This window comes from Microtus oregoni, unplaced genomic scaffold (genome assembly GCF_018167655.1).
Source record: "Microtus oregoni isolate MIOR12 unplaced genomic scaffold, Mior012 000007F_ref0000211, whole genome shotgun sequence".
In the NCBI taxonomy this organism is placed as follows: Eukaryota; Metazoa; Chordata; class Mammalia; order Rodentia; family Cricetidae; genus Microtus; species Microtus oregoni.
The window spans coordinates 50,776,123-50,848,211 of NW_024543066.1; the positions used below are offsets into that span (position 1 = coordinate 50,776,123).

The 72,089-nt window shown below is 41.0% G+C and overlaps 1 protein-coding gene and 1 pseudogene across 1 annotated transcript; one reads left to right on the forward strand and one right to left on the reverse strand.

Moving 5' to 3' along the window:
* Positions 1–34,386: 34,386 nt before the first annotated feature.
* On the reverse strand, positions 34,387–35,248 carry LOC121451060 (annotated as a pseudogene).
* An 8,158-nt stretch (positions 35,249–43,406) lies between these two features.
* Positions 43,407–56,476, forward strand: LOC121450593 (Fc receptor-like protein 2). The gene is made up of 7 exons (XM_041655721.1): positions 43,407–43,437; positions 44,647–44,667; positions 47,176–47,442; positions 47,659–47,940; positions 49,047–49,334; positions 49,708–49,986; positions 55,842–56,476. Exons 1-7 carry the CDS (start codon positions 43,407–43,409, stop codon positions 56,168–56,170), a joined length of 1,497 nt encoding a protein of 498 aa, XP_041511655.1. The 3' UTR covers positions 56,171–56,476.
* Positions 56,477–72,089: the final 15,613 nt, after the last annotated feature.

Here is a 72,089-nt window from a genome sequence, read left to right on the forward strand (position 1 = left end):
TTTGTGGAAATGAAATGTCTGCTGGAAACTATGGGCCTGTAGTTCCATAGTACAGAGGAACTTTGGGTGACTGTCCAGGCAGCAAGATGTCTCTGTCATTTCTAGAGATTTTTTTGTTTTTGTTTTTTTTTTTTTGGTTTTTCGAGACAGGGTTTCTCTGTGGTTTTGGAGCCTGTCCTGGAACTAGCTCTTGTAGACCAGGCTGGTCTCGAACTCACAGAGCTCCGCCTGCCTCTGCCTCCCAAGTGCTGGGATTAAAGGCGTGCACCACCACCGCCCGGCCTCATTTCTAGAGTTTTAAAAGTTGCTTTTTTCTTGTTTGCTTAGATAGTATTGTATCTTTCTGGAGTCTTTGATGGAGTTAAGAATAGTTAGTTATAGTTATAGTTTTCCTTAGTTATGATAAAGATTATTGTAACTTTTACTTGATAACTGTTTTATTATATGTAATTTTGCTATGTTAAAGTTAAAGCTTTTTTTTTTGTTTAAACTGAAAAAGGGGAAATGATGGAGGAAGGTCATTGGTTAAATAAAAAGAAACTGCTTGGCCCTCATTGGTTAGAAGATATGTGGGAGGAGTAAACAGAACAGAACGCTGGGAGGAAGAGGAAGTGAGCTCAGACTCCACAGCTCTCCCCTCGGGAGCAGACGCCTCAGAGAGACGCCATGCTCACAGCTCCCGGGCAGACGCATGCAATGAAGCTCTGACCCAGGATGGACATAGGCCAGAATCTTCCCGGTGAGCGCACCTTGGGGTGCAACACAGATGATTAGAAATGGGCTAAATTAATATGTGAGAATTAGCCTAGAAGAGGCTAGATAGAAATGGGCCAAGCAGTGTTTAAATGAATACAGTTTGTGTGTTGTTATTTTGGGGCATAAGCTAGCCAGGCAGCTGGGGAGCTGGGGAAGCAGCCCCGCTGCTCATATTACTACACCTGCTGGATGACCAGAAAAACTTAGGGAATTGGAGGGGGACTGGATTCAGTCCCCTAGGACTGTCCAGCCATGTGGCCACTTACTCACTTCTCTGGACCACCTCAGCATGGGAGCATGGTGATTTCAGGGTTCTAAGGACTCCAAGACATAAAGGTGGGCTTTGGGGCAGGGTGGGATGGTAGGAAGGAGCCCCTGCAGCAGTAACATTCCCCACTGGCTTTCTGGACCCCTCAACCCTGAAGCAGGCTGTGTTGGGGGATCCAAGGACCTTGCAGATACTAAGGCAAGCCCTTGTACATTTTTTAGAGTTTTACACAAACCCCGGAGCTTTAATTTAGAAAAGGGGGGGGGCTAGAATGCCAGGGCTGCCTGGATGACCAGTATTTGTCCCACTTCACATTACAAATCAGCCTAAAGTGAAAGTTGGATTATTGAGAGACAATTGAAATGGAACTAAATTTGAGGGCTATTTCTGGGCACCTAAAGTCCTAGAATGGTCCAGATTCATAGGGCTACCCCTGCTGAAAGAAGTTCTCAGTTGTTCACCCATGTCTCTGTACAGGATGAAAAAAAGAACAAATGTTCTGAGTTCATCTTCCCTTCTAAAACCAATGATTCTATAGCCTGAAAACTGAATATATTTTTATCTATCTATCTATCTATCTATCTATCTATCTATCTATCTATCATCTGTCCATCCATCTCTTCATGTACATATACATATCCATCCATCCAGCCAGCCAGCCAGCCACTCATCTACTCCTACCACTTCTGTTCCTCTTTTACTTATCTTTCTTCTTGCACTTCCTTATATAATATCCAGAATATTATATCCATTTTGCCTATCTGAATTTTTATATGGCCTTAGAACACTCTAATTACATTATTGACAAATAAAAACATTTCTCTGTGGGTTTTAGTCTCCGTATTTTCCCAAAACAAATTTTTATAATCAATATCTTCTCTAGCACTTACTTAAATGTAACATTCCTTAGATCTCTGACTCTGTGACCCTAAAAATTTCATGAAAAAATTCTTTGTTAAAAAAATGAAAGTTGGGCTTAGTAATAGTTTGCAAACACAGCATAATTTGCTTCTTTTTGAATAAAAGTCATTTAGATATAGTGAATTCCATGAGTCCATATATTCATTTTTATCAGTTCTTTGCTATGAAGTTCACAATACCTTTTTCTGACTAAATACATTTTTGTGAGGAGATAAAATCTATAGAGTTTTCAAAATGGAAATGGAAAAATGTGGACAAAACCTGAAAATAAATTTAATCATAAATCAGGGTTATGAAAGATAAAAACCAAGATCATATATGATAGCTGTAATATTCATTAAAATTTCTTAGACCAAAATTCAGTACTCTTGTACACAACTATAATGTAATTCTCTGTTTGGAACAAGGGGAATAGAAGACAAAAATTCACATTAAAACATGTTTTTGAACCCTAAATTGGCCTTGAAGGAGACTTTGTCAGGAGTACTTCATTTCTCAACTGCTTGAATTACAAAAGACTTTCAAAAAAGTTTCAATGAAACATCCTGCCAAAATTTGGCTCATGAGATTATAGATTCAAGAAAAGATGGGCTCGATCTAAGTGATACAGAAAAGGGAAAGTAAGTCACATTCTTACTTCAACCTCCTTGAAATACAGGCTACAAAATCTAATGAAACATGAGAGAAAATATTTCCTGATATACTGGCTCAAATATTGGGATGCTTAGTTGTCACAAACAAAAGTCTTACAAATACCACAGACTGGCTTAAGATGAATGGTAGGTTTTGCTAATAAAAGTATGTTTAAGAGAAGCCAGTGCTTTATGGCCAATTCACTGGGCATGATGGAGCTATGTAAAATAAAAGGTGGCTTCACCAAGAGCTTCAGAACTGACATGCTGCTTTAGTGTATTTGCAGCATCCTTGTTAGAATGTGATCTTCTGTAATCAACTAATATTTTAAGGAAAAGATGAAGTATTGTGAAACAACTTTCCTTTTATGACATGAAATTGTTTACTGTTTTTTTGAGATTATAATTACATTATTTTACTTTCTCTTTCATCCTTGCACACCCTCACTACACTCTTCCTTACTCTCTTTCTAATTTATGACCTCTCTTTCCATTAATTGTTGTTATAATTACAATGTTGTTACTATATATATTATATGCATGTATTTATATATTCATATAGTTATAAATGTAAATCAATTTTCCTTTATAGCTGGTATGTATATTTTCAGGACTGACCATTTGATACTGGATATCCAACTGGTGTGTATATTGTATAACTGGTATGGATAATAAGACTATTTCCTAAAGTCTCAGAATGTTCCATGGAAAGAGAGAAGAGGTTCATAAGACTCAGCAATTAAACCTGAAACTTACAAGATTGACAAGCCTCTTATCCTCCCAAGCTTACATAGGTGGTAAGTAAGGAGAACTGAAGAAATGAGAACCTCTGTCTCATTCCATTGAAAACAAATCATGCAGACGTGTTCAGAGTTCTAGTTTTCATGAATCACCCATCCTAATGTGAGCTTTTGTGATTCCAAGCATTCAAGTTATTTATATTCCTATAGGTAATCCTGTACCTATACTCCTGTATTGACATCAATAAACTCATTAATTTGAGGGAATGGGAACTACACAGTCTTCCAGCGAGGCAGACAGAGAAAGGGAGAACTAATAAGTAATAAAAATGGCCAACTTCTACCTTCCTTTTTCTTTTCTATACTGAGACAAAGGCTTATTAGGCTTTTTCATTCATCAGCATGTTGCCTCTTCCAGCTGTCTGGTTCTCAGGTCAGACCTGAACATGGTCACCCAAACCTGCAGATGATCACAGCTCTTGTGAATGAGTTAGAACCCACTTTCTCATGTTTCCTTTATCTAGGAGCAATGGTTGATCTACATGTCACCTTTAGGACTTCAAGATCATTTCAACATTTTGAAGTCATGAGGCTGTGAATTTGCTGATGCCTACTCAGAAAGAAGAAGCTCTGACCAAGACTGAAAGCTTATGAGATCTATCTGTAGCAACAGAAATAATTACAAAGCAACTGCTATTGTCACACAAAGTAACAATAGTAGCACCATCTTAAAGGGCTCTGATCCACCAAACCATTTTATTTTTGACCAGGTACATAGTACCAGGCACTAATTCCCACCTATAGTGCAGGTCTTGCCAGATCAGAAGTAAATTCTCATGTGACTATTACATCAGTGATTTTCTCATATTCTGTATGCTACCACTTTAATTATATTTTCTTATGCTGAAATGAAAAGTCTTAATTTCATGAGAACCTATTTGCTGATCTTTGGTATCATTTACTATTGGACAAGAGTCCTAGTCAGAAAACCCTTACCTATGCTTGGAAATGGGAGTATTTTCCCTACCATATTTTTGGCATTTTCAGGATACCAGGTCTCATTTTGGCATCCATGATGCATTGGGTGTAGAGATTGTGTATGGTAGAAGAGAAAAAGAAGAACTTCATTTTCTGAGTTTTTCATACTCAATATATCTTAGGCAGTATCTCAAATGTCAACATATATATTAAATACAAATGTGTGTGCAAAGTTACATTATGTAGTCACAAGCACATTCTCCTTACCAAGTGGACCACTTTGAGGTTACCAGTAATGTAGTAACTAATATGAGGTCAGGTTCTGACCACTCATAGTAAGTCATGGCAACCATTTGCATTAGAAAAAAATAACCAGTACTTATAGCTTGGCTCAAATATTATAGATTGTGAGGTCATTTTCTTGGGTTCACAGACCCTTTTCTCTCACTAGTAAAATAATAAAAAAATGTAATCATAGAAGGGGACAAATGACCCTTAATTTGGTGATAAATAATAATTAGATTTCCCTATAATCCCAATTTTATGTGCTTTTTAAATGATTACATTTTTCACCATATCTAAAATGTTTTTAAATTTGGAAAGTGGTTGAAAAAAGAAAATATAGGCTATGTTCATTGTAAAATAAAACATTCTAGGCACTGTGGATGGTATAATGATGGTTATGAATGAAAACAGAACATAGACATACCAGTTGTATCACTCTTGAGTATACATACTTATCAAAGTGAATTGACTATATATATATATGTGTGTGTGTGTGTGTGTGTGTGTGTGTGTGTGAATGTGTGTGAATTTGTGTATAATTTTTATCACTGAACTACTTACAATATATGATTTATGGAATGTACTTAAATGACCACTAATATGTGTTATTCTATCTGCGGGGTTAGGAAGGAGACACAAGATACACGGCGGTCCCACATGGGTAAACTTTAATGGGAGGGGGTGATGACAGGTGAGGGACGAGGGTGAAGAGACGAAAGGGAAAAAGGGGAGAGTTATGGCATTCCCCATTTTTAAGGAGGGGATACAGGTGCGTCTGGGAAAAATGTCCTGAGCATACATGGCTTTCATTGAATTGGGATTTGTAGTCCAATGGGATGCTGTGTCCTCTACCGCTTCTGGGAATTGTAGTCCAATGATCCTTCTGTGCATGTGCAGCCTTGTCTTCGAAAGGAACAGCATTTCACCCTTTTGGTTTTATTAAAAAAAATTGGGGGGGGGGTTGAGGGTCTTAATGGGTAGGGAATGGGGGCATAGCCCGGTCTCTCATGACTGCTTCCTGCTGGCTTTGGGCGTTGAGGGATCCAGGGAGTGTCCAATCATTCTGATGATGTTTTGTTGATTATGTCCTGTCCGCTGGCATTTTGAGGTGGCTGATTGAAGAAATCGCGTCTGTCTGGCTCTTGAGTAGCTGGGTCATCGTTAAGATGCTGGAAAACAAAAGACGCATTAGTAGAGAAAAAAATTAGAGGGGAGAGGAGGTTTGGGAAATTAAAGGGGAGATTTGGGGTGGGGGGGACTTTAGGAGGTCTGGGGTTAAGAATGATAAAAAATTAAATGATACTTATTCCGTTAATTGAATGGTACTTATTCCTTTAATGATCCGTTTGTGTCTGCTTCATTTAGGTGGGTCAGGCTGGCGTCTTGGAGCTTAAAGAAAATGTCTTAAAAGAAATAGATTTTAACCGTATATTCCTTAACATTTTAGGGGTCACTGCTGCAGTCAGTGATGAACCTGTTATGTCAAGGAACTTTGTTAAGAATTTGCTTACCACCTGAACCTTTGGCTCCATGTTCGATGATGATTTCTGTAACGACAGCTGGATGGTTATTTAGGAATTTAAAGAAGGGAGGGTGTGTTAGCACAGGAGGATTAAGTGAAGGATGGGACCACTGTTTCCCTTAGGCTGGAGTAGAGGTGGCTGAACCTGGTGTCCTTTGGAACTTAAGAGAACAAGGTCCTGTCTGAGTTACCGTGTATGGAGGATTATCTTGAGCCGTGGAGGTGAACGGTTTAAGATGTGATAAGTGAATCCAGTGAATTCCCTTGAGCTTTGCAGCTTAGAAGAATTACTCTGAGGAGACCCTGCCATCTAGGGGAAAGGGGTGAGGGATGTTGGCCTAGAGGTGAGAATAATACCTTATCTCCTATTTTAACAGGCAGTGAACATGTGTTAGCACATGGTTGAAGTAGTGAGTAATCTGTGAAGTCCCACAGTAGTGAGCGTAGGTGGAAAAGGAGGGGAGTGAACAGGTGATCAGGAAGGGGAGAGGTTCCCAATGAGAGGCCAGGGGTTAAAATCGGCAGCCCATACATGAGTTCGAAGGGTGAAATGAAAAGGGGGCCCTTTGGGAGAGCCCGAAGCCTGAGAAGAGCCAGAGGCAGAAGTCTTACCCAGTCGAGGGCTTCCTTTAAAGAGCGGTTAGTCCATTCTACCTTATCTGAAGACTGAGTGTGGTACGGTATGTGGAAATTCCATGGGATTCCAAGTGCCCTAAATGGATTTTGAGAAATCTGGGAAGTAAACTCTGGGCCGTTATCTTTTGGCAGATCTGACAGGAGGCCGTGGTAGCTTTTAGGAACCTCAGGTGTGGGTGTTTTAACTGAATAACAACGGGGGAATGGTGATTAGTGATGGTGGGATTTGGGGTGTCCCACACAAGACTCCTTGGCGGCACGCGAGTGCATGAGCAGAGGGGTGAAAGAAGGTGCAAGGCAGCGGGCGGGAGGGGAGCCCAGAGGGGTTTTGGAAGATCGAGGGGGAGGCGTAGGGCAGGAGGGGGATAGGGAGGAGTCCGAAGAAGCTTCCAGCCGCCTGTGTGACCTGCAGCAGGGGGAATGAGGAGAAGCTTCCAGCTGCCTGCGCAATCGGCTGTGGGAGAAAAGGGGTGAAGCTGAGTCAGAGGGACTAGGTGAGGCCCTTGTAGATCTGGAACAGGAGTTTCCTGGGGACCTAGAAGGAGAATGGTTAGGTGACCTGGAAGATTTACGCGGGACTCCTGGAGACCTAGAAGTGGAATGTTTAGAGGTGTTATGGGGGGAAGATGTAGGTGAGTCCTTCCTGTGCCTAGAAGAAACTTTTGAGGAAAGAGGGATAGGTGGGCTGTTGCTCTACTGGGCAGAGCGGGAGGGGGTGGCCCCTCCAGGCCGGGGGGTGGGGTGGAGGTTCGTCCGCGGGGTCCATGGCAGGAGCAGAGGGTTCCTGGAGGGACGGCATTGCTAAGAACATGTGGGCAGGTGAACAGTGAGAAGCAGCAGAGGGGTCAGTTTTAAGGGCCATGTAAAAGAATGCCATAATGTACATCATTTCTTTCCACATAGCGGAACTATGGCAGAAGTTAGCTAGCTCTCGTAAAATATCGGTTTCAAAGGAGCCATGAGGAGGCCATTTAAAGTTTCCCTGTAGAGAGTATCTTGGCCATGTCTTTGAGCAAAGACAGATGAGTGTAGATAACTTAACGGAAGGAATTAGGGCGCGAGGTTGAAGAACCTCCAGAAGCTGTCCTAGGGGAGAGGACAGGGGAACTGTTTTTGAAGGCTTAGCACCCATGGCTAGAACCATGAAAATATCTGCAGAAGGGATTAGAAGATGCCACGAACACTGGCAACTCTGGACACAGGCATCCGAGTGACCAGAGGGCAGTGTTATAGCCTGACTGAACCGATCCTAGACTCCAACGGGAAACCAAGTCCCGGGTAGGAGGGAACAGTTAGGCCTGAAGGCCGCCCGTTGCAGCTGAGGTGCTCAAACCGTAATGAGCCTGTATGTAAAGAGGACAGAAAAAGATCAGAAAGAAGAGGTGAGAACTGGAAGCTCCGAGCTTCCAGGAGCGGATAAAAACAGGTCTAGCTGAGGGTGGAAGGCCGGGGGGTTAGCATCCACACCCAGGACACACCAGAGAAAGCTGGGAGCTCAACTGGCCACCTCCGGGTGAGAGGAGATGGTAAGTCAACCCAGGTAAACTCATGAATCAGTTGCTGTTGGTCGCAGAGGGCCACATTCAGATAAGTGGAACACATGGGGGCGGTTGCAGGTTGTCGGTTTTGACCTTGTCCCGGGAGGTCCCGGGCTCCGGGAGGCGCCAAAAACTGGAGCTGCGGCCTCAGATGAAGATACCGGGATGAAAGGTCCCTGAGCAGACGGCACCAACTGTTATTCTTTCTGCAGGGTTAGAGCGAAAACACGAGACACACGGCGGTCCCACGTGGGTACACTTTAATGGGGGGGGTGACAACAGGTGAGGGACGGGGGTGAAGAGACGAAAGGGAAGGGGCGAGTTATGGCTTTCCCGGTTTTTAAGGGGGAGCCAGGTGCGTCTGGGAAAAAATGTCCTGCGCATGCATGTCTTTTGTTGAATTGGGATTTGTAGTCCAATGGGATGCTGTGTCCTCTACTGTTTCCGGGTATTGTAGTCCAATGATCCTTCTGCGCATGTGCGGCCTTTTCTCTGAAAAGAACAGCAATATGAATGGATAAAGAAAACGTGATATGCATAAATAATGCCAAATAACTCAATAAATAAAGAAAAAAAATTTAAAAAATTTTGCAATTCTCAAGAAGATTGTTGCAACCATCTATACTCTCCAAAATACAGTAATACATATCTTCTCTCATTAATGGAATCTAGAGAAACAGGAAAGGAGGAGTAAACATTTTGAGGAAGTGTGAAGGGAAATATTTTAGATGGACGGAATATAAGAGAGAAACAAGGGTGTATGCAAACAAATAACTTATTTTGTATAATTAATATGTACCGAATAATAGGATTAATTTTAGAAGTAACAAGACAGAAAAATACTTATTTGCATAAGTGTTTATGTCTTTATATAAAGTAAACATAATGATCACACTTTTTCTATCTTCTCAACATCTCTTAAAGTTTTTGAATGATGGAACTAGAGTTGGTCTAGCAGAAAAATGTATACTGTACTCTTTCAAAAACTTGAGTTCAGTTTCAATCACCTATCACATTGACTCATAAAATCAAACACCAGGAACTCCAGTTCTAGGGAATCTCTGTGGTAACTGCACCCACGTGCACATACTCATGCCTATAAACACAGATGTAGATTTTAAAAGAAATATCTCATAATTTCTCTTTTGAGTTTTATAGGCCCAGAGATGCAGACAGAATTGCATGCATGCTGTATATGATGTCAGTTCATTCTCACACTCTCTTGATTTTGATAAAATAAATTACAAGCATTATCAAATCATTCTGGAACCCAGAATCTTTTATGATATACATAACACCAAGAAAATGAAAAGTAGTTGTATCATGTAATAAATCTGAGTTGTACAGAATTGATGCAAATGCATCTACATAAAACTTAATCTTTAACAGGAAAGCTTAGAATTTCATTAATCTTAGTCACCGAAAGAGTGTGCCTTAATTGCATCACCATATTGCCACTCATCACATGTATTTAATTAAGAAAAGCTTATAAAATTTTGAAGTCCATCATAAAAGACAGAAATTTGGGCATGAGTAACCTATAAAATATAAACTACTATTTGGTTACACTGCTACAATACACAATGGACAAGCCACAGAGGTCGGGAGCATTCTGGCGTGCTTACCAAGGAAGGAACTCTAAGTTTAATATCCCATTAGCCTTCAGTTCCTGAAAAGCAGATATTAATTTTTTTAAAAAGATGTTTAAATTACAAGCTAGATGAGGGGATGAAGAGAATGATAAACTGAATCCAAAAGGGGATACAGAGAGGAGACATTTTGGATAAAACCAGTGAAGGTAAAACAAAGAGCAAGAGAGAAGACTCAAGCTAATTATGTAATTGCATTAAACAGATGTGATAAATTTCCAGACTAGATAAAGAACTACACAAGATATTACTATATGCTAAATATAAAGCAAATGTATGAATAGATAAACAAAGAAATGAGACAGAAAAAGGCAGAGTTCTTTTTTTAATTGTTTTTTATTAAGCTATACATTTTCTGCACTTCCTCCTTTCCTCTCTCCTCCCCTTCTACCTTCTCCCATTGTCTCTATGCTCCCAATTTATTCAGGAGATCTTGTCTTTTTCTACTTTCCATGTATATTAGATCCATATATGTCTCTCTTAGAGTCCTCATTGTTATCAAGGCTTCTCTGGGAGTGTGAATTATAGACTGGTTTCTTTTGCTTTGTGTTTAAAAACAACTGATGGGTGAGTATATATGATAATTGTCTTTCTGGGTCTGGGTTACCTCACTCAATATAATGTTTTCTCCCATGGGGAGACAAAGAAGACAAAATAGAACAATCAAAGTCATAGGGTCTGTGTCAGTCTATCTTTAGCAGGTTTAAGGGTGTAGTGATGAGGTGAACAGGCTTTCTTTTCATCCCACCTAGCTCCCGCACAGCTAGCTTAGCCCCTGAAATAACAACACACAAATTGTGTTCATTTAAACACTGCCTGGCCCGTTAGTTTCAGCCTCTTATTGGCTAATTCTCACATCTTGCTTTAACCCATATTTAGTAATCTGTGTAGCACCATGAGGTGGTGGTTGTCAGGAAGATTCTAACCTGCATCCATCTCAGAGAGGAGAGCTATGGTTCTGCCTCACTGCCTTCTTCCTCCCAGCATTCTGTTCTGTCTTCCCTGCCTACCTATGTTCTGACCTATCAGGCCAAGCAGTTTTCTTTATTAATTAACCAATGAAAGCAATAGATAAAAGAAGACCCACCTACATCATAAGAGCATGGTGACCACCCTCTATTTTCATCTTCTGTAGCTTCCTTCAGTTGAGTTTGGTGGGCCCACATGGTGACACCAGTGACCTTCATTGCTGTAGGAGTAGTGAGGATCACAGAATATAGACCATTCCACACTGGGTCCAGGCTCTCAGTTGAGATCCTCTTTACCCATGCAAGATTATCAAGTGGGAGCTTGTCGACAGACTTAGACACAGACAAGGGCCTAGCCTCTGGTTCAGTCCTCTGGGCTTGTTTCAGGGCCTTTAAAGCCTTGAGGAGAGAATGGCTGGCATTTCTGTCTTACCAATGAACATCTCTTAACTTAGGGAGGAAAGGGGGAGGCTTCCCAAACAATTTCAAATGCATTGAAACATTCTTGATATAGGGTACCCTTTAATCTGTCTCAGTGCTCAGAATGAGGAGAATACCCTCTGTACGTGTTTCTATACTGAATGACTGAAACAATTTCTTCTGTGTCTAATATTGAGGACCTTGGGAAAGAGAGAAAAAGTACCATGTATTTTCTTAGAATTTAATACATAACAGATGTTGAGCATATATGCCATTTCTTGCCCATTTTGCAATGGAAGAAATAGAGATACAGAGACACAGGGTATCTTGTTTGAGGTCACATAAGTAGAAATGAAAAGTCTGAACAAAAATTCCAGAAAAAGAAGCTGTACTTGCAGACCGATTGAGTGAGGAGAGTGTTAGGACTCTGGAGAGCCTGGAATGTTGCATGCCTTTGAGGCTAATTACCTTGGGCTAGTTCTAACTCTCCAGGACAGCCATTCCTTGTCTACCTCTGTGAACTAATATCTTGTGACTAACAGATTAAAACCTTTTACAATCTATTAACTTAGTAGTCCATTAGCTTCCACTATCCCAAAAGATAAGAGAGCATCTTCCTATAGAAAAGCTACCCCATCTTGCTGTACCTGCCTCCCTGATGTACTCACTGATATATTGTAAACATGTCTTGACTTATGATTATTTTTGTCCTGTGAATTTATAAAACTTCATAAAACTGCTTCCACATTGGAACATGGAATTTGGGATGGTTCAAATTTTTGTTCCTAGGCTATGGAACTAAAATTGGCTCAACAAACTTTTTTTCACTTTACGATGAGACCTGTGTTTTTGGTGCCAACAAAGGTAATGGTTAGAGTTAAACTCAGTTCATCTTGATATTCCTGTTGCCTTTGGCTATGATGCTCTTTTTCTATATCATTAAGAGTTCAGTGTTAGTCACAGCTGGCATCATTGCTTGCTGTTACCACAGGCAATTTGTTTAATTTCTCTACTTTAAATTTTTCAATAGTAAAAGAAGGACTCAATGAAGAAAAATAAATTACTGCATATGAAAGAATAGGTAATAACAATAACAAAAGAACACCCAATGTTTTCAACTGTTCTTGTAGCTCTTCACTCAACACTTTCCTTGCCCAAACCAACTGGAAAGAAGCCAGTACCTGTGGATGTCTCTCTCTGTGTCACCCTAGACTCCATCCAATGAATTCTGTGCCTTCACTACCACAAGCTTGGGAATTACCTGGCCATGAAGCGGACAATGAAAATCTGATAGCTTGATCTGCCTGAAAACTCATTCTGACCCATTCAAGTGAGCTAATGTCTCCTGCCAAGTCCCAATTGATCCACAGGAAGTGACCAGATGATCTGACCATTGCCCCATTGAGCAGTGGATTCTATGACAGGTAAAGGGTCTTGCTCCTCAGTATACAGTTTTGAGCTGATTGCAAAACCCAACAAGGACCCAAAACAGACAATGGAGAATGTGGCCAATCTCTCCCATTATCTGGTAACCACTCACATTTTCACTGTTGACAGCAGTTTCGCTGGAGCAGCCAAAGAGCTCCCTCAGCAGAAAGTTGCCATCATACACCAGGAAGGTCAGGTAGAGGTTGGGGAAGAATCCACATGTTTGTTCTTCACACGGAGCTTCTGGGGGGAGCTCCAGTGGATGACCTAAAGGGCAGCAAAGAGGCTGTCAGATTGAGAGGCCACATAACACAGCTCTCTATGGCTTTGGACTAGATGAGCTATGATCTGTGGGTCTGCAGGTCATTCACTGACCCATTGGTTCTAAATGTTGAGAAGAGTGGTAGGGAACAGATCAAATCTTGCCTCTGTTCTAAGTTGTTGTTGAATCACCCTTATATTCTGTGTCACAGGAGCATACACCGTTCCTGTGTGTAGAGACTGGGACTTTTCCACCAAAAACTGCTGGGTGATGCAGACAGTTCAAGACACCTGATACCTGAGGAGGAGAAGGCATAGCTTTTCCCTGGAGGTTCCTGGTACTGAGAACATCATGTAGCTCTTCCACCATCATTGGTATTTCCTTCCTTTCAGAAATCCATGTCACAGATTTCCTAACACTTAAAATAAGTTCCACGGTCTCTGCTTCTCTGTCTAGAACAGCTGCCTGACATTGCTGACCTCAAGGTTGTGAGTTTGAATTCTCTCCATGTCTTCTCTCTCTCTCTCTCTGCTCTTTACGAACCACACTTTTAATTGCCCCCTACAATTTCTGATTTATGTTTTATTTCAGGGCCAAGTTTATACTTCATGTCTGGTTACTAGTTCTAAACATTAAATTCCCTGTTTAAATAATTATTGCAATCTCGGTCTTCAGCCAAGACTGAGTGACAACCTCATAGAACTACTATGAAAAGTAAACACATTATCATGCAAATCTGGCATTGGGTAAGCTCTCACAAAAATGTTGGTTCCCTTAGCATCTGTAGTTTGCCAGATTGAGAGATGTCCTAAGGAACATGACCCTGGGAGCTGTCCGTAGAAAATGCATGGCCTACCAATAGGTAGATAGAAGGCACAGTGCAGAAAAAAGCATTGGAGATAGCTCTGAAATACTCCACAGAAGCATGATAGAAGATGCCTCTTTTGGAGCTCAGAGGAGAGGAACATGGTTCCCAGGAGACATGAGCTAAAGTGAGACTTGTGAGGAAGATCACGCTGAAGTATAGTGTGGGGCATAGAAGATCCAGTTTTGTAGTAGGACATTTCTGTCCCACCCAGTCCCACAATAAACACACAGAAACCATATTATTTGCAATAATGTTTGGCCAAAAGCTTAAGTGTATTTTTGGTTAACTCATACCTCAAATTAACCCATCTCCATTAATCTGTGTATCGCCATGAAGCTGTGGTTTACTGGGTAAAGTTCCAGCATGTGTCTGTGGTGGGGCTACATGGCTTCTCCTTGACTCTGCCTCCTTTCTCCCAGCATTCAGTTTAGTTTTCCCTGCCTAGCTAAGTTCTGCCTTGCTATAGGCCAAGACAGTTTTGTTTTTGAATTAACCAATAAAAGCAACACATAGACATAAGGACCTCCCATACCACAGCTGGGCTGACCTCCTATACCTGAGAAGTCAACATCTGGAACTCAGACCCTGACCAATATAGATCCTTGAGAGAGAGCAAAATGACAGGTTTTAGGGCCTTCACTGTGTGGAAAGATGTGCCTGGTAAGGTGAACAGAGCAAAATCAAAGCTGGGGACACTGTTTGTGATGTCCTGGTGAGAAAATGAAGCATTGGGTACACATTTTTTTGACTTGCTCGAAAAGAGAAAATATGAAAGAGGAAAACAGAGAAAAGTAAGTGAATATTTAGAGTATAATAAACACCAAAATTATTCTAAGTACTTTATTATTAATAATTACTGGTACTTATTCTTTTAAGTAGTTCTTACTATTATATCATGACTATTAACAATGAATAATATAAATTAAACTTTAATGAAAAAATTCAGGGGGCATCACTGTGAATAGTACCCTGTCTAGGAAGGGAAGGGAGGCTCCAGAGGATTCTTTTTTCCCAAGGTCTCACAAAATTGTGCTTGGCACCTTTTTACCCACCTCAGAGGCTACTTGATTAACCACTGCACTTTCTCTGAGCTGGATGTGGAGCCCAGCAAAGTCAGGAATGGCTGTAGAGTTCCTATGAAGATGGAGTTACTGAAGGGTGAAGGTATTAGCAGATATCAACAGTGGGGCTGAAACAGATAGAGAAGATGGGCTTGGGATGAATTAATAAGCTAAAGAACAGCAGAACCATGGAAGGGCTGGCTCCAAGGAGGCGGCTCTATGATGGTAGTATGTTGTGGGAGGTCCTTCTGCTCCTCCAGCCAATAGCCGCTGAGATAGCAGCCCATTGGGGCGTGGCCTCTCTCCCTTTAAAAAAGCAGCTACTTCCCTTCTCACTCTCTTTGCTTCCTGCTCTGGTTCTGGTGACTAGACTTCTTCCTGATTGTGCAGAGGGTTGTAGTCTGGGACGGTAATCTGTAAGTTTTTTCCCTTTTAAATAAATATCACCCTATTAATCATAATTCCAAACTGGTGTGGCATTGTTTGTTACTTATGCCTTCATCTGGCGCCCAACATTTGGTTTTAGGACTCCCTCCTAACCCCCTGCCTGCCGCGAGTTCGGCTTGGCGCGAGCCCTCCCTTCCTCAGCCACGGCTTGTGCCTTGTGGCCTGTGCCTTGCGGTCTGTGCCTAGTGCGTGGAGCCAGCAGTTTAATATAAATTATCACGCAGTGGCTTTTCTTGCTGCAGTTCTTTATATTTTCCCTTTAGACACCTCAGATTGACTTCAAGTCGCCACGCACCCTATTGTCTGCCTCCCCACATGGATTGAAACTCCACAGGCCCACGTAGTCTCTGCCCGCGTGGTTTGCTCTTTTCTGAGTCGTTTTTAAATCTCCCTTGCAAGCACAGCTCTTAAGTGGCATAAACCAGAGCACGCGGTTGCTGGTTGTCGAAAGCTGTAACCCCTCTGGGTGACTCTGTCACGTGGAGGCATACACAGCTTCTGGGTTACTCTTCTCTACCCCTGGATTCTGGGTTTATGGTTCCATGTACGGAATTGATTTAATTACATTTACTTTGTTAACAAATACTAGGCGGACACTGAAACAGGACCCCGTTTTCATCGCGACTTGACAACAATAACACCTGCTGGATAATAGGTAATATGGCAGTTTTCGTTTCCAACACAAATTTTACTGTTTTTGTTACCAATACAATGGGTTATATCATGCAAGGTTTATATGACTATGGGGATAACTTAATTTACTGGTTACTAGGTATCTGTATTCTTTTGCATATTCTATCATTTAGGAAGAATATGGCACTCCTAAGAACCATACAATCTTTGCTAGAAACTCATGCAGGTCAGGAGATTCAGGATTCAAAAGAGACAATAATAAAAAGACTTGAAATGATTGAAGAAATTATTGGAGCTGATGACAGAGTAAGAAGGCACAAGAACAGGATACAATGTCAGCATCAGCTTACCCAGGGTTTTAGTGACATACCCTATACTTACTTCTGACAAAGCGTCAACTTCTAAAGGCTCAAAGGGAGTCAGAGAAGCTAAATGGACGCCAATAGCAATGAATGATTTAAAAGAAATGAAGCAAGCTATTGTTAATTTTGGCTTGCACTCTGCATATGTAAAGGAAATGATAAGGACTTGGGCTTCTAATGCTAGAGCTACCCCCCATGATTTCCATAAGTTAGTGTCAGCAGTTTTAAATAATGGACCCTCCTTGATGTTTGGAATCTATTTCAGAGAAGAATCCAAACATATGGAACAGTAAGGAATGTTGTAATAGGAGCGGTGGGGCTGCGTCCCCAGCACCCCAGCCACCTGCTAGCTTATGGCCTGAAATAACAATACACAAATTGTATTTTTTAAACACTGCTTGGCCCATTATATCTAGCCTCTTCTCGGCTAACTCTCACACCTGGACTAGCCATTTCCAATCATGTGTGTAGCACCCCAAGGTGCACTTACAGGGAGATTCTAGCCTACGTCCATCCTGGGTCTGAGCTTCATTGCGTGTGCCTGCCCAGGAGAGAGGAGCATGGCGTCTCTGAGCTCACTTCCTCTTCCTCCCAGCATTCTTTTCTGTTTACTCCTCCCACCTATGTTTTAACCTATGAGGGCCAAGCAATTTCTTTATTGCTTAACCAATGAAATCAACAGATTGATATATGACACTCCCACATCAAAGGAAGAGCAAAAGGTGTCGAGGTTTTCCAAGATCAAATTCTTGGTGCAGGAGAATATGCTGATCCACAGGTCCAAGCTTTTTATGACGATGAAGTACTGTGTCTATGTCACCAGGCAGCATTAAATGCTTGGAATAGGATACAAGATCCAGCAAAAAGGGTTGAATCATATACCAGAATTAGGCAGGGACAGAGAGAACCCCTTATTGACTTTTTGCAAAGATTAATTAAGGCTCTGGACATAGGGGTAACAGACCCAGAAGCTAGACGAATACTTCTTGAATCTCTAGCTTTTGAGAATGCAAACATAGAATGCAAAAAGATAATTGGGCCTTTAAAGTCTAGATCAGCACCTATGGATGAATGGATTCAGCATACGATGAATGTAGAAATGTGTAGCTATAATGATGAATCTTGGGTAGGAGAAGAGATTTCCAAAGCAATGAGGAGACATCAAACTGCCAGGTGTTTTAATTGTGGTAAATTGGGACATCTGAAAAGGGATTGCAGGCACAGAATTTCTAGGAATAATATCTCCTCTGGGAATGACAAAAGTAGGAGACCTTGGCCTTCAGGTTTATGTAGGAGATGCGATAAAGGCCGAGAGTGGTCCAACGAACGCAGGTCAACAACAGACAGAAAAGGCAACCTGATACAATCGTGAAACTCCTTGTGGGGCCTCTTGCAGGACCCCAAGCCAACAGTGGCCCAGTCATTCCCAGTCACAGTGGAGAACGTGCCTCTCCAAGAAAATTAAAAGCTCCAATTTCTGCTGTAAAAAGTAATACTGGTCTAAATGATGAATTATGCATGGAGGATGAGTCAAAAAACCCAGTAGGACAGAGTAAACGTATATTTTGGCAGACTTCTATTAACGATCAAAGACCAAAGCTAAGAGTCTGTATAAATGGCACTTTTATTGAAGGCTTATTAGACACAGGTGCGGATGTAAGTATCATTACTCCAGAATCTTGGCAACTGAATTAGCCTCTTCAAGAGTTAGATGTTCAGTTCCTGGGAATTGGAACCCTATCTCGTGTAAAACAAAGCACAAGATGGGTTGAATGCATAGGGCCCAAATATTGCAATAAATTTATGGGGCCATGACCTGCTACAGCAATGGAATACCCAGATTAACATTCCTGTAGTTCCAGGAACTCATAATTCTGGGAAGGATATGATGAGGTATTATGGAAAAAGGTCACCAGCCATTCAGGCTATACAAGAACATACAGCAAATAGCAAACCTTTAGAGGTACCAACAGCCCTACCTTTAAAATGGTTAACTGAGAAGCCAATATGGATCAAACAGTGGCCTCTAGCTAAAGATAAATTACAGGCATTGGAACAGCTGGTGCAAGAGCAAATAGATGCTCACCATATTGAAGAATCAACCAGCCCTTGGAATTCTCCTGTGTTTGTTGTAAAAAAGAAATCTGGTAAATGGAGAATGGTGACAGATTTAAGAGCTGTCAACAAAGTAATTCAACCTATGGACCCACTACAATCTGGAATTACTTTGCCTTCTCTATTACCAAAAGGATGGCCTCTTATAGTTATTGATTTGAAAATTTGTTTTTTCACTATACCATTACAAGAAAAGGATAGAGAAAAATTTGCCTTCACAGTGCCTACTTATAATAATTCTCAGCCTAATAAGAGATATCAATGGACTGTCCTCCCACAGTGGATGTTAAATAGGCCTACATTGTGCCAATATTTTGTGAGTAAACCATTGGAAATTATTAATAAACAATTCCCCATGTCCATAATTTATCATTACATGAATGACATCTTGTTATCTAATTCACATAAAGATACTTTGGAAAGGATGTTTGAAGAAGTAAAGAAAGTCTTGCCTAGGTGGGGATTACAAATTGCCCCTGAAATGATTCAAAGAGGAAATTCTATTAATTACCTGGGTTACAGAATAGGGTTAGAGAAAATTAAAACGCAAAAGGCACAAATTAGGAGAGACCGGTTAAAGACTCTTAATGACTTCCAAAGATTGTTAGGAGACATTTCCTGTCTTCGACCAGCTGTTGGGATAACACCTGTTTTAATAGTTCATTTAAACAAAACCTTAGATGGTGATAAAGATTTGAATAGTCCAAGAAAACTGACAGCTGAAGCAGAAAAGGAACTGACAGTGATTGAGGAAAAATTACAGGAGGCACATGTTGATAGGGTGAACCCAAATCTTAGTTGCTACCTAGTCATCTTGCCTTCCAGAATTTCTCCTACAGGGATTCTAATGCAGAGGGAAGATATTATTTTGGAGTGGATATTTATACCTAATAAACCAAGTAAAAAATTAAAAACTTATGTGGAAAAAGTCTCTGAATTAATTATAAAAGCTAAGCCGAGACTTCGTCAACTAGCAGGTATAGACCCAGCAGAAATTATAGTGCCTTTTACTACTGAAGAAATAAAAAAGTTATGGTAAGGCAATGAACCATGACAAAGAGCTTGTGCTAATTTTTTGGGAGAAATTAATAGCAACTATCCCCAAAGTGGTAGACTTAACCTCATAAAGAGAACTTCTTGGATTCTTCCTAGAATTGTACATGATGCTCCAATAACTGGAGCCCATACATTTTATACTGATCCAAATAAATCAGGGAAAGCAGGTTACAAGTCGGATGAATTGAGTAACGTGGAACAAAGCCCTTATAATTCTGTCCAGAGGGTAGAATTATATTCCATTCTTATGGTGCTAAGGGATATTAAAGAACCTCTTAATATAGTTACAGATTCACAATATGCAGAAAGAGTTATCTTTCATGTTGAAACCGCTGAATTTATACCAGATGACACAGAGTTGACTTCATTGTTTATTCAGGTACAAGACATAATCAGGAATAGGCTTCATCCGATGTACATAACACACATCTGGTCCCATACATGTCTGCCTGGTCCTCTAGCACAAGGTAACACTTAGATTGATCAATTACTAATTGTAAGCGTGTTGCAGGCCTCACAATTTCATAAAAAGCATCATGTCAATAGTAAAGGCCTAAAGAAAGAATTTTCCATTACTTGGCAACAAGCTAAGGACATTATAAAGAGATGTCCTAATTGTTTTTTCTATAATCAAACATTGCTGCCTGCAGGTAGTAACCCAAAGGGTACTAAGAGAAATGAAATCTGGCAGATGGATGTGTTCCACTTTATGTAATTTGGTAAATTAAAATATGTACACCACACCATAGACACGTATTTAGGTTTTCAATAGGCTACTGCCCTGAACTCAAAAAGGCTGATTCAGTAATCACACATTTATTGGAAGTTATGGCCATCATGGGTATACCTGCACAAATAAAGATGGATAATGGTCCAGCATATGTATCTAAGAAAATGAAACACTTTTTTGATTATTATAATATAAAACACATTACAGGTATACCAAATAATCCTACAGGTCAGGCAGTTATAGAAAGATCAAATCGTACTATAAAGGACATGCTGAACAAACAGAAAGATTGCATAATGTTTTATTAACCTTGAATTTTCTTAACGCTAATGAGAAAAAACCAACAGCAACAGAAAGACATTGGATAATGGAAAAGTCTGCTGAAATAAATCAACCGATTTATTTCAAAGATGTGCTGACCTCTCAATGGAAGCCAGGAGATGTGCTACGTTGGGGAGGGGGTTTTACTCTTGTTTCCACAGGAGAAGAAAAATTGTGGATATCATCAAAATTAATAAAGTTTCGATTTGAAGAGGAGAAATAACAGCTCATCCACAATGATGATATTTATACAGGTGGTAAGAAAAACATATAGAATGGGGGCAGGGTTCTCTTCTTATCTCTGCAGGAAAACACTCATCTTCAGAAAAATTCAAGGGACCCTGGATGTTTGAATACTCACAGATGGAAACTATTTACAACCCAATAAGATTCAGCAAGAAAAACAAATAGGTCTCGTGAGTAAAATTATTCTACTCTTATCTTTAAATATGTATTAATGTGTATTTATTTATAAATATATAGAGCTGGTTTTGAAGTTGGACTATGGCTCAGTCCCTCTCCAATTCCAAGCCTGTTGGTAAGAGAAAAACCCAGAGTTTCTGGAGTTTTTGTCTCATGTCAAGAGCCATGATATTGGACAGAAAGAAATATGAGTTTTGAAAATATCTTTGCTTTTCTTCATATCTATCATACATTTCATTGAATATATCTATCATGCCTTTCATTGAATACATGTATGTCTATATGATTAATGTGTAAGTTTTTCACAATGAATAATGAGTTTTCTTAAAGTGACATTTGAAGTTTCCAGGAAGAAGACGGGGCCCCACAACAACATCTCTATCTGATTGATATGACGTCATGATACTGATAGCGCTACTACAAGACCTGTTTTGGGTACCAGCTGCACAAGATGATTCCAACTTGGTTAGCTGAAATGGATCCCCCAGAAAGAATGTCGCGCCCATGACAGCTGGAAGTAATTCTAGAGGACGACGTCCCCTCTCCCAGTAAAGTTTGCCCCTGGGTTTAGGGACATTATTTAGGGGTTGGGAGGTTGGGGGAGGAATTTTATAATCTCAGGGATCATTTTGAAAAAAAAAGAGGAATGATGGGATAATAGATTGGTAATTGTGAGTTACTGTTTTTAGACAAATATATTGGTATCGATTCTTGTATATTGATACAAAATTAAATTATATTGACTATTTTATGCATGCATGTTTCTACCTCTGTTTAAAACATTTTTTATGTATTGACATATACTTGACATATACTATATATATATATATATATATATATATATATATATATATTTACCATATTGCAGTGTACATTTCTACCTCTGATTAAGGTACTTATATATTGTTTGTGGTTTTTTTTTTTTTTTGGTTTTTCGAGGCAGGGTTTCTCTGTGGTTTTGGAGCCTGTCCTGGAACTAGCTCTTGTAGACCAGGCTGGTCTCGAACTCACAGAGATCCGCCTGCCTCTGCCTCCCGAGTGCTGGGATTAAAGGCGTGTGCCACCACCGCCCGGCTTGTTTGTGTTTTGATATATATTTACCATACTGCAATGTATATTTGTACATTGTTTATATTTGGAGGTCATTGTTCTCATTTGTTTCACAGTTGTTTATTGTCTTCATCTTTCAGTTAGATAGGTATTGAGAATAATATAGATCAATAGTATCCTAAGTTTGTCATTTATAATTAGACTAATCAGGTTCTTTAGATACATAGAGATTATACTCAGTATAGATAGATAACCTTCAACCTCTTCAAAGAACTGTAGAAAATGGCCTTTAATCTAACTCAGAGTTTTGTGGTAGTGAGACACAATTGCTCCTGTCAACACCACTCTATTCCCAAGAGAATGTTGAGCACCAAAGACACTCCACCTGGAGCCTTTCTATTGGCAGAACTGGCCATTGGGCAAAGAAATGCCCATACCTCAACCACTGACAGAGATACAGAGCGTGCATCAATGGATAAAATAGGACTGTCATATCCTGCCAAGACAGGGTAATATAGTTTTGAAAAGTTTTTTGCCTTTGAAAATGGTATGTCAGTTATGTTAGGCCTTAGCCAAAGTTGGTTGCTTCAATGCTGCAAACGTGACTTTGGGTGATTGCCCAGGTAGCTAGTTGTCTCTGTGATTTGTTGCATGTTTTGGAAGTTGTTTGATTGCACTTCCTAATTACCCAGGTAACATTATTTCCCTTCTCAGATCTTCGATGGGGTTGAAGACTATATAAATGTAGTTACTTTCCTCTCATGACTTGGCCAAGTTATTTATTATATAAGACCTAAGCTAGTTAGAATAGGATATTTGTACTTATTGTATATAATTTTGTAGTAGGTTTAGAACTCTCTTACTTAAACAAAAGGGGGAGGTGTTGCAGGAGGTCCTTCCGCTCCTCCAGCCAATAGCCTCTGAGATACTATCCCATTGGGGCGTGGTCTCTCTCTCTTTCTCTCTTCACTTCCTGCTCCACTTCCAGTGACTAGACTCCTTCCTGATTGTGCAGAGGGCTGTTGTCTGGGACGGTGATCTGTAAGTTTTTTCCCCTTTAAATAAATATCACCTTATTAATCATAATTCCAAACTGCTGTGGGATTGTTTGTGACTTACGCCGACAGCATAGGAGAGTTCCCTTGTTAGAAATTCAATATTTATTGACTCAAGCTAACCTTCCCGAATTGTACACCCAAAATCTAGCCTGCCTTCATTCGCATGACATAATTAACACATACTGGGAAATTACAAATTCACTGATCCTGCCACAATCAGTTTCTTTTTCATAATGGTGACTCCAGGAGCTAATTGCCTACCTAGAATGTATGCAATAAACTATTCCTTGTATTCTGGTCTGAAGGTAGAAGCCATGCTCCACATACAAATCTTTTCCCTATTGCTGAAATGGACAGTTGACTACATGACTCAAATTTTTAATTTTAGAACTCAGTGGTGGTTGAGTTCTTTAATATAAGAATTTAGTTAGTTTAATCACAAGGACAAGGTCATTTTGCTGGAGAGCAATGGATCAAGGCTACCTGATCCAACATAAAAAAGTTTGTCTCAGAAACACTTTTTCTATAATGCTGGAGGTACAGCTATTCTAGAATTAATATGCCTTCCCAGAGATAAATCATTCCCACACTTAAAGTTTAATAGACATAAATTCCGTTAATAACAGTATGCATTCAGTGGTGGTTAATGCTAAAATAGGAGACAACCTGGGCCAGATTTTGCATTCCATATATGCTGTCATCCTTAATTCTTTTTTAGGTTCAGGCCTGAGGTTATATATTGAACAGTTTAAATAGGGACAGAATGCAAGTCTAGCCACTTAGGCAGATGGAGATTTACAGAGCAAAACTATCTTTTAGATTATGCATTATGATCAAAATAAAAACATATCATAATATATGATTTAAAAGATAAATAGATATTAATATATGATCTAAAAATTACATTTAAAAGATTTGTTGATGCCACAATTCTCACAAATACAAAGGTCATAAAACACAAATTAAAAAAATGTTACAGGAAAGTCTCCTATTCACACCGTGATTGTTCTTAAATAAACAGCTATTCTGAGCCATTCTAACCTCAGAATAAGCCTTCTTTTGCCTCCAAGCAAGCTGGCTCAGAGAAAGACCACCAATGCTTCTTTGACTGACAGCCCTGACTGATGTTTATCTCAAGTCTGTGACATTACTGTACAGAATCTTTTTTTTAAAGTTTTATTTTATGTATATGGGTGTTTGTCCACAAGTGTCTGTGTGCAGTGCCTACAGAGGCCAAATGAGTAAATCGGATCCCTTGGAACTGGAGTTACAGGAGATGGTTAGCAACCATGGTTGGCAATGTAACCTGTGTCCTCTGCAACAACACCCAGTGCTCTCAATTGTAAAGCTATCTCACAAGCTGCATTTTTATTTAAAATTTATTTTTATACATTTTAAATAAAACACATTACATCACTTTCCCCCTTCCTTGTCCTCTCCATCTGTTCCCAAGTTTTCCCCTTCTACTTCCTTCTTTATTAAGTGTATGTGAAAAAGTATGTGCAAATATATGAATATAACCTGTTGGGTCCATTTCTGTTTGTTTTGTGTTATGGTTTGAGAATTGAACATGCTGTTTCAGATACACAAATAGGGATCACATCCCCACCTGAGGCTAATTCACCCACTTGTAGAAGAATTTTAATCTTTATTGACCAACATGAGTCTGACCCTTAAGTGACCTAGGCTGACATGGACAGAAAACATTTTCAAGAACAGAAAACTTGGATTGGTAAATTGTTAGAGCCTGTTTGACCCCAACAGAGAAAACTATTTTTCCTAACTGGACTGGTAAAAAGACTCAAGGAATAACCAGACACAGCTTACACAGTCATCATGGAAGGGCATCTCAGGGTCCTTTCTCCTGACGATCTCTCCGTGTTTATTATCCAAACAGCTTATATACCAACACATAAATTGAGTGGGAAAATACATTAGATTGGCTCCTAGGTAACGAGGTGAATGGCCTCTTGTCATGTCTGCATCTCCCTGTCTGCTGTGTATGCTAGCTGTCACGTGGGCTTGAATTAGCATCTCTATAAGGCATCCTCCAAATTATAAAGAAAGGAGCAACAACTTCCGGACCTTTTGTTAGGAAGAGACAGATTGTCTGTAGAGCTACATGACCACCTTGGATGGGGCCTTTGGCTTTGGCACCTGGCTGCCATACCATATAGAAATATGAGCCTACAATCCATTTTCTCTAATTAATTTTAATAACTCCTGTGCTTCTGCAACAGGACAGATGGGTCGCTCCTGGCTTGGGCAAAGTCCTCTTTATTTACCCAAATTTTCCTGTCTTTGGAACAGGTATTTATATATGCAAGCACCTGTCTTAGGCATCTGGGGAAAAGAAGCTTTAAACCCATCATTGACTACTGACCTCTGTAAAGAGAAAAGATTAGTAGAGAGAAATATACTTTTCAGGCCCTGTGATCAGCCATATCTTTTGTCAGGATATATCATAATGTTTTATGAATAGTTATGCTCCCAAAGGCTATAGTCTCCTACTTGAAAGAATGGTACTCAGCTTAATTTGGAAAAGGAAACAAAACAGGATAGCCAAAACAATCTTGTATAATAAAAGAACTGCTGGAGGCATCACAACCCCTGACTTCAAACTCTAATACAGAGAAACAGTACTGAAAACAGCCTGGTATTGACATGAAAACAGATAGGAGAATGAATGGAACCAAACTGAAGACCTGGATATTAATCCTTACACCTACAAACACCCAATTTTTGACAAAGAAGCCAGAAATAATCAATGGAAAAAAGAAAGCATATGTAAAAAGTGGTGCTGGCATAACTGGATATCAACATGTAGAAGAATGAAAATAGACCCGTATCTATCACCATGCACAAAACTCAAGTCTAAATGGATCAAAGACCACAACATAATGCCAGCCATACTGAACCTCATAAAAGAGAAAGTGGGAAGTACACTTGAACGCATTGGCACAGGAGACCACTTCCTAAATATAACATAGCAGCACAGACACTGAGAGAAACAATTAATAAATGGCACTTCCTAAAACTGAAAAGCTTCTGTAAAGCAAAGGACACAGTCAACAAGACAAACTGGCAGCCTACAGAATGGAGAAAGATCTTCTCCAACTTCACATCAGACAAAGGTCTGATCTCCAAAATATGCAAAGAACTCAAGAAATTGGTCATCAAAAGAACAAATAATCCTATAAAAATGGAGTACAGACCTAAACAGAGAACTCTCAACAGATAAATCTAAAATGGCTGAAAGAGGCTTAAGGAAATGCTCAACATCCTTAGCCATCAGAGAAATGCAAATTAAAACAACCCTGAGATTCCATCTTAAACTGGTAAGAATGACCGAGATCAAAAACACTGATGACCACTTATGCTGGAGAGGTGGTGGGGTAAAGGGAACATTCCTGCATTGCTGGTAGGAATGCAAGCTGGTACAACCCCTTTGGATTTCAGCGTGGCAATTTCTCAGAAAATTAGGAAACAACCTTCCTCAAGACCCAGCAATACTACTTTTGGGTATATACCCAAAGGATGCTCAATAGTACCACAAGGACACGTGATCAACTATGTTCACAGCAGCATTGTTTGTAATATCCAGAACCTGGAAACAACCTAAATGCCCCTTGACTGAAGAGTGGGTATGGAAAATGTGGTACATTTACACAATGGAGTACTACACAGAGAAAAAAAATAATGACATCTTGAAATTTGCAGGAAAATGGATGGAGCTAGAAAACATTATTTTGAGTGAGGTAACCCAGACTCAGAAAGACAACTATCACATGTACTCACTCATAAGTGGTTTTTAAATATAAAGCAGAGAAAACAAGCCTACAAATCACAATACCCGAGAACCTAGACCACAATGAGGTGGTGACCTAAACTGGTGCATTCAGGGAAGCTATGTGGCGATCCTATGGCTGGAGCAAGCTGTGTAGTGCAGTGGAGACAGAACAGGAGGTGGAGGAGTTTTAAGGCCAGCTATACAGGGATATTTATCTCAAAACATCCAAAGAAAAACAAAACAAAACAAAGGCAAAACAGACTTAGCCTACAATCTAACATGTGTATCTTAACCAAAGAAATGAAAATTTGTCTTTAAACAACATCTTTCATGCACTTTTATAGCAGTTTTATTCATAACAATTAAAACCTGAAAACCACCTAGATGCCCTCAGTGGGTTAAATAGCTGGCATGTTCCTCAACGAAAATGGAAAAACTATAGGTATGAACAAACCTTAAAAAATTACACTAGATAAGGGGAAATGCCTAGCATATGACTCTATTTGTAAAGTGTTTGTGAAAAAGCATACATCACAAATAGAAATTAACTTAAGGACTAAGGAATGGGTGTGGAGGGTGTGGTATGATTAGGACAGAATAAATACTGGGAATCTTGCATCTTTAGTCTAACAATATGATTGAATATCCTGTTTGTAACTATGAAAATCAACAAAGATGTACTTGATACATTCATACAGATAAACACACAAACAATCAAAATAACTGCAAGTATAACTGGAAAAGTCTTAGGAAAGTTCTGTGGGTTACTGTTAGATTTTCAGGGAGGGAGAGGAAAAGGAAAGTCAGTAGGTTGGAGAGAAAAGAGCTGAAATGAATCTTTTTGACATATAGTGTGTGTCTGAAGGAAGAGGCTTCAGTCTCAGCAGACAGATATGCCCATTCTTAAAAGTTTCCAGGGGATGGGGAGGGCCTACATCACAAGGCTTGGTTAATGTGTGGTCTATGCTAAGTGTCCGCAGTCTTTGTCACTGATTCCCAGATGGTGAGTGTGTGTGTGGATGTGTGTGGATTCAGCTCCTTCTGAGAGCAGCGAGTGACCTATTAGTGATTCCTAGCAGTGTCTGGAGGGAAAGGAGGCTACAAGGGGTGCTCCCAGACCGCTGAGGCTCTCTAAAATGTAATATGGAAGGCCATGGATCTAAAAGTTACATCTATAGCAGTGTTCTGGATTTGATGTGTACTGTAGTCATATAGAATACTATTTCATACTCAGGGTACTGAACAGAAGATATATAGGACTTCTTTGTGCTTTTCTTTGAAAATTCTCCAAAATTTATAAGTATGAATTAAAAATAAAAATAAATGTACAGCAATTAAAAGATTGGCAACAAAGTATGAATAAGCACACCAGCGACGTTAAATAGGAATTCTAGAACTCCCTAATATCAACAAAGAGTTAACATCTGCCAAAACACTTCGGTTTAATAGAGACAGTGGGATAAAATCATAATCAATTCAGAAGACTCACAAATCACATTATCATAATGTCAGAATGCAAAACTTTCAAATTTCTAGTATGAAGAATACAAGTCAAAATGATCACTAGTTAGTTATAGACACAAGTTGTATAGTAGTACACATATAAAAAGATGTATACTAACATATAAAGTGATTTATATGTAGATAATTCTATATTTGAATGCAGCCAATGCTAAACTATGACCAGATTAAACGTATACTACAACTACAAGATCTTCAAATGTGAGTTGCACAGTAAAAAACAAAGTAATTACAGCAGATAAACAAATGAGAGAGGAAACATCTTAGCACTTCCCCAGGCCACAAAACCACAGAGACAAGTGACAAAAAAAGGAAAACAGGAAGAAAGGAGATACAAAACTGTCAAAAAAATTATGGTCAAAAAGGCAGTAGTGGGTTCTGAGAGTAACAGCAACCTCTACCTAAAAGAAACAAAATCAGCTAAATGGACTAACTATATTGTCTGAAGAGAGTAATTTTGCTTGAAAATACACATAAACTAAAGGTAAAGGCATGAAAAAAAAGATATGCCATGCAAATGAGAACCAAAATTGAGTTTGGAGACTTATATCTGATGAATCATACTTTACATTTTACACATACTTTGTTAAAAGAGTGGGAAAAGATCATCATGTAACTGTAAAGGTGTCAATTCATTAAGAATAGAGAATGCAACAATAATTAATAAATTTAACAATGATAAGCATGTATCACTTAATGTTAGAGGATCCAAGTATTCACAAGGAATGTTAGATCTAAAGGAAGGCACAGGTTGTAACAGTGCATGTAATGGTCCATTTTTTCCCAGCTTGACACAATCTTGAGAAGGAACCTCAAATGAGAAAATGTCCCATCAGATTGGCTTGTAGGCAAGCTTGTGAGGGCGTTTTCTTGATTCGTGATTGATTAGAAAAGCCTAGTCCATAGTGTGGTGCTGTTGCTGGGCAGGTGTGCTGGAGTGTACAAGAAAGCAAACTGAGCAAGCCATGGGGAGCAAGTTAGAGAGCAGCATTCTTCTGCTGCCTCTGCTCAGGTTCCTGTGTCTAGGTTTCTGTCCTGAGTTCTTACCCTGACTTTTCTTCATGAAGGTTGTAGGCTATAATGTTAAATAAACCCTTTTCTCCCCAAGTTGCTTTTGGAAGAAATGCTTTATCACAACAATAGAAAATTAAGTAAGATAGTAGGGAACTCCAACATCCTCCTATTGGCAATCGAAATAGTATCCAGACATAAACAAAGAAACCGTATATAAATATAAATTGTACTCTAATACTATGTAACAGACATTTATAGAATATTCCACCAAAGCAGAAAAACACATGCTCTTCCTAAGTGCACATGAAACATTCTCCAGAACGGAGCAATATAAGGCCAAAAAGCAATCAACACATTTAAAGAGATCAAATTCATTTCAAATATATCTTCTGATCACAATGGTACAAAATTTGAGAATTGTAAAAAAAAACTATCAAATGTGCAGGCATCAAGGAATATGCTTCTGAGTGGCCAACAATTTAAAACTTAAGAAATAAGTGGAATAGAAACAAAACCCATCAAATCCGGTGGGAATCAAAACAAAATAATTCTAAACACATATCAACCGTCTCAGCACTAGACAGACTAAGGCAAAATGATCACAATTCTGACTCCAGTCTGAACCATGGTAGTAAGACACTGTCTCAAAACAACAGGGAAGAAGTTCTAAAAGGGGAATTTGTGCTAAAGGAACACCTGCTTTAAAAAAAGGAAGAAAAATGAAGCTGAGGCAGGAAAACTGCAAGGCTGGGGACAGTCTAGAGTGCATGGTAAGATCTTGTCTCAGAAAAAAGGGAAGGGAAAGACGAGGAGGAGGGGAAGGGAAAGGAAAGGGGACAGGAGAGGAGGGAAAAAGGAGAAGAGGCAAAAGATCACAAGTAAATAATCAAAGACTGGACATCAAGGAAGAAGAAAATTGAGAGAAAAAGAACAAAATGTAAGTCTTGTAGAAAAAAAGAACAATAACAGAGTGGCAGTAAGTAGCAGATTAAAAATTTTGTGTAAATGAAATAAAAAGTTGACATTTTAAAAAGATAAATTACACCTTTATGCAGAGGAAAAAAACCCAAGCAAAAATCATAAACAAAAACGAAGTAGTTTCAACAAGTATCACAATTTTGCTTTTTAATAAAGATTTTGCTATGTAGCACAGGTGGCCTGGAAAATACATAGCCCATGCTGCTGCTGTTGCACTCTTCCTGCCTCGGTTTCCCTAGGGCTACGATTACAACTGCAGTGTGTGTTTCTATGTGCAAAAGATGAACAATCCAGAGGTGAAGTTAAGAAACAATTCCCATATCACTGAAAAGAATCAAATATTTAGGAACAAACTTTACTGGGAAAGTAAATGAAAGACACTGAAACCTATAAAATAACAGTGAAATAAATTAAATAAAACACAAAAGAGTGGAAAGACATCCACGTATAACCTGGAAAACTCATTGTCATTAACATGTCAAAAGTGTCCAAAATTACTCACAGGTCTAGTACACTCTGTCACAACCCCAAAGATGATTCTGCAAATATAGAAATGTCCATCTCAAATTCATGTGAAATCTCAAGAGACCCTGAATAGACAAAATATCAAGACACAACAAAATTAGAAGTTTTATGTATTCAGATTCCCAAAAATTACTACACAGTGTAGTTATCAGAGTAATGTGATTCTGGAGTAAAGACAGCCACACCGGTTCGTGGAATAGTATAGAGTCCAGAAAATACAGTGACATCCAACTAAAACGCCAACAATACTCTGATTAAAAAAAAAAAATCAGTCACCTGTCTGCGGCAATCACTAGTTGTCTAGTTGGATTAAAAGTTCTTCTCCACAGCAAGGAAATCATGTCTGGTGCTGGAAATCTAGCAAGGTTCAGAAAGGCTAGTGAAGTCATAGACCTTGGGAAATAATCTACTTTTACCACTTTGTTAGTACATTTCATTTTATCCTTATACCCACAGGGAAGTGGTGTCACCACTCCTCATCAAAGAAATCTCTTTACAAATGGAAGATGTATGTATGTATGTTAGAAATCCAAATATTTGAAAAGCAATGGCCATTGTAATGGCACACACCTTTAATACCAGTGCTCAGGAGACAGAGGCAGGCAGATCTTTGTGAGAACGAGACCAACCTGGTCTAAATAATGTTTTCTAGGCCAGTCAGAGATATGTAGAGACCCTGTCTCAAAAAGAAAAAAAAATGAGTGTGTGTAACAAGTCTTTCTCTGTCCCTCATAATTCTTGTTAATTATGAAAGCTTGGCATATAGCTTAGGCTTGTTTCTAACTCGCTTTTATAACTTATATTAACCCACTTATATTAATCTATGTTCTATCACATGGTGTTAGCTCTCTTCCACCTTGCACCTTCTGTTTCCTCTCCATGTCTCCTGGCTTCTTCTGCCCCTTGATTCCTCTTCCTTTCTCTGCCTATACCTCTTGCCTAGCTATTGGCCATTCAGTTCTTTACTAAACCAATTGCAGCACACTATATGTTCACACAGTGTACAAATTTCCCAAAACATGTGTGTACGTGTGCATGTGTGTTTGTGTGTGTCTGAGTTTTTCTCTAGACGGTGTGGTCCTGAATCTGATTTACTCAGAATTTGGAAGATTCCATAAGACACTAAGCATTCTTTACATTGGTCATGTCTAAAACTCTGGCTGGCAGAGGGAGTTGGGGAAATGTCCTAGAGGAGATGATGCATGTGGAACATCCGGAACTATTAGAAAATGGGTAAAGGGGAGCAGGGAAGAATGCGGGAAAGAACCATGACAAATGCTGGCACTGTGAGGGAACATGAATTTCAAAGCAGAAAATCAACGCCTACGAAGTTTAACCTGGAAAACCTGGCAGAAGACAGATAATGTGGATCCTACACATTATCTTAAAAAACTTGAACTTAAAAAAAGAAATCTCTTTATAGAAAGTGGAGAGCACTATAGAAAGCCACAATTGAACACATGCAGAGATCAAGAGGTTGTGGGGAGCCCAATTTCAGTCAGTTCTGCATCTATGAGTCAGAGGGTGTCACTAGTCAGAATACTAGGAAGTCTGCTGAGAAATAGTCTTTCCTAGAATTGTCTGTATAAACAAGACCAGAACAATAGCAAAATCAGGACATGTTAGGGGGAAATTTTTATGGGAACTCATTCCTAGGCAAAAACAAAACAAAACAAAAACAACTATTGACTTCTGGGAGAAAAAGAATTAACCTCATCCAAGGATGGCACACCTTATCGGCTGTCCTTAAGGGGAGTCCTGAACCATATATACACAAGGATGGCGCACCTTATTGGCTGTCCTGAATGGGAGTCCTGAACCATATATACACAAACAACAAAAGAGTTTGAGCAGTTGTATATATACATATATTTGTGTGTGTGTGTGTGTGTGTGTGTGTGTGTGTGTGTGTGTGCGTGTGTGTAGGTAACAAATAAAATCAAATAAAAACTATCAACTTGAGGGGGAATAGAAGGATTTTGAGGGAGAGTAGTTGGAAGGGACTAGAGGCAGTAAAAGGGGAAGAAGTAATATAATTGTATTTTAATTTAAAATGTTGCTAGGAAAAAACTGGATCTAAACATGTAAAAGAGAGAAAAAAGTCATTATCTCATACAAATATTAACTCAAAATAGTTCAAAGACAAATAAAAGATAGAACTATTAAATTTTTTAAAAACATAAGAAAATGCCAATGACATTATATTTGATGATAATTTCTTGCTCTGATACCAAAAGCATAGTCAATGAAAGAAAAATAAATTTGTCTATAAAATATGTAAAATTTCTTCATATCAAAAGGTGCAATCCACCAAGTGAAAATCTGATTCAAGGGAAAATATTTGCCAAACACATAGGAAACATTAATATTCAGAATATCTAAAGAACTCTTAAAATATGAAAATGAACTCAATAATAAAAATTAATTTGTAACAATTCTTTGAGAATTTCTTTTTTTGGTACTACAACCATTTTAATATAATTATACATATCTGCCAAATCCAGGGTGAAAGGGTTTATGCATATATAACTTTCAGTTAACATCGGCAAGCATAAATGACAATGATCTCGGTTTAAAATTCATCACGGTCAGAGCAATTGATCGATGTTTTTTGCTGCCAGGCTTACCAACGTTAAATTACAGATGAATCAGGGTCCTTTTGCTTCTCTTCGATCCTTGACCAGAGACAGCAGGGCAGCTCACCTCCAGCCAAAGGTAATCTTTCTAGAACAGTATTCAGTTGCTCTGAATTTTGCTTACAATTATAACCCCTGCATAGGTGGAGTTCAAGGTTGCATACAATAACAGGAGATCACAGTTTTGAAGTCTAGCACAGATTAAAAACCACAGATGTACCATTTATATAAGACACACACTGATTATCTCTTAAACTGCATATTGACTCCTTATGAACATTGTTTTTTTTTTTAATAAAGTAGTGCATCTAGGACAATCAGTCGCACAATTCACACAGCCTGAAAAGGTTTTCAGTGCCAGCTGCCAGTTGGTCATGAACCGTGAATGAGTCTGGGACACTGTCCATTTCTGAGATTCAACCAAGGATTGGCTAAAACCTATGCTTTGAAGGGTTGGGCCTTCTCTCCTTCCCTCATAGCCTAGTTTTGATTGATTTCTGTTTTGAGTGGTGTTTGGTTGCATGTGACTAGAATATATTTGAACAATCATTTGCGAACCAGAAAACCAATGGTCTAGACCTATGGCAGAATCTCATGGTTGGTTTGTCCATTTCAGGTTGCTATTTGATAGGCTCCTCTAAGGCCCTTCATTTTTCCTTCTATGCCTCTCGGGAACTTTGATCAGGAGTCTGAGCATCATCCCGTCTAACTCTTTTAACCAATGCCTGGCTAAAACTGGAATGTCCAGCCTAGCATATTTAAAAAATCACCCACAAAAGTAGGTTCTACAGGTCTTCACAAAACCTGGAATTTCCACGAGGATGTCTGATCTTTATAATCCAAGCAGTCAGCACTGAAGTTAAGCTTCCAGGAGGCAGTTTGGTCCTTATAATCCAAGCAATCAGTGGTTGAGTTAAAACCCAAGCTTGAAGCTCCATATCCCTGGTTGAGAAGAGAAGCTGGGGACTGATTGAGATGGCTGGTAACTGCATTGGTACCCATGGGACTGAGTGTGGCCCCCAGTCCAGGAACTGGTAATGCATAGGGGTCAAATAAGATCCACACTCCATGCTCCCAAAGTAGGAAGTTGAGCCAGCATATCCTTGACTATAACCTGAAGCATGAGTGTAGGTCATAGGATAGGACCTTTGCATGCAGGAGGAGGAGGTGGACAGTGGGGAGATGGAGGCACAGGAGCACTGCTGCTGGCAATGGTTGGGACTGAGGTACTAGAGGAGGGAGTGAACTGGCCACTGGTTCCACTCTCAGAAGTCACTTCCCAAGCTGGAGGGGTCTTCTTTTTGGCAGGTCTCACTTTATTTTGACCTCCATTCTGTTGTTGCTGCTGTTGTTGGCAGCACTTAGCTCTTTGGTTCTTAAACCACTTGTACCCTGGACTTGGGCAAGTTGATTTTCAGCGCCACCTCTTCCCGCATGAAGATGTCTGGGTACCGGGTCTTGGCAAATAGAGCTTCCAAAACGTCCAGCTGTGCCCTGGTGAATGTAGTCCTTTCCAGCCCCTGTTTCCCGGGGGTGTGCTGGAAAAGAAGCCCAGGGCCCCGGGTACCCGACGGAGGGATGCAGCAAGTCCATAACCCGAAGTGGTCAGACTCAGCCCATTGACTGCAAAAGGCGGTTGCTTTAGATAAGACATCATGCTAAGGTTGTTTGGAGGTGCAAAGTCGGCCCATATTGGGGGGACTCAGCCGGATGGTCTCAATTCGCCTGGAGTGGACAGGGTCAGGGTCCTTGGTGGGTAGATTTGAAGCGATGGAACTAGGAGGAAACGGCGGTAGCATGGCGAGTCCCCAAGTGCCCTCGCCTCCAAGCGACTGGGTCTGGCATCCCTGTCCTGCAGCCCCTGAGAATTTCTTTTTTTAAGAATATTTTTTGTCAGATTTTTTTTTTAAAAAAAAAAACAATTCAAATTCCCACTCCCTCTTCTCCTCCCATTTCCTCCACACATCTTCCCACCGCCCCTCCCCCCACCTCTAATCCTAAGAGAGGGTAAGGCGCTTTGCTTTCTGGAAAGTCCAAGGCCCTCCCTACTACATCTAGGCTGAGCAAGGTATACATCCAAAGAGAATAGGATCCCAAAAAGCCAGTACATGCAGTAGAGATAAATCCTGGTGCCACTGCCAGTGACCCCTCAGTCTGCCCCAGCCATACAACTGTCAAGCACATTCAAAGGAACTAGCTTGGTTCTATGCTTGTTCCTCCCCAGTCCAGCTGGAGTTGGTGAGCTCCCATTAGCTCAGGCAAACTGTTTCAGTGGATGAACCCTTCATGGTCTTGATCTCTTTGCTCATATTCTATTCCTTCCACTCTTCAACTGGACCTTGGGAGCTCAGTCCAGTGCTCCGATGGGGGTCTCCGCCTCTGTTTCCATCTGTTGTGTGATGAAGGTTCTATAGTGATATTTAAGATAATCATCAGTCTGACTACAGGGCAAGGCCAGTTCAGACACCCTCTCCTCTACTGCTTAGGGTCTAAACTAGGGTCATCTCTGTGGATTCTGGGGAATTTTTCTAGAGCCAGGTTTCTTGCTAAGCCCATAATGGCTTCCTCAATCAAGATATCTCTTTCCTTGCTCTCATATCTGTCTTTCCTCCATCTCAAAATCCCATTCCCTCAAGTTCTCCTCAACCCTCCCCTCCTCCCCTACCTTCTACCTCCCGCCCCCTTGCTCCCAATTTTGTCAGGAGATCTTGTCAGTCTCCAATTTTCAGGTGGGTTTATGTATGTTTTTCTTTGGGTTCACCTTATTACTTAGCTTCTCTAGGATCATGAACTATGGGCTCAATGTCCTTTGTTTATAGCTAGTACCCACTTATGAGTAAGTACATACCATATTCACTGTTTTGGGTCTGGTTACCTCACTCAGGATAGTGTTTTCTAATTCCATCCATTTGCATGCAAAATTCAAGATGTCATTGTTTTTTTTTTTTACCACATATAATATCTAATGTGCAGATGTGCCACACTTTCTTTATCCATTCTTCCATTGAGGGGTATCTAGGTTGTTTCCACATTCTGGTTATTACAAATAATGCTGCTATGAACATAGTTGAACAGATGCTTTTGTAGTATGATTGAGCATCTTTTGGGTATATGCCCAAGAGTGGTATTGCTGGATCCCGAGGTAGGTTGATCCCCAATTTTCTGAGAAACTGCCCTGCTGATTTCCAAAGTGGTTGTACAAGTTTGCATTCCCACCAGCAATGGATGAGTGTTCCCCTTACTCAACATCCTCTCCAGCATAACCTGTCATTGGTGTTTTTGATCTCATACACTGTGCTTTGATCATATTCACCCCTTCTCCCAGGTCCACTCTTCCTCCCTACTCAACCAACTTCATTTCTTTTTCCTCCTCCTCTTTCCAGCCCCCTTTCCACGATGATTCCTGAGTCTTGGAAGGAAGGGTGTGATATAGATGTCCTATTGAGAGCTAAACATTTCACTGTCTCTTATTCTCTGCACACTGAATAGTTGTGAATCTCTATATTGGTCACCATCTACTGCTGAAGAAGCTTTTCCAGTGAGAGTTAAGAGATCTGCTGACCTATGGGTAAAATCATGCCATTAGAAGTTAGTTTAATATTATGTCCACTTAGCAAAAATAGTAGTAAGTTCTCTCCTAGGGCCTATGATGGGTTCTTAGACACTTCCTAAAATATATACCCATAAAAATACTTTAAATGAAGTTAACTTACAACAGGTACCTATTCCTACTAGAAACTACAAACTAGCAAACAAAATGCCATGTGCTGCAAATAAGTTGTCTCTTTTGGAGCTGTTAACCACTGGGGTCTCAAAAGCAGCCCCAAGCATGGGCTATTGCCATTCTTCTTGGCTACCTCCAGAATTTGACAGTAATAATCTATTGCAGAAGACATATATTTGAGTCATAGAACATAGAAAAATTGAGCTAGGACTAGCCTTGAAGGTTCTTCCCTAGTGGCTAGCTTTCACAGTATTGGAAGATCTTGTGTATACTACCAGTAGAGAAAACTAATTATCAGTTTTATCCAGCTGTGAACTCTATAAACTACAACAGTGACTGGTGGGCAACATACGGTCCCTGGCTCAGTGACAGTACAAATGTTATGGGAGTCAATCAAGCACTTTCTGATTGTATTTAAATTATGCTCTATAAGGAACCAAGTTATTAATGAAAAAGATATTTGAATAAATACTTCTTCATATAAAATACAGATGTCCAATGATCACATGGAGAGGTAGTCACTATAACTACTCATTGGGTAGAAAAGTAACTGACATATCTAGCAACACATTAATGGGCAAAACATGGCATACGCATACACACAACAGAACATTGTTTGGTTTTTAAAAAAAGAAGAGAATTGTGACACTTCCTCCAATACAGATGAATTCTCAAGGTATTATGGCAAGTGAAATAAACCATGCACACAAACAGAAAACAAACACTGTACAATTACACTTGTATAAAAATCTTTATTAATGGTGTTATATGATCTAGAGGAGGAGCCATGGAAAGTTAATGTTTAGTGGGTGGTGTTTCATTTAGGGAAGATGAAACATTCTGGAAATGGATGGTGGTGTTGAATGCATCAATGTGCTCATTACTAAAGAGCCATCCACTAAAAAATAGTTAAAATTGTAATTTTGTACTATGATTTTTTTACTACAATATGAATGGCCACTAAATTAAGTCACCATGCAATATCAGAAACAAAAAGGAGAGAAACCACTTCATTACCTTTGGGGAGGGGAAGAAGCCCAACTCCTCACAGAGCCTCCACCAGCCAGGAAGCTCTTCCCCAGCCTTCACCTACTTCAACACTTTAATAGAGAGAGTGGACAGCCATTGACTCATCAAGGGGAGACCTAGACTTCCCTCTTTACTTCTGTGGGTGTAAGCCCCTGCTTCTTCTGTGGTGTTAGCTAAAGTAGCATGGCTATTGCTTCACGATGTGTGTCTTAAGCTGCTATGTATGCCCATGTTCTCTGGCTAAGAGAATGCCAGCCTTCCTTGGGGCTGTCTCTGAAGATTTCAGCCCTACAGGTTTTTTTATTCAGGTCCAACTGTAGTATTTATGAGTCCAAAAGAAAGTTACAAGGCTCCATGTGAGTTTCAGACAACTGAGGTCTTTAGTTTGTTCACCTTTGCTTTCTGAGTCTGATATCCAGATAGGTCCCTCAGAACCATGAAATACTGCATTTGGCACACACTCATTGCTAACAACAGGGCAGTTGCACATATGAACATAAAAGTTATGACAGCATGTACTACGTCATACCAGATAAAACCCACGCATCGAGCATGGAGGTGAGGAGCTATTGGAAACTGATGGCCATTGAGAGGAGAGTCTGTTTTCAGCAAGGATGCAGCTCCTGAGATTCTGCACCTATACATATACACAGCATGAGTGGACTCCTGGGTTAAAAACAAAAAAGAACACATTAGTTTTCTAGAAAATAAATAGTAAGGGGTGGTATAGCAGAGGGACTGGAGTGCAGGGAAAAGGAAGTTTGGATTTGATCAAATAACCATAGTATGAATGTGTAAAATTATCAAACAATTTTTTAAAAATGTATCACCCAAGGGAAGCTTTGCTTACTCTTCCCAGATACCCAGAGCCTGGCATGTAAGTCTCTCTTTGGGTTCTGAGTCTTAGCCTTAAAAGTTTACTTTGAAAATCACTTAAAAATTTACTTTGAAAATCACTTCACAGGCCTCCAAACTCACAGAAATGGAGCTTGGGCTAAGAGAGCATTATTACTTAATTCTTTTTAAAATTTATTTATTTATTAAAAATTTCCACTCCTTCCCTCCTCCCATTTTCCTCCCCCTCCCCCTACCCCCTCCCTCACCAGTCCTAAGAGCAGTCAGGGTTCCCTGCCCTGTGGGAAGTCCAAGGTCTTCCTCCCTCCATCCAGGTCTAGGAAGGTGAGCATCCAAACAGGCTAGGCTCCCACAAAGCCAGTACATGCAGTAGAATCAAAACCCAGTGCCATTGTCCTTGGCTTCTCAGTCAGCCCTCATTGTCAGCCACGTTTAGAGAGTCCGGTTTGATCACATGCTTGTTCAGTCCCAGTCCAGCTGGCCTTGGTGAGCTTCCATTAAATCAGTCCCACTGTCTCCATGGGTGGACAAACCCCTCGTAGTCCTGACTTCCTTGCTCATGTTCTCCCTCCTTCTGCTCTTCATCTGGGCCTTGGGAGCTCAGTCCAGTGCTCCAATGTGGGTCTCTGTCTCTATCTCCATCCATCACCAGATGAAGGTTCTATGGTGATATGCAAGATATTCATCAGTGTTGCTATAGGATAAGGCCAGTTCAGGCACCCTGTCCTCTGCTGCCCAAGGACCTAGCTGGGGACATCTCCTTGGATGCCTGGGAACCCCTCTAGAGCCAAGTCTCTTGCCAACCCTAAAATGGCTCCCTTAATTAAGATATCTTCTTCCCCGCTCCCATATCCACCCTTTCTCCATCCCAACCATCCCATTCCCCCAAGCTCTTCCCAATCCTCCCCTTCTCCCTTCTCTCTTCCCTCTCCCCTTCCCCCCACCCAACCCCCACCCCTGTGCTCCCAACTTTTGCCTGGCGGTCTTGGTGCCCCTCAATAGAAGAATGGATAAAGAAGGTGTGGCACATATACACTTTAGAGTTCTAGTCAGCGGTAAAAAACAATGACATCTTGAATTCTGCATGCAAATGGATGGAAATAGAAAACACTTTACTGAGTAAGATAACCCAGACCCAAAAAGATGAATATCGTATGTACTCACTCATAATTGGTTTCTGGCCATAAACAAAGGACACTGAGCCTATAATTCGTGATCCTAGAGAAGCTAAATAAGAAGGTGAACCCAAAGAAAAACATATATTTATCCTCCTGGATATTGGAAGTATTACTTAATTCTTAAAGCCCTAAACTTAGGTCTTATTTTAGAGCCCAGTCAGATGCTAATGGCAGAGGACATGGCAAGTTATTGTAATCTAATTTTCAATACGCATCATCATGTTTCCTGGAGTGTGCGTGTGTGTGCACATGTATGTGTAAATCAGAGTTAAACATCAGATGTCTTTCTTACTCTCCACACTATGATGAGGATGATGATGTTGATGATGATGAGATGATAGGATCTCCCACTTGAAACTGGAGCTTATGGACTGATTAGCAAACCGGCAAGCTTTTGAGGCCCACCTGTCTCCACACCTGTGGCCCAGCACTGGGATTACAGTCCCACACTGACATACCCAGCATTTTAAGTAGGTGTTAGAGCTCTTAACTCAGCTCCTCACACTTGTGTGACACTTTCCCTACATTTCTCCTGAGCCCATTTCCTGGAATCTTTATGTTCGTCTGCCGATAGTCCTGTCAAACAGGTAGGGAGAAGCTTCTGTCCTGCCTGAGCTGGCCTTGTTTTGTTTTTATTTTGTGAGTCTAGATTGACTGACTAAAATATTACATTGGAATTGCTATGGAACTGATTGATGTCAAGGTCCTGAGTTTTATCAGAGAGAGAGGAAGGGAGGGGAGAGGAGGGGGAGAAAGAGAGAGAGAGAGAGAGAGAGAGAGAGAGAGAGAGAGAACTGTATTTTACCTCTTTAGATGTTAGGTTTTTCCAGGCAGGAACAACTTGCTGACATGTTTTCATTTTCCCTCCCTTGTAGCAGAAAGACTCACAATGTCAATTTAGAACCTTGAGTATCTCCATTCTTGCGAGTGGTGCTTGGACACCTGATAGTTCAAAATGGCTTCTACTTTCCTGATAACTCTACATGCCACCTATTTCTAGAGTTGAATAGGAGCCTTTGTGCTTGTACATGTTTATTTCCCTGGCTGTTTAGTTCTAGAGAAAGCCAGGAGTTCCTGCCGGAGGAAGGGTGCTTTGGAACAGTGATCCTTTTGTTTGTATGACTAGCCCTGAGTCCCCATGCACTGAAGGCATCGGCCAGACCTAATATAGAGCCTAAAGTTGCTCACTGTGGCTATCACCTACTGTCCAGGTCTGTCATATATTCCAAGCTTGACTTCACAGCCTGTGCTAGACTTAGAGCAGCAGTTCTCAACTTGTGGGTCACAATCCCTTTAGGAGTCAAACAACCCTTTCACAGGACAGGGGTCATTTAAGAGCATCAGAAAACACAGAAAATTACATTGCAATTTATAACAGTAGCAAAATTACAGTTAGGAAGTAGCACTAATTTGGGATCATTACAACATGATGAGCTATGTGAAAGGGTCTCAGCATTAGGAAGGCTGAGAACCACTGCATGAGAGAAACCACTGTATTCTGCTCTTTGAAAATCGTCCTATGACAGGGTCAGTGACTTAGGTTTGGTATGGTGCAGGGCACCAGTATAAGAGATGAACCACTGGAAGCTGAATGCATAGAAATCTGCCCCCTAGAATGTTGCCAGAGAAATGACTTCTCTTCCAATTATATATAGGTCCCAGTGGGCTGAGAGGGGGATTATTTTACATTAATTGGGTCTGCTCCATGAAGTTCTAAATATCATTCAACACAGAGAAAATTACCATTTCTCTTGTGATTCTTCCCATTCTCCTAGTGGTGTTCTCCAGACTGAGGCAGTGAATTTCATTAAAATTGTAGAGAGTGGTAGGGTGTAACACTGGGACAACACAGTCTACACTAATTTCAAAATCCCTGCATGCACGCACGCGGTTGCAAGTATGTCTAGTATCTTGGTTAGAGATTCTATTGCTGCAACAAAACCCCATGGTCAAAAGCAACCTCAGATCTCTAGGTGACAGTCCATCACGAAGGGAAGTCAGGGCAGGAACCCAGAGGCAGGAACTAAGCCGAAGCCATGGAGGAGCACTAGTGACTTGTTCTTGTGGCTTACTCAGTGTGTTTTCTTACATAATCCAGTACTACCCGTCCAGAGGTAGTACCATCCCCGGTGATCTCTGCCACCCACATTAATCAAGAAAGTGAGCTACTCATCTGCCTACAGGCCACTCTTCTGTGCGCACTCTCAGTCGAGCCCCTCTGTCCAGACAACTGTAGTTTGTGTCATGATATGATACCAACTAGCACACAGTTATACAATTTCCCCCTCTTCCTCACCACCCCACCACCCCCACACATGCAACTTCTCCTTCCATGTTATTTGGAGTCTAAGAAGAATCTTTCCTGTGTGAGTCAAGGCCTTTTACACAACTCCACTACAGTTCAGAGATAAAGCCTCAAGCAGCCATGCTGTGTTCATCCTGCTTCTTAACTGCTATTTGGATCAGGCTAAATGATCTCCTGAACAGAAGTGATGAGCATAAATGAGTCTTTTTGGATCTCTAGAACATGCATACTGCCCCACAATAACATGTAAACCTTGTCATTGTTTCTTTTCTCTACTGCCAAGTCTAGCTTGACCTCTGAAGAGCAATCAACCCAGGACTGGCAATGGTGTCACTTATTAAGAACTGCCTTTTGAGTGGTAACAGATATTCACGCTTTAAAACTACTCAGAACCTGATTTAATCTTAGTGGGCCCAGAACTCCATATTCTCTGTAAAGTCAAACACCGTGGAAAGCGTATCTGGAAAAGGAAGGCACCCTGCGCATTAAGAGCAAGTTTACACCAGTGCACAGACATCTTACCAACTTGGTAAAGAGGAAGGACATTTGCTTTTGCTGCATCCAATGGGTTGGGGTATGGACTGGTTGACAGACACTTTTGCCACTTCCCCTTTTCTGTTTAAGCAAGATCCCTTCTGAATCAGTGCTTTATCCTAGATCCACAGTTCAGCTGCTCTGACAGGAGCTGCACCCGTCACAAAGGGAACTGCTTGTCTCTAGCCTCATGCTGCTGTGGTCACTGCTTCTGGCCCTTGGTACGTAGGATGCTGAAAAAGACCTGGGGTGGTACAGGGTAGAACTACCTCCATTGGGCACCCCTAGATACTCTTCCTGAGCATATGTCTCTCTGGTGGGGTGTGGAGAGATGGGTTCCGCTACTGATCCAGTACTGGCAGGAACGTTGCAAATAGGAGCTGAGCAAAGCAGGGTTCTCAGAATAAGAAAAAGACTCGTGCGTGTGTGTGTGTGTGTGTGTGTGTGTGTGTGTGTGTGTGTTGTCCTTACTAAAGGCTGATGTTTTGTCTCTATTATTTCTGTTTGGTCTCTATGAAAACAGTAAATTTTCATTGAAAGGGCTTCAAAGAAGTTTTCTGTTGAAGTGGATACCAAGCACAGCCTACATAAATTTGACACCCTGAGGCTCAGACTCTACTTCAAGAGTAGACATTTTTAGCTGAACTTTTATCTCCATAGAAGGGGGAACTGATGCCAACGAAATATCAGCAGATCCTGTGTTTCTTTCGTGGCCCTTCCTGGTGTCTAGGTTGCCCCTGTGTACATGATTTCTCTTAAGCAAAATAGTCTAGACAGTTTAATGATAGAGCCCCCAAACTGGCTATCCAATACATACTGACCAGCCCTGAGATTATGTAATACAGGTTGTATTATGTGTGTGTATGTGTGTGTATAATTATATATATATTATGTATCATATATGTGTATAAATGTGTATGTATATACATACATACTTACATACACAATTAAAAGTTATAAATTTGAAAAAAGCAGACACACACACACACAACCATTAGAAACCATGAATTTGAAAAAGAGCAGAGAATATGTGGGAGGAGTTGGGGGGAGAGGAAAGGGAGAAAAAGATGTAGTTATATTTTAATTTCAAAAAAATAATATTTAAATATTTAAAAGAAGGTGGAAGAGGAGATAATAAATGAAGCTCTTGAAATACAAACTTCTGGGACTACTTACAATGTTCTAGGAATATAAAAATGAATCTTGGGTTCCATATGAGTTTCATTTGTGAGTGGGAGGGAGGTATGAAATAAAGATGGGGAGAAATGATAGAGGAAATGAAGGAGGGGAGTTGAAAGGGGTAATGGAAGGAGGAAGAAACAGGAAGGAAAAGAAAAGGCAACACTTGGGAATCCTCAGAGGGCTATAGCGTTTTTACAAAGTGTTAATACCTTGGTCCATGTAATCTCTCTGACTCTGTTCCCTCACAGCTCCTGTCGGAGTCCATTCCGGTAAGCAACTCTTCTCTTAATTCCTCTGGCTCTCTGGGACTCTTGGGCATGGGTGGCCCTGCCTGGTGAAACCTCTTAGCAGAAAGCTGCAGGGGTCTGAGCCAGAAACGGGATGAAGAGAAGAAGGACCCAGCACCTCACTCACTGCCCATTGATCAGATGTGGTAGGGTGCACTGTGGCCCCACCATGTCCTGACCCCTTAAAACAATGAAATAGTTCCTGTTTGCTGCTGACCCCTCAGAAGGAAAGAGAGTAATTGTGAAGGGAAAACCATCTGTGTAGTCACTGGGGAGAAAAGTCCCCATCCTCAACAGAAGCAATGACTGAAAAGATATTTATAACAGAGGGGCAGTAAAAGGCTGAGGAGGTGTTCTGTAGAGGACATGAACATCCTTAGGTCTCTACTGGGATGGAAACAACCCAATGTCTAATGTATTTTCTGTTTTTATTGGAATTTTAATATAATGAAATTAAGAAAACACTTAGTTTCACGGTAGCCTGGGAAATTAGACTTTCATCTTTGGTTAAGCCTTTGAGAACACATTCATTCTACGATGTGCAGAGAAGAAGATGCTGTGTACCTAGGTTTGTAATTTTAAACAAGAATTTTTAAATTACTTGGTGGGAGTGGGGGAAATCTCTTGAGCAATTTTGTCAGATCCAGTGAACTCTCAGAATTAAGATAAAATGTACACATGTACACAGTTGCAGTCAATTGGAGGAAATACAGCTCTTAGGAAAATCTCAGAAATCAAGATCACTAACCCAAGTGTCTTGCAGTTAAATCCTTATTTCAGTCCCAGGGAAACCTGTTGTAACTTTTCTCTGTCACCTACCTACTCCTTGGATCATTCTCAATTTGGTCTCATGAATTTTACATCTCACATATTTCTTTAATTAAACTGATTTTATTTCTAAAATATTCACCTGAACCTATTGTCTGGCCTCACCATGTAGGAAAAAGAATATTGGTCTGTCACACCTGTTTATCAACATTTGTGCCCAACCATCTACTTCTGTTTCCATTATCTTTCAAAGCCAGCGAAAGTTACACAGAAGTTATCATTGCGTTAGGTTAGTCACTTTGCCCTACTGAAACCATCTAAATGAGCATTTCCAACATGTCATATAGATATAGAGATGTGAACAAGGAAAAAATGCATATGTAAGCAGAACATTTTGAAGGATGAGAAGGTGAAATGAGGATTTAGTTCAGTCAAGAGTACTGGCCTGGATAGAATGGGCAAGATCCTGAGTTTGAGCCTCAGAATCTCTCTGAAAAAGGGGGACAAGCAGGGAAGGAAGGAAGGAAGGAAGGAAGGAAGGAAGGAAGGAAGGAAAGAAGGAAGGCTGGCTATTAATTAAGATTATCATCTTTATGATTTATGTTTTCGGAATATGTGCTTTCTTGTGACATATGCTTTAAGAAGTCCTCAGCATTTTTCATATACATCCTTATCGGTGTCACTCTAGGGATTAAAACCCTTAGCTATTTCCAAATGAATCTGGCCCCTGGGAGACAGAAGGACAAGCTGGGCAGGCGCCTAAACATCACTTTTGTACTTATCTTTCCCCTACACTTTGTTTCCTAGTGGTGGATAGTGTCTTGTGAAGAGGGGCCAATGTTCAGAGCAGGGCTTATTCTTTTGTGTTTTCTCCTCCTTTTAGGCGCAAATCCAAAATGCCGAGCTAGTCATCAATACCGATAATGGCTGTCCTATAGGGGGAGTAACAGCTCAGCTTCTTCTTTATGGGGCTCCTACAGGACCAAGCATGACAATGATTTGCAGATGCCTCTGAGTTTTTAGTAGACTCCAGAGACTTGGGGATGGAGATTTCAGAGCCCTGTTAGTTTCATCTTGGGAGAATGACATGCAAGGGAAGGACTTTGAGTTTCTGTAGTACCAAACAGGGTTTCTAAAGTATGAGACAAGCAGAGGGAGTTAACCATGCCTGCCATGGACCCTGAAGCCATGTCACTAGGCATAAGGAGATACAATTGGAATCTTCTAGTCAGGGGGTGAGGAGAAAGAATGCTGAGGCTTGCATCCAGGGTCTTGTACATGCTAGGTGAGGAATTCCACCACTAAGTTGTCTATACACAGCCCTGTTTATTGTTTATTGTGAAGTCTAAAGTCTTACTAAATCACACAAGCTCACCCTAAACTTAATCTGTAGCTTTGAAACTGTAACTTACCCACCTCAACTTCATTAATAGCATTAATTCCAGACCTGTGCTATCTTACTTAGCTAGTAGACTCATTTTAAATCCATATTTAGTATAGCTGTTGGGAGCTGAAGAAAACAACATAAAATCTATTAACAGACATCCAAATGCTTGTTTGGGGGAAAGTGTCACTTAGTGAAATAGAGCTCACTTTGCTGAGCCCGAAAGTTAGTAGAGCCAGCAGGTCCCCAGCTTCTAGATATATGTAGAGCCTCTCCCTTCCCAGAGGCATCCAGACAGAGTCAGCGTTATTAACTCTGCCTTCTTGTTTTCTTTGTAGACTGGTTGAGCATCAGCCTGCCACACCATGCGTATGAAGGAGACCATGTGACTATAAGCTGCACAGGGGAAAAGAACCATGATATAAGGAGACTAAAGTACTTCAAGGATGGATCTCACATAACTACTTACAGAAGTGCTTCGAGCTACACCATTTCAAATGCAAGATTCAGTGACAGTGGCTCCTATTTCTGTAAGGCAGATAGGAAACTTTTCCTATTCGTAGACGTAACAGAAGAAACAAGACATGTGTGGCTTGATATCCGAGGTAGAGGATCATTCCTTGAGACAATATGTCTAGGAAGGAGAATGCCTGTTGTAGGAAAGCCAGGGTAAAAGGCATATGACAACTACCCAGGGATGGATAAATGGGGGTGGGCTGCCTGTCCTGGGGTATGGATATGTGTGTCGTACTCATTGGGCACTTCTAGAGGACTGTGCAGTCGGCTAATAACAAGTGGTCTCTTTGGATTTTTCCCTCCAGAGCTGTTTCCAGCACCAGGGCTGACAGTCAGCTCCCTGCAGCCCATAGAGGGGAGGTCAATGACCCTGTCCTGCAACACCTGGCTCCCTTCAGATAGGGCAACCACCCAGTTACGCTATTCCTTCTTCAAAGATGGCCACGCTCTGCAGTCGGGTGGGAGTTCACCAACATTTACGATCTCAGCAATATGGAAAGAAGACTCAGGAAATTACTGGTGTGAGGCAATGACAGCGTCTCACAGTGTCTCAAAGCAGAGTCACCGGTCCTATATAGATGTGGAGAGTGAGTATCATTGAGTTGGGCCGATGGGGCTAAGTCAGGCAGGGAGAACAGGTCTCCATCAGAGTGCAGGCTCTTCCTTATCCCTGAGTTGAAAGCTGCTGTGACTCACTGGGGCCCTTGAACACTAATTTTCCAATGACTTTCCCCTCCCCTTCAGAAAAGTAACAATGGTAATTTTACTCAGAAAACCAAGAGGTCAGTGAAGTAGAACCTCTGTCTATGAGGAGAGACCCCTAGTTAACAGGTGGTGCAAAGAAGGCACGAATAACGACATTTGAAACGACAATAACAGCCTGCTACTTATAAAAGGAATTGCTATATTTCAGATCCGAGCTAAAGCTGCTGTGATGTTTTAGCTCTCTCGGACTTTCACAATCCGAAAACAGGAGACAGAAAGATTTACCATGTGCACGATGCTGTGAACGCTTTGTCCTCACAGTGGCCTGGGGAACAGTTTTATGAGTAGCGCCTGTAAAATGGTACTGTGACTCTCCCCACTTTACAGACGGAGACCTGGTCAACATGGCCCTGGGATTTAAATGTGGTTGCTCCAGCCCCAGGACACGTACTTTTAAGTACTTTGCAGCACTTCCTCTCAAGCGTCACTAGTTGGCACTGCTGAGCAGTACTGGGGAGAGAGACTGCCTGATGGCTACATCTCAGCTAATCTCATGAGAACTCTGTGAGGTTACTAGGATTATCCAAACGCTAGTGAGAAAAGCTGAGGATCAGAAATCTAGATTAGATTCTGCAACTACTAAAGGGCAAAACTTAATTGTTTCTCAGGTTGAGAACTTCTTCCTTTATGCCATTCCAGTCTCTCTCTCTCCTACTGTCTCAAGTCACAGGGAAGTCAAGAGAAGGCAGAACACTGTGGCATTCCGACACGAGAGCAAACAGGGAAAAGGACAGGAAGTGCGGGATAGGATTGTTATTAAGCATCAGAGTAGCCCTGTGAAATGCTCCTCAATATGCTCCATTCCCGGCAAGCAGGGTGGACTCTCAATTCCATATATAGACCTGATGTAATTCCCAGCAGGAGGTACTGGACCCCTCCCATCCTGAATTTCCCCACCAAGTCCTTAACAATTGTCCTCTGATCATAGGGATCCCTGTGTCTCAAGTCTCCATGGAGATCCAGTCTCCAAGGGGCTGCGGAGTTGAAGGGCAGACACTGGTCCTTGTTTGTTCTGTGGCTAAAGGGACCGGGCTCATAATATACTCCTGGCACCGAGAGGATACAGAGGAAAGCGTGGGGAGGAAAAGCCAGCGTTCCCAGAGAGTCGAGCTGGAGATCACTACTGCCAGAGAAAGTCACGCAGGGGGTTACTACTGCACTGCTGACAATAGCTACGGCCTCGTCCAGAGTGCTGTAGTGAACATCACAGTAAAAGGTAAGCAGCCTTCCTATTAAGGACCTGGTAACTCTCAGCTGGGGATGTTCGAAGATGTGACAAGGTACAAGGAAAACATGAAGAGGCTGGGAAGCCGTCTGAACACAGCGGGGGGAGGGGGAGTTTTGATGGTGGAGGTAAAACATGGCAACAGTGACAAAGGAACTGAGAGAGGGCATGGAGATGGAACACGAGGCAGATTGTGTGGTATAGTTAGAGGCTTGCCCTCCAGAATTGTCATCAATGCATAGCTGCTCTGCTGGATCCTCCCCTGGAGGATTAGACCCAGCAGTGAGATGTTGGGAAAGAACTTGAATGAAGACAAGTTAGGCTGTGAGTCATACCACCCTCTGACGCTCTACTGTGCTGCCAGTTCCAGTGTGGCACCCTCTCCTCTCCATCAGTGTTCCTGGGGTGCTGCCCTTCATTGGGGATGTGGTGGAGCTTCAGTGTGAAGACAAGAGAGCATCTCCTCCCGTTCTGTACCGGTTTTATCATGAAAATATCACTCTGGGCAACATCTCAACACCTTCTGGAGGAAAAGCATCCTTTAAGCTCACTCTGACTGCGGGACATTCTGGGAACTACTCCTGTGTGGCTGACAATGGCTGGGGGACAAAGCGCAGTGAGGTGGTACTACTCAGTGTCACAGGTAAGACAATGTAATGTCTCATTCCAAGGTGCAATTTGCAGTATGCCAAGCCACGACTTTCTTCCTTTTCCTTGTACTCTCCCACTCTCCCGGGCATCTGAGCTCCATTGAGGGACCGTCTTTACCCCCAGTTTTGCTTTCCAGTTTTAACAAACAGCGCCTCTGGTCGCTGCCTGTCTTTCCTCTCTGCTCTTCTTGAATCACATGTGTGTAAAATTGGGGGTCGAACTAGAGTAAGGGGCAGGCTAGGTGAAGCATGGTGAGAGAAAACAAATGTCCACAGAAAAAGAGAATGTTCCTGTACCCTCAAGCTCAGTGGGTCTTTCTCTGAGGACCCTCTGACTGCGTAGCTCCCTCCAGCCCTGTGGTTAAGAACAAAAATAAAAAGCCCACAAAAAAAGACTCCTAGATTTTTTTCTTTCTTTCTTTCTTTCTTTCTTTCCTTCTTTCTTTTTTCCTTCCTTCCTTCCTTTCTTTTTTACTAAGATTGCATCACTTAATTTTAGTAGCAACATAATTATTACACAAATAAAGAAATAAAATTTAAATTAAGCAGCTTGTCCAAGGTTACTTAATAGGAGTGCCATGAGCAGATACAAAGATGACACTAAAGCTTTGTAAGACTTTGCCACTGTGCAAATAGGTCTGGATGGTTGTGTGATCTTTCTTCTTCTTCTTTAATCCATTGTTGGAGATAATATTTACGCACAAGTTTCCTAATGTGGAACATTACTGAGTTTCCCTTAGAAGCCCTTCTTAGTTATCATAGGCAGTAGCTTTATATGACTTGCTAATATTTTATTTCAAGTGTTTGCACCTGCGTGTTAGTGCTAGCTATCAAACTCAGGACTTCAAGCATGCTAAGCTTTGTCCCCTTGTATCCTATTAATACATTAGGTTTTTTTTTGTTTGTTTTTGTTTTTTTTGTTCTTAGTTAGGGATGCATTAGCTTTGTAAGAATGGTTTCACGGAGGTTCCACAAATTCTGTGTTGAGAAATTTATAACGACATTTAAATTATCTACTACTTGAAGTCTTTGCAACTAGCCAAGGATTCTGAGTCCAGTAGACTATTGCTTCTACTGTCAATTTTTTTCAATAATTAGCTTTTTCAATTTTTTTGCTTAAATGTTGCCTTTTATTTAAAATGTTCAGTTGCAGCATTTTTTTAAAATTAAATTTTCTTAAATTTATTTATTAAAAATTTCCACCTCCTCCCCTCCTCCCATTTCCTTCCCACTCCCCCCTTCCTCTTCCCCTCCCTCTCCAGTCCTAAGAGCAGTCAGAGTTTCTTGCCCTGTGGGAAGTCCAAGCTCCTCCCCTCTAGATCCAGGTCTAGGAAGGTGAGCATCCAAACAGACTAAGCTCCCACAAGGACAGTCCATGCAGTAGGATCAAAACTCAGTGCCATTGTCCTTGGCTTTTCAGTCAGCCCTCATTGTCAGCCACGTTCAGAGAGTCCAGTTTGATCACATGTTCCATCAGTCCCAGTCCAGCTGGCCTTAGTGAGCTCCCATGAGATCAGTCCCATTGTCTCAGTGGGTGGATGCACCCCTTGCAGTCCTGACTTTCTTGCTCACATTCTCCGTCCTTCTGCTCCTCATTTGGACCTTGGGAGCTCAGTCCAGTGCTCCAATGTGGGTCTCTGTCTGTCTCTATCTCCATCCATGGCCAGATGAAGGTTCTATGGTGATAGGCAAGATATTCATCAGTGTGGCTATAGGATAAGGTTAGTACAGGCACCCTCTCCTCTGCTGCCCACAGAACTAGTTAGGGATATCGCCTTGGCCATTTGGGAACCCCTCTAGAGCCAAGACTCTAGCCAACCCTAAAATGACTCCCTTGGTTAGGATACCTTCTTCCCTGCTCCCATATCCACCCTTCCTCCATGTCAATTATCCCATTCCCCCAAGCTCTCCCCAATCCTCCCCTTCTCCCTTCTCTCTCCCCATCTCCCCTTCCCCCCAGTCCACCCCAACCCCCTGCTCCTAACTTTTGCCCGATGATCTTGTCAACTTCCAATACCCAGGAGGATAAATATATGTTTTTCTGTGGGTTCACCTTCTTATTTAGCTGCTCTAGGGTTACGAACTATAGGCTCAATGTCCTTTATTTATGGCTAGAATCTGCTTATGAGTGAGTACATACCATAATCCTCTTTTTTTGGGTCTGGATTACCTCACTCAGGATAGTGTTTTCTATTTCCATCCATTTGTATGCAAAGTTCAAGATATCATTGTTTTTTACCACTGAGTAAAACTCTAAAGTGTATATGTGCCACATCTTCTTTATTCATTCTTCTATTGAGGGGCACCTAGGTTGTTTCTAGGTTCTGGCTATTACAAATAGTGCTGCTATGAACATAGTTGAACAAATGCTCTTGTCATATGATAGGGCATCTCTTGGGTATATTCCCAAGAGAGGAATTGCTGGATTTTGAGGTAGGTTGACTCCCAGTTTCCTGAGAAACCTCCACACTGATTTCCAAAGTGCTTGCACAAGTTTGCATTCCCACCAACAATAGATGAGAGTTCCCCTTACTCCACAACCTCTCCAGCATAGGCTATCATTGGTGTTTTGGGTTTTAGGCATTCTGACCGGTGGAAGATGGTATCTCAAAGTTGTTTTGATTTGCATTTCCTTGATTGCTAAGGAGGTTGAGCATGACCTTAAGTGTCTTTTGAGAATTCTCTGTTCAGTTCAGTATCCCATTTTTTAATTGGGTTAATTAGAGTTTTAATGTCTAGTTTCTTGAGTTCTTTATATATTTTGGAGATCAGACCTTTGTCTGTTGCAGGGTTGGTGAAGATCTTCTCCCATTCAATAGGTTGCCTTTTTGTCTTAATGGCAGTGTTATAACTTTAAAACAAACACTGTTTTTATTACAGGGCTATTATTGTAGGGTTAAGAGATGACTGAGTGGGTAGGATCCCTTGTAGCATATATATGAGGACCTGTGTTTGGGTCCTCACTGCTCACCTGGGCATAGCTGTTTCAGGGAATGCAGGCACGATGACCTTGGGAGGTTGCCAGCTGCCAGACTAGCTGAAAAAATGCCAAGACAGAGTTCCTGTGGAAGACCCTGTCTCCAGAGAAGAAGTAGGAAGAAGAATGTGGAAGAGACTCGGTGTCCTTCTCTAGCTTCCTTATGCACACATACACTGTATACACACATTCAGCTCCCCATAAAACAGTTTATGTGTTTTGTCCCCCAAAGATGAGCAAAATATAGGAAAGCCTAAATTTTCAAATTTATCATAGACTCTTTTTTTTATAATTTATTTATTTATTTATTTATTTATTATGTATACAATATTCTGTCTGTATGCCTGAAGGCCAGAAGAGGGCGCCAGACCTCTTTACAGATGGTTGTGAGCCACCATGTGGTTGCTGGGAATTGAACTCAGGACCTTTGGAAGAGCAGGCAATGCTCTTAACTACTGAGCCATCTCTCCAGCCCCTATCATAGACTCTTGAGCACTATGTCTGGTTTTAGTTTCTACTGTGTCTATGTTCTCTCCTCATTTTCAATATGCCCGTATAGTCCCCTTTTCTCACCAGATTTACCAGTAGTCTTTCTATGGTATGGTTCTTTATTAAAAGTTCAGATTTCTTTTATATCTTTTACTTTTCAAGTCAATATCATTTTATTATTTCAAAGTATTTTTCTAATTCATTTGCTTCTTTTTCATCTTAGAAACAAATGTACTTAAAACTAAGTGCAACTTTTATCTCATTAAAAAAATTGGCATATGATGTATTCATTTGCTTATTGTCTACATATGTGTAACATGGTTTCTTAATTATTTTGTAAAAAGAACTTAAAATTTCTTATAAATAAATGTATATCAATCCTTTATTTAGATATTCCTTTGTTCTTATATTTAGCATTTATTAAAATCCTATGTTCTTGTATTTAGTATTTATTAAAATGTAGCCTGTAGAAATTTTACTTCAGAGAAATTACTGAAACTTGGTTGATGGGCTTACATGTTGTCAGTTAGTGCATATTTTCTCTGTGAAACAAAAAAAAATGTCATTTTTGTGTTTTGGAAGTATATTAAGGGTTTTTTTTTCTTTTATTTCAATTACTTTCTTCATTTAGTCTTATACTTCAGTCTCTTTAGTCTTATAGGCATTTGGACTCATTACTCTATCAAGTTTTGAGAAATACTTTTTTTTAGACAGGCCCTTGCTATTCAGCCCTGACTGACCTGGAACTCACCATGTAAACTAGGCTGGACTCAAACTCACAGAGATCATCTAGCTTTTGCCTCCCAAGTGCTGGGGTAGAAGGTGGTTTCTAGCTTAGGAGAGCATTCTTGCTATTGCCTGTAACTTTCCTGGTCTGCCTGCCTGTTTATTACCTGTATTGCTGTCTTCCTTTTTCAGGGATCTCGCCAAGATCTGAGTAGTTGTAAGATGGGATATGCTGACTGCAAATGATGAAAATTCCCTCTGATTGACCTACCTCCTCCTCAAAGTGATGCCAACAGGAAATCAGTAGTGGGTGTAATTTTCTGTAGCCTGGGATCCATGCACTCTCTCCTCTTCATCCCTCTACCATCTTCTTTCACAGACAAGCAAAGTTGGCCACTGATTGTGTTAAGCTTATAGCTGAACTTTACCCTAGAGATCTCAGAGAAAGAACAATCCTGAGTTTAAGTCCCCTCTGGACTATGTAAAAGATCTTGTATCAAAAGAATCTAATGGTCATGGCTATAACCCCAACATTTTGTGGGAGGCTGAGGCAAGAAAGTCACTGTGAGTTCAAGGCAAGACTGGGCTTCATTGGAAGAAGAGAGACAGAGAGAGAGAGAGAACGAGAGAGAGAGAGAGAGAGAGAGAGAGAGAGAGAGACCCTTTCTAATTTCTAATGACTTCAATTTTTTTTTTAAAGAAGACTGGGCATGATGGGTAACATATACCAAAGGCAAGAGGATTGTTTGAAGTTCAAGATCAGTCTGGGAAATATAGTGACTCCCCAGTCTCAACAAAGTAAAATACCGAAGTAAGCAGAGACAGACTGCACCAATATGCTTAGTCTATCCTCTGCAGAGAAAATGAAATGGACCTTTGACTGGCAAAGTCATCAATGAAGTATGGAACATTTTTTTTAAAGCCACAAAACAAACAAAGTAGGCCATTTTCCATTGCACTCCTCAGTCTCTATCATTAGGGAAGATTTAATTATATCTCTCTGTGCTTTTAAGATTTTTTTTTTTAATTCATGCATCTTTGTGTTCCAGGCCCACTTAATGGGAACATTGGTGATGTGAGATGGTGGGAAGGATAAAAGGGCAGCAAGGCAAAACCAGACTCTAAGATCTCACCTTTAGCAGCTCCTTACATGGCTTAGTTTCCTTTCCTGTTGCCATGACAAAAACACTTGATAAAAGCGACTTAAAGGAAAAGGGTTTCTCTTGGCTAACAGTTCAAGGGTCATGGTGGAGAATCAAGGCATGGGGTACTTGAAGCATCTGGTCATATTACGTCTATAATCACCAGAGTCATGAACACTTGTACATAGTCAACTTTCTCCCTTTCATACAGTCAGGGATCCCAGCCTGGTGAATACTAGAACCTACAGTGGGCCAGTCTTTCTAGCGCAATTAACCTAATTCATAGCATTCCACAGTCATGGTCACAAGCCAACTTAATTTAGATAATCCCTGATGGATGGGGCCTGAAGACTTTTCTTTTTAGGTGATTCCAGCTACTGTCGATCAAAAATTAACATTAACTATGACCGTACCCCTGTCCCACTCCCCAACTGCTGTGGAGACTGGGGTACATGGAAGCTGCCTGACTACCGTATGCATGTTTTTAATGTACTTTCACCCATTCTATTTACAGAGCCCCCACCCAAAGTACGTCTAGTGAATGGTCCCCACCGCTGTGAGGGACGTGTAGAGGTGGAACAGGAAGGTCGCTGGGGCACAGTGTGCGATGATGGCTGGGACATGAAGGATGTGGCTGTGGTATGCCGAGAGCTAGGCTGTGGAGCAGCCAAGCACACACCTATAGCCATGTTGTATCCACCAGTAGTCGATGAAGCTCTGCCTGTGCTCATCCAGGTAGCCCTGTGCAATGGGACAGAAAAGACCCTGGCTGAATGTGACCAGGTGGAGACCTTTGATTGTGGACATGATGAAGATGCCGGAGCTGTGTGTGAAAGTGGGTGATGATGGATCTGACGTGGGCCTGAGCCCCCTCCTTAGGCTACCATCTTCTGCTTTCCTTTCTGTACCTATTCTCCAGTAGAATGCACCAAGGGCAACATGGTCAGATCACATTAAGTTGTCCCTGAGCTATTATAAAAAGACTGTCTTGAGTGCTGGTGTTATTTGTCCTTATTGGCTGTCTTAAAAGATAAAATCATTAGTATTTTTATGGTTGTGAGTTGGAGCAAAATATGAAGCATCAATTTTTACAGTTTGGGAGGTTTTAGTCAGGGTGACACTGCTTCCATTATTGTGAAATCTTTTCAGCTCTTCTGAGTTCTTTCTTTTTTTTTTTTTCATTCCGTTCTTTTTTTTTTAATTTATTTATTTATTAAGGATTTCTGCCTCGTCCCCACAACCGCTTCCCATTTCCCTCCCCCTCCCCCGATCAAGTCCCCCCCCCCTCATCTGCTTGAAGAGCAATCAGGGTTCCCTGACCCGTGGGAAGCCCAAGGACTGCCCACCTCTATCCAGGTCTCGTAAGGTGAGCATTCAAACTGCCTAGGCTCCCACAAAGCCAGTACGTGCAGTAGGATCAAAAACCCACTGCAATTGTTCTTGAGTTCTCAGTATTCCTCATTGTCCGCTATGTTCAGCTAGTCCGGATTTATCCCATGCTTCTTTCCTTAGCAGCCCTATCCATTGGAATAAAGCTCTGGATTCTGGGAGGACAGGCTGATGGGTCGTGTTGTAAAGATATTGGTGGCCCACAAAGTCAGGCCAGGAATCAGGCCATTAAAAGGCAAAGATCCAGAGGGTCAGAGCAAAATGAAATCTGAGGACTGCTGCAAATGTCAATATCTCCATAGAGCCTGTGACTAGAGAGGAAGTCGGGGACACTGTCCTCCTCAGCCTTAGCCCACTGAGCTAGAGTGGCCTTTTGTAAAAAGAGAATTCCTTAGAACTACTGGGTCCATGCCCATTGCAAGGCATTTGTAAAGATCTCAGATCCTTCAAGGAAATGAAGTCAGGACCAGGTTCTGCACAGCCCATGGGACCTGGAGTCTACTACACAGAGCCTTTGAGGTTGGCATCCCCCATGTACCAGCCTAGAAGTAACAACTCCTCTATGGTTCATCATCAGAAAAGTGTGACTTCTAGTCCAACACCCTTTCTGAGTCAAGATAAAAGCAGGATTTCACACATTCATGAGGCTTTTTGGTAAAAGTCCATGTGTAGGAAGAAGAAACCTCAGGGGTTGATTTGGGATGGTTGCGACAGGATGTAGGTGGCTTCTGTGGTTCAAGCTGGCTTCTGTCCTTGTTCTCACACATTTCCTTAGAAAATCTGGTGAATGTGTCTGCACAGTCCTTTGCCGGGCCTCTGCATACTGACCTCCTCTCACTCCCTCTACACAGTGGTCTTGCCTAGCATTTCCTAAAGATCTAATGAGACAACATTGGACCTCCTATTTTCTGCGTTTGGGCCTCACCATCCTAATAGTCTGTAGTTTCCACTGGACTTCAAAACTTCATCTGTGACTCATTTGACTTCAAGAGAACTCAAAATGATTCTGCTCTGAGCTAATTCTGCTCTAAGTTCTAACAGCACTAAAGAAAGTCCAAGTTCCCAAGGCCCTGGAAGTCAAGTTTCTTCTATATTCCTCCTTGGGCATATGAAGAGGTGGGCACAAGTGAGAATCACATGTGCCTGGGCCTTCCGTCTGATATGATAGAATGTGGTCAAATAAAGTACATACAGTAAAATAAACTGTCAATGATTTCATTTCGTGATTTGGGAAGAAACTAGCTTTTAAAAATCTTTATAAGCCATTTGCTTAAGTTATAGATATAAATCAAAAATTTTTAAGATGATATATAGAAAAGTTAGACAAAAGTCACATTTTCAGAGGTAACTGATATTTACCAAAAGGGATTGTGTAAAATAATATGTACAGATGGATGATGTGGGATTCCCCTCTGTATGCTGTGAATATGTTTTATTGCCATTGGTTAATAAAGAAACTGCGCTTGGCCAGTGGCTTAACAGAGCAAAGCCAGGTGGGAAATCCAAATAGAGATGTAGAGAGAGAGGAGGCAGAGTCAGAGAGAAGCCATGTAGCTGCTGCAGGAGACAGATGCTGGACACCAGACAGAACCTTACCCATATTCCACAATTACATGGCAATACACAGACTAATAGAAATGTGTTAATTTAAGATGTAAAAGCTGTCTAGAAATATGCATAAACTAATAGGCCAAGTAGTGTTTTAATTAATACAGTTTCTGTGTGATTATTTCAGGTCTGGGTGGCTGGGAAACAAATGAGCAGTTTCTGTCTACAGATGAATGAATGAATGAATGAATGAATGATTAATTTAATTGATTGTTTTATATATTGCACATTATGTTATTGTTTAATTAAATCCAACAACTTAATGTTAAAGAATTTCTATAGCAAAATATGCATTAACACAACCCACATATATGTGTACAAGTTTCTTGAAATTATTGTAAAAATTTTTACATTGGTGTTTTCTTATTTTAAATTTGTCTTCCCTTTTTTGCTGATTTTGTTTTCAGATGGGCTATCACTGTAGCCTAGGATGCCCTCAAACTTGAGAGATAGCCAAGGAGAACCTTGAACTTTTGTGATCCTCCTGCCTCTACCTTCTGGGTGCTTGGATGACTAGTGTGTACTATTGTACCTGGTTTTGTGTAGTGCTGGGGTTAGGACTTAGGATCTTTTGCATGTTAGGCAAGCATATAACTAAATTGCATACCTGTCCTATTATGGCCTTCTCAAGAAAGGAGATCTTGATTCAGAAAGACCCTTTAATTTTTTGTTTATTTATTTATTTGGTTTTTTGAGACAGGATTTCTCTGTGTAACCCTGTCTGTCTTGGAACAGACTCTGTAGATCAGGCTGGCCTCAAACTCAGAGATCCACCTGCCTCTGCCTCCCAAGATCTGGGATTAAAGGCGTGTGCCACCACACCCAGCAACCCTCTTTTTCTTATGACCTTTATTGTCTTTCAAAGTGAAAAAAGCCACATTCCCCACACAGTCACCCACCCTACATATCATCACTTATGCCTTAGCAGTGTCTAGGGCTCAAGACATAGTCATGGGAAGAGCTTCCTTTTAGAAGTTAGCAATTAAGCTTTGGACCTGTGTATGCGGAAAGAAGAAAAGTGGCACACACTTTTCTTCCAGGTCAGACATCAATACTGATAATTGATTGAATATATATTATGTTCTATATTTTATGTTATATAACATCATTAGAAAAGCTTTAAAAACTATTGTAATATATTTTAACTGATGTTTTATTGGGATGTATTGGTATCATACATTAATTTTAGGGTCAACAATATTTTTGCACCGTGTAATCTTTCAATATAGAAACGAGATATGTTGGCTCATTTGTTTTCTTTGTGAATCTCTCAACAGTTTCTTAAAATTCAATTCTTATAAATGCTTCCTGATTCTTATTGTGATGGCTGCTCTTAGTTGTAAACTTTGACTACATCTGGAACTAACTAAAACTCAAAATTAGAACACATCTGTAAGGATTTTTGCTTAATTTGAAGTGGGAAGACAGATTTCTAATCTGGACCATACCTTCTGCTGAAAATTTATATAAGGACATGGAAGAACAAAGTTTTTTGCTTTTGGCCTGCTTGCTCTTGCCCTACTAAAAATCCATTACTTCACTGGCATTAGAGCCTACTTCTTTGGGATCAAAAATTTAACTACTAAGCCTATCTTTTCGTTGAAGATTAAAAATTAATGTAGAGACATCTGGATGACCTGAGCTGTATGGACAATTTTTTTCATGACAGTCATTCTCTTTTATCAACTATCTCTTCTTTCATACAGTTTACTAATTCATATCATCCTAGAAAACTGGCTATTCAGCAGACCAAATTAAGGGCTGTATGGCCAAGGAGATTTAATAGGGGTTACTAATTATAGAGGTCTGTGTAAGAAGTTAGTCACAGGAGCAAGGTTGATTCAGAAGTAGCTGCATTGCTGAAAATCCTACCCCAACATTACTGACAGCTGTCAGAAGCTGTAATCCTGGAACTTTCTACACAACTTGCTGCTGGAAAGTCTGAGAATCCCTCTTACCCATAATTGGGCTGGTCTGAGTCTTCTCCCCAGTTTATTCCATCTGTAAAGCTGGGAAAGAGCCTTTAAGAAGCTCAAGTCTTATACTTTCCTAAACATGTGACATCTTGTTTATCTAGTGAGACTTCCTTCCTCCTATAGAGAATGTTTCAACTCAGAGGAAAACATTATATAACAGAACTTCATAGGGACTACATCGAAGCCCAGCTCCTACTTCTATACTGCTTATTCTCTTCACTTTTTATAGCTTTTTTTAAATGATAAAATTACTCTGTAATAAATTTTCTGCAAGGTATCATGGTGTCTGCTTTTCTGGAAACTCAGCCTGTGACTGTTCATTCAATGGTGTCAGAATCAACAATGATAATTGGCCTTATTCTGTTCTACAGACCACAGTGAATGATCAATATCTAAGATTCCAGGGATATCACATTTTCTTAGCATGGACCCAACAGATTATTCCCCAATGATCTATGTTGTAAGATCTGAAGACAGTGACACTTTCTGTCACCTAGTAGCCAGTAAAAGAACTAGACCTACTGGGCAATATAAGTTATATGTTCCTTGTAAGCAGTTAGCGTTGTGTAATTATGAAAACCAGTTAGTTTGAAAGGCTATTTCTCCTGTCTCATGCAGCATCCTGAAACAAACTAGGAAGCAGTTGGAAGAAACAGATACGGCAATGGCAAGAATGAGTGGAACCCATGAGAATGAGCTTGGCCTTGTATCAGTCTCTTGGTGCCTCCAGAGGGCAAAGACAATAAAATGTTCTGGAGAAGAAGGTGTCATCTTTCACTAATTTAAGCATGAAGGGGCTACAAAGCTGAAAAGTTACAAGAACTGGAATTTCTATGGGCTACCATGTCACACCATCAAAGCAAGTAAGTGGCTAAGCTCCAGGAACAAATTGCAAGAAGGCATTGGGTATTCATGATCCTTCAAGCAAATCAAGAGTATAACTGCTAGTTTACAAATATTGTACAAAGTATTTCTTGTGAATCATGCTAACCAAAAACTATTTCAGGCAGAAAATTTTGAAGAATTCAGTTCTAATTCAAATAGTTAAAACAAGAAGGTCACTCAACTTCCCAGCCTGCTCCCACCCGCCTGACTGCTAAGCTAAGGAAGAAACATGCTATGATGGCAGTGTCGTAAATCTCTCTATCAGATTACTACCAGGTTTATCCTTCCAGGAAAAAGTTAACTACCCTTGCAGATTTTCCTCTTTTATAAAAGCATTTTATAATAGTATTTTAAATTAATTTTTTAGGTTAGCAAAGTAACAATTTCCTTATGGCACTTTCACACACATGTGAAAATTCACACACATGTGAATCTTTGTCCTATGCTGCCTCTTCTTTTAGATGGCTCTTGTTTCTCCTTCAGCTTTTCTACCACATGTATTCCATTATCTTCTCTATTTACATCCTCCTTCATAATATCTTCCTCCAATCTCATGATCCCTTTCTATTTTCTTGTTATAAGTATGTCAATATTATTTTCTTGAATAGGAGTTGAACTTGGAAGTAAAGACCCAAACTTCCCTTGACAAACATTACTTCAGTACCTTGTCCATGAATCATTAACGCTTTCAAGGCTCAGAAAATATTGAACAATATCTTTATAATTCCATCTACACATGTCTTCTCTTCCTTCTAATGACTTCTCAAGAGTTGGTCATATTCTGGGGACTAATACGAATATGTCTTATCTTGTACACAGTCCATTCTGTGTCACAGGCCTTCTTTGTGAATCCCTAAGGCAATCCAAGAAAACTTATCCTATAATGTGTACAGAACTTTCCTCTGAGATGAAGCATTCTATCCTGTAGAGAGTTTTGTTAAAGACACAGGCTATTCTAGCAGAAGATAAAACATTTTATTCTGTAGAAAGTTTCATTAACTTCAGGAATTAAGCAACTCAAAAGTTTTAAAAAGACCCTGAAACTGGAAAGACCCACTGGGTCCTAGGTCTATTTGAACTCTTTTATATTCAACCATCAAATTTGACCAGCACTATTTATTGAAAATGCTGCCTTTTTTCCTCTGTATTTCTGGTTTCTTTGTCAATATCACATATTCATAGGTAAGGTAGACTTTTCTGCCCAGATCTTCACTTAGATTCCATTGTCTGTTTGTTGATAATACTATGCTATTTTTATTACTGCAGCTTTGTAGTACAACTTGAGATTGGGGATGGTGATACCTCCAGCAGTGCAAATAGTGCCAGGTTTTTATTATACTACATGAAACTCAACTCTAAATGAATTAAGGACCTCAACATAAGGCAAGAAGACATCCTAAGTCTGATAGAAAAGAATGGGGGAAATAGTCTTGAACTCAGAGACACAAGAAAGACTTTCTGTGTCAGGACCCCAATAGCACAGGTACTAAGAACTCAAATTAAAATGACACCTCATAACACTGGAAAGTTTCCATATGGCAAAGAATGCCATCATTCAGATTATATGTTGTGAATACGTTTTATTGCCATTGATTAACAAAAAATTTGATTTGGCCTATAGCAAGGCAGAATATAACCAGGCTGGAAGAGATAGAGAGAGTAGGTGGTGTCAAGGCAAATGCCAAGTAGCTGTTGAAGAAGAAGGAACCTGGAACCTTACTGGTAGGCCACCATCATCTCATGGTGATGCACAGATTAGTAGAAATGGGCTAATTTAAGATACAAGAGCTATCTAGGAATATGCCTAAGCTATTGGCAAAACAGTGTTGTAATTAATATAGTTTCTGTGTGATTGTTTGGGTCTGGGCGGCTGGGAAACAAAAGAGAGGTCTTTATTTACAGTTGATACCTAAAACATATAAAGAACTAAAAAAGATATAAAGAAATCAAATAATCCAATTAGAAAATAAGGTATATAACTAAATAGAGAGTTCTCAAAAGATAAAACACAAATGGCTAAAAACACTTATAAAAATTTTCAACATTCTTAGTCCTCAGGGAAATACAAATCAAAACTGCTCTGAGATTTCATCTTACAACAGTCAAAATGACCAAGATCAAGAAAAGAGATGATAGCTCATGGTGTCACTTATTGAATAAGTGAAACACTTATCTACTGCTGGTGGAAATGTATACTTGTATAGTCACTATGGAGATCGGTGTGAACTGAAAATAGATCAAATTATACCACTCTAGGGTATGAAGCCAAAGGACTTTACATCCTATTACAGAAACTCATCCATGTTCATTAAGATACAGAATGTTCTAATATAATGTCAAACATTTTATTTATTTATCTATTTATTCATAATACCTAGAAATTGAAAATATTCTAGATGCCCATCACCAGATAAATGAATGGATAATAAAAATGTAGTACATTTACACAATGGAATATTACTCAGTTGTTATAAAAAATAAAAGCATGAAATTTTCAGGTAACTAGATGTAGGTATAAAAAAATCATCCTAAGTGAAATAACCCAAGCCCCCAAAGACAAACTTAGTGTGTGTTCTCCTATGTGGATGTTAGCTTCTAAGACCTCAACAATCATCCTACAATCTGCATAAGCAGAGATGTTGGGCACAGAGCAAGGGAATAGGGGGCAGGGGAGCTCCCAAGGAAGTGGAACTAGAATGTAAGATGGAGTGACATGGGTAGACTGGAATAGGAGGATTAAATGAAGAGTGGGAGGGAATAGGGGAGTAAAAGAGGAAAGAAAGGGAGGTACAGCTAACACTAAGGGCCACTTTTAAGGGGGCATGTGGAAATTTAATACAGTAGAAGCTTCTTAAAATATATACATATATGGAAGAAATCTAAATGGAATCACAAAATCATTGGAGCCCCTACTAGATGTATTTCTCACCAAGTGAAACCTTCATGGACAAGAATAGATGACATATAATTTAGTGGAGTTGTTGGCCAAAAGGTATCTATAGAATCCCCAAAACACCTGAGGCTATTGTCAGGACTATTGGTTGCTCTTCACAAACTTATGGTAAAGCTCCATTGTTATAGACAACACATATATCTCATCAAACATGGAGAAGTCTTGCTAATGCCTATTTAAAGCCTTCACCCTACTGACTAGTGTTTATTGTACTGGAGTATACTGTGCCTGGGACCAGAAGAGAAAAGTAACCATAAGCCCAGATACAAACCCTTTGATCCACCATGGTGATCTGTCTGCATGATATACTGGTGCAATAGTTGATGTGGGAGTGTCATATATCAATCTGTTGATTTCATTGGTTAAATAAAGAAACTGCTTGACCCTCATAGGTTAAAACATAGGTGGGAGGAGTAAACAGAACAGAATGCTGGGAGGAAGAGGAAGTGAGCTCAGACTCGACAGCTCTGCTCTCTGGAGCAGAGACGCAATACTCCCCTCTCCAGGACACGCGATGAAGCTCCAACCCAGGATGGACGTAGGCTAGAATCTCCCTGGTAAGCCACCTTGTGGGCTACATAGATTATTAGAAATGGGTTAAGAGGCTAGAGCTAGTGGGCCAAGCAGTGTTTAAAAGAATACAGTTTCCGTGTAATTATTTTGGGGCATAAGCTAGCAGGCGGCCGGGGTGCCAGGGACGCAGCCCCGTCGCTCATATTACAACAAATAGTGGCACAAGTGTTGTGGGGTAACCAACCATTATATGCTTACATTTAAGACCCCACCCATGAAATGGAACCCCTGCCTGACAATGCTCTGGTTGCCAAGAATGTGAGACTAGATAGGCCAGTGACTTAGGGGAAATCCAAATACCAATGTTCTGTTAAAGGGAAGTAGCAATAAAGTTACTCCTAATGACATTCTGCTACATCCAGAGATCAATGTCTTGCTCGGGCAGATATGCTTTCTCCTGCAGTAGATGGGAACTAATACAAAAATCCTTGGAACACCCAGTTGTAAAAGGAATACATTCATTGATTCCCTCCCCTCAGAGCTCAAGGAGCTATGTGAAACTGATGACAGAAAAGCTGTAAGAGGCAGAGGGGATGGATGACTCCAAGAAAATAGTGTACTTTGGATACAACAGAACACTGCACATAAGGACTCCCAGAGACTGTGGCAGCAATTACAAATGCAGCCCATGCTCAAGCTACACAGTGTCCTGGAACAGAAAGGGGAGAGTGGATATGAGCTCCCATCCCCATCCAATGAGTGCTACACAAAACAAACATGCTTATTGCTTTTCTGTGTTTCCCTCTCATTCCTTGTTCCTTTCTCTTTCTCCGTCTCTTTCTTTGTTTTTATTAGAACACCCAAAATCTACATTTGGAAAATTTTAAACATATAATACAATGTTACAGTTAATTACAGTTAATCAGCATGTTGTATACTAGATCTCTATATTGTGCTTCAAGTCTAAAAGTCCTTTTCAAAAACTGGAGAAATATCTCTGCTGTTAAATGTACTTATGGTTTTTCCAGAGCACCCCTGTTCCAGCACCCACATCAGTTTGGTCACAATTGTAACTCTAGCCACAGAGAGTCTGACACCCTCTTTCTGCCTCTACAGGCACCTGCACACATGTGGCATGCACACACACTTGCGCACACAACACACACACTACAATAAAACTTTAAAAGACTGTCCACACTCGAACTTATGGCACAGTCAATTCCTACTTACTTTTGCCATCACACTTGGGAGTCACAGTCTGTATCCATCAGGTCTGACTACCTATCTTCAATAAGTCAGTAAGAAATACAGTGATTGCTTTTAGGTAAATTTATTCAATTTGGTTATACTTTAAAGTGAGGCAAAGAGATCTTCTATATCCTCCAAGTCATTCCTCAGGGTCCTAAAGTGAAATTGAAGTTTAAATCAGGGCCCAGTGTAGCAGAGCTAAGCAGTCCTGGTCACAGTGCAGTCCCGCCCACCACTGACCCACCCTTGTCTGGGCCTCAGTCTTAGTCTATAAAGAGGTCTGACAAGTTAGGACCCTGTGGAATCTTTCCAGGAGGCATGTTCCCCCTCTAGTTGCTACTTTAATGCTTCTTCCACTGTGGGTTTCCTGGGGGAATTTCCCATTTCTTGGGGTTTGTAGTCTGATAGTCAGATTGAGAGATGCAGATTATCTCTTTCAGTAAGGCCAATTCCACTTCAACTAAATCTATCTCAGAGAAACACCTTTTCTCCCGCATAAATAGTTCTCTTTATCCTTTTTTTTTTTTTTTTTTTTTTTTTTGGTTTTTCGAGACAGGGTTTCTCTGTAGCTTTGGTGCCTGTCCTGGAACTAGCTCTTGTAGACCAGGCTGGCCTCGAACTCCCAGAGATCTGATATAGATATGAATAATTTGCAATAGTATAGATTTTGCTTTATTGATAGAGATTTAAGGTCAATTTTGTTATATGTACATGTATTTCTGCTCTTGATTAAAGTATTGTGATTGTGTAGTTTATGTAAAAATGTAATGTATATAGGTTGTTAATATATAATCATAATAGTCAAGTTTGTAGTCATGTTAGTTAAGATTTTCTAGATGTGAATAGATATATCTTAGATAGGCATTCTTCATATCTTTCAAAGATTATAGAATATGGCATTTTAAATGTTTTAATAACTTAGGACTTTTCATGACAATGAGACACTCTGCTCCTGGCAGCACCAATCTACTTCAAGAAGAAGATTGGCATCGAAGAGGATCCTTATGGAGTTTGATAGCCATTTGGGCAAGAAACTGTTCTTGCCTGGACTATTGCATAAACTGGACACAGAGAACCCGCAGAGAGAGGACTGCTAAACTTGCCTAAAGGTGAGATGGTCTTTCGGGGTTCCTGATTCATGAAAGAGTCTGCAAGACATTCTTCAGGACAAGCAGATAGTGACTACCTTTGAAATTTCCTGCTTTGTGGAAATGTCTGCTGGAAACTATGGGCCTGTAGGCCGAAGATGGATGCCCCAACGGTACAGAGAAACTTTAGAAATTTGATATAAACCTATAGAGAGAGGATTATTCTAAAGCATATATCTAGTGCAGGGATGAAAATATAGTCTCATCTATTTTTGTTATTTCTTTTATTTTAGTAAATGACTTTGTTGGGTTATTGTTTCTTTCTTAGACAGGTCTTACTGTGTATCTCAAACTAACCTAAGAACTGGTGATACTCTGTCTTATTCTTAAAAAATATCCCTAGGGAACCTGAAATGACCCTATCCTAGAGCAATACTGACGAATATCTTGCATATCATCATAGAACCTTCATCTGGTGATGGATGGAGATAGAGACAGAGACCCACACTGGAGCACTGGACTGAGCTCCCAAGGTCCCAATGAGGAGCAGAAGGAGGGAGAACATGAGCAAAGAAGTCGGGACCACGAGGGGTGCACCCACCCACTGAGACAGTGGAGCTGATCTACTGGGAGTTCACCAAGGCCAGCTGGACTGTGACTGAAAAAGCATGGGATAAAACTGGACTCTCTGAACATGGCGAACAATGAGGGCTGATGAGATGCCAAGGACAATGGCACGGGGTTTTGATCCTACTTAATGTGCTGGCTTTGTGGGAGCCTAGCCAGTTTGGATGTTCACCTTCCTAGATATGGACGGAGGGGGGAGGACCTACGACTTACCACAGGGCAGGGAACCCTGACTGCTCTTTGGACTGGAGAGGGAGGGGGAGAGGAGTAGGGGGAGGGGGAGAAGGGTGGGAGGAGGGGGAGAAGGGTGGGAGGAGGGGGAGGGAAATGGGAGGCTGGGAGGAGGTGGAAACTTGTTTTTTTTTCTCCTTTTCTCAATAAAAAAAATATATCCCTAGGGTCCCCCTGCCCCGCAGCAAACTCCTGTGGGTCCCTGCAGTGCCAGGCACCGGCTGTAGCTTCTCACCAGCGGGAGGGCACGCACGCAGCGGGTCAGACATATAAACACAGAAAATAGCCATAAATGTTTATTAAAAGGGGGGAGGGAAAGAGAGAGACAGAGAGAGAGAGAGAGAGAGAGAGAGAGAGAGAGAGAGAGGAGAAAGCGAAGAAGAGAGAGAGAGGAGGAGAGAGACATAGCCCCATGTGTACACCAGGAGAGGAAAAGCAGGAAGAGGGAGCAATGGCAGGCGAGGTCAGAGGTTAAAAGGAGTGGGCATGGCCAGGGCAGGGACCGAAAGAATAACATTCCCACATCTTGCTCTTAATAAAAAGCAAATTAGACACTCCAGTTTGAAGGAATTGGGGAGGCGAATTCTCAAGACTGCTTCCGGCTGATTGTGGGCGTCGTCTTTGGGGGGGGGTGCGAGAGAAGGCTGGGTGTTGGGAACATCCTGGCATAGCTGGTCTCTTTGCTTTTGACTGGTGTCTGTGGCATGGAAATGTCTGGTATCTCTTATCCTGTTTAAGGTATCAGCAGAACAAAGAACAAAGTTAAATTAAGGGAAAAAAAATTTTTTTAGGACCAGGGAATTGAGGGGGATGTATCTGACCTGTTTAAGGTGGATTCTTTAATTCGGCTCCCTGGAACTCACGAGAACTCCTTGGGTTTGTGAAAACAGAAGTTTTAGACATATAATGACTGTAGTATAAGAGATAAATTTGGTTTGAAGTTTGTTTGGTGAGGTTACCTTGCAAAACCTCTCAGCTGTCAAACTGTCAGAGATCTTTGAGAAGGATAAGATTTTACTTGAGTTACTGATTAAAAAATTACAGAGAACTTCCTTGGTTGGCACCCAGAGCTGCTCTTTTTGGGTCCTCCATGGTCGCTGAAGGTTGCACTTGAACTTTGCTGTTTAGCGCAGGGCCTGCCAGGCTCCAGAATATCCTGTGGGCTAAGAAATCTGTAGGAAGACAGGCCTACCTTGACCTGAGCAGTTAGGCTGTCAATTCCAGTGATTCCATCTACATCTAGAGGTCTTTACTTTAGATGAAAGGCAGGTTTTCCCAATGGTCAGCGCTCTGCAGTCGAAGCGAAATGCAGAAGGACGTTGTTCTGCGTGCGTCTGTCTTCTGTCTTCTTTGGAGGGAGCAGAGAGCTGCTGCTAGGAGCCAACCTGTCTCTTTTTTGTCATTGTGAAAAGTTTTTAATAATTAAATACTTAAATATCACATTCCCCAGATCTCTGAGCAGTTGAGGGCTGTTTATCAGGTATAACTACATAGTATAGAATTTGTTTGGAAAGTTGGGTCTGAGCTTGACCACATTGGCTCTCAACAGGTAAGATTTACATTTGTAAAAAGGCAGATAGAGGGAAAAAACTGCTTGTAATATAAGGTTAATGGCAGAACTGACAATGGTAGAGAACAGCTTAAGAGACTTAAAGGTACATACCAGTTTAAAATATAAGACTCGCATTTTGTAATCTGAAATGAGAGGTAATAATTATTATACGTAGAAAGAGTGAACAAGAATTGGGCAATGTGGACGCCTCTGACGGGCCCTATCAAAGGCATTTAACCGTTGCTCAAAACACATTTAACAGAGTTAGCATGAGTTTAGTGAAAACAGAGTGAAGAGGCAGGGTAGAACCGGGAGAGTGTGGTCACATGGTCTGGCCTTCAGCCAAGATGGCGACCGCCACGTGTAGTCTGCTCTGTTAGAGAGCCCGCCATGCCACAATAAAAGCTGCACAGGGAAGGGGCAAAAGGCTGGAACCGAAAAACGGCTGTGTAAGTGTAAGGCATTAAAGCATGAGGCCGGAGTGATAGGTCTGGATGGCTTGGCTCCCATGGTGAAGGCCGTGCAAACACCAGCAAAAACCGTGGCACCTCAAGCCTACAATGAGAACGGCTCCCCGTTAAGGCGAGATGCAGATGGCACGAACCTTCGGGCCCTATGAAAAGGCGTCCGATTCCATGGGGGGGGGGGGGGGGCTATAACCTAGCTGAATCAACTCGCAGGCAAGAGGGATCCAGCCTAGGTCAGGCCGCACCGTAGTGGCGTGCTGCACCGTAGCAGCAGTTACACCGAAAAGAAGGAAGAAAAAGAATGAAAAAAGAAAAAGAGAAAGGGGGCTGGAGAGATGGCTCAGAGGTTAAGAGCATTTCCTGTTCTTCCAGTGGTCCTGAGTTCAATTCCCAGCAACCACATGGTGGCTCACAACCATCTGTAATGAGGTCTGGTGCCCTCTTCTGGCCTGCAGGCATACACACAGACAGAATATTGTATACATAATAAATAAATAAATAAATAATAAATAAATATTAAAAAAAAAAAAGAAAAGAAAAAGAGAAAGACTGGAGGCCCCGGGCCTCCAGGAACGGGTGGGCTGAGGGGCTGCCTAAGGCCAGCCGTCTCAGGCACAGGCTTAACACAGGAGACAAGTCGGATTGAATGCCAGTGAAGGGAACAACTAAGGCCCTGAAAGCCCGTGGTTGGAGGTCCCCCCATCCCTAAAAACCATGAAGGGTTGCCGGGAGCTCAACGGTCAATCCCTTGGGTTAAAAGAGATGGTTAAGCTGGCCGAGATGGGGACACTCATGATTAGTTGATTTGTTGTTTGGAGGAGCTGCATCCAGGCAGATGGAACACGTGGTCGTACTCAGGTCCTGATTCTGCCCCGGAGGGAGCTGAGTCCCGGACGGCGCCAAGTTCCGGCCCCAGGTGGAAGTCCGGGGCGGGCGAATCATCCGAGTCATGCGGCACCAATCTTATTCTTAAAAAATATCCCTAGGGTCCCCCCGCCCCGCAGCAAACTCTGGCGAGTCCCAGCAGTGCCGGGCGCCGGCTCTAGGGTCTGGCACCCGAGCAAGCGGCTACAGCTTCTCACCAGCGGGGGGGCACGCACGCAGCGGGTCAGACATATAAACACAGAAAATAGCCATAAATGTTTATTAAAAAGGGGGAGGGGGAGAGCGAGAGAGAGAGAGAGAGAGAGAGAGGAGAAAGAGAAGAAGGGAGAGAGAGGAGGAGAGAGACAGAGCCCCGTGTGTACACCGGGAGAGGAAAAGCAGGAAGAGGGAGCAATGGCGGGCGAGGTCAGAGGTTAAAAGGAGTGGGCGTGGCCAGGGCAGGGACCAAAAGAATAACACTCTGTCCTTAGCCTCCTGAGTGCTAAATTTCTGGTGTATGCTACCAAGCCTTAGTTCTAGCAAGTTTTATTGAAATTTACTACAGGTTTAATGTTTCTTTTCTCCCAAATTGTGTTGAAATTCCAACTTCCAAATGATGGTTTTAGGGATGTGGTGGCAGGGGGTGATTAAATCATAGAGAAAGAGGATTTGTGAGTGGATCAGTGCCCTATGAAGGGGACCTTTGAGAACTCTGCTGCCCCTTCCACTCTGTAAGATACTATGAGAATGCTATGAGCAAAACCAGGTCTTCACCAGACACCTGAAGTCAGCACCTTCACCTTAGACTACTCAGCCTCTAGGAGTGTGGGGCAGAAGTCTTTGTATTTGTAATCTACCTTGCATGCAACTTATAACAGTCTATGCTTGCTGAGGTTAGACGCCACAAATGTACTAGACTTGCATTCTTCCTGATTTGATTATCGTCCACTCTAAGCTGTCATTTCAACTGCATGATCACATTGAATGCTCAGAACCCCAAAGGGAGATAATGTTCTCTCCATTTTATAAAGAAAGAAATGGGTAACTCACTCAAGCTCAGTTCTTGGTGGCCAGGCTAGAGTTCACAGTCTGATTTGTATTGATAATCCACTGCTGTGTTTGTTCTCCCACAAGAGTAAATTCAAATTGACTAAAGTAGGTAAAAGCTCAGCAGGTAGAAGATAGAAGCAATGCTTTGGATTGGAGGAGGGAAAGGACACTGCTTAGAGACAGTGATGAGCTAGTGGGAAGGCATTGGAAAATAAGAATGAACACACTTCTGTAAAATGTTGTTATTTTGTCAGTGATGGAGATACATTGAAGGTTAGCAGGAGGATTAGGAAACATAGTCTGCTGGGCAG

Excerpts from the sequence above, each read along its gene's own strand:
- LOC121450593 (XM_041655721.1), top strand. The coding sequence starts at position 43,407 with ATGCTGCTGTGGTCACTGCTTCTGGCCCTTG. Across the intron at positions 43,438-44,646 it reads GTCACTGCTTCTGGCCCTTG|CTCCTGTCGGAGTCCATTCC; the intron begins GTACGTAGGATG and ends GTTCCCTCACAG. Across the intron at positions 49,335-49,707 it reads AGTGAACATCACAGTAAAAG|TTCCAGTGTGGCACCCTCTC; the intron begins GTAAGCAGCCTT and ends CTGTGCTGCCAG.